This window comes from Pipistrellus hanaki, assembly GCF_964339955.1.
Source record: "Pipistrellus hanaki genome assembly, chromosome: 19".
In the NCBI taxonomy this organism is placed as follows: domain Eukaryota; kingdom Metazoa; phylum Chordata; class Mammalia; order Chiroptera; family Vespertilionidae; genus Pipistrellus; species Pipistrellus hanaki.
In genome coordinates, this window is record NC_140521.1 from 5,634,598 (window position 1) to 5,703,919 (window position 69,322).

Consider the following 69,322-nt stretch of genomic DNA (forward strand, 5'->3'; position numbering starts at 1 on the left):
TCCGGGAACCTACGTCCTACCTGAGGGAGAAAAATAAATCGTCTCTCACAAAGGAGCAGAAAAGGAAGACAAAGACAACTGTCCTTGGCAACCAGGCCAGCGAGGATGGTTGCCAGGGCAACAGCAGAGTGATGGGGGGGAGGGATGGGCACCAGACGGCAGAAATCACTGGTTAGATCGCCTATGCTGAGAATCATCGTCTACGGTGCAATGGATAAAACCGTGCCCTGTGTTTACTTATCAAAACAGAAAGATGCTCACGCTGTTTTAAGCGAATGCCGTAGGTTGGAAGACGTCGTGGATGATTTCTTAAGTTAAGACTCCTGGCAGAGTTTACTGGCTACTTTACGGGTTGGTTTGCTTTTCTGCCACTTGCCGCGGTGTTCTTGGCTGCAAGTGACAGAACCCCTTTGGCTCTCGTTGATTTGGAAAAGGGAGGATTGAATGCCGAAGGATTCTCAGAAAACCCCAGGGTGACGTGTGCCTGGATGAGGCGAACCATCTCCGAGTTCTCTCCCCGTTGGCTTCCTCCTGCTCTCTCCCTGCCGACCCCTCTCTTCATCTTCCGAGACCACAGCGCAGCGGAGTGATGCCCGTGCGGAATTCTCACCTGCTCCGTCGCAGGCGTCAGCAAGGTGGAGGCTTGCACCTCTCGGTCTGCATTCCAAATTCCCCCAGTCAAGAAGGCGCGGGCTGACTCAGTGGGGGTCAGGCGCCCATGTCTGACTTAATCAGCCACAGCCAGGACGAGGGCAGGATGCCAAGGCATGGCTGCCAGGTGCCCGCCATGGAGCACCATGCATGGGAAGATGGCCAGTTCCTAAGACGGGAACAGGGACGCTCGGCACACAGAAACAGCAATTGCCCACTGTAGCTTCCAGAAGGATCACACACACCCATTTAACAGTGTTCACTTGCATGCGGTCGGATTATCGTTTTTTCCTTCTTTGTGCTCACCTGCCTTGGCTCACTCCCTGTGTCTCATGCAAAAGGAACCCGTAAGACTCAGCTGTGCCGTTTGCCAGCTCTGAGACCTCGCCTTCCCGAACCTCCATGTCCTCGCCTCTAAAAATGGGCACCGTCCTCCCTGTTTGAGCAGGTGCAGCAGGGACCCAAGGGGCCACGTCAGGTCATCGGCTCGCCGTGCTGTAGACCGGGGGGTGTTGGTGCATTCGTGTTTGCGTGCAGGATTTCTACGCTTCTCTTTCCTCCCCCACGTGGCTGTGAGCCCCAGGCATGTCCACCTAGAGCCTACGGACGTGGCCTTAGGTGGGAATCGGGTCGTGGCAGCAGATGTGACCAAGTTGAGAGGCCATGATACTGGATTGGAGGGGGCCCCTAATCCAATGGCCCCATGTCTTTGTAAGGAGAGGGAGGAGGCAGTCTGGAGACACAGGCACATGGGACAGACGGTCCTTTGAAGACAGAGATAAGGACAAGAGGGATGCTGCCACAAAGCAAGGGACTGGGTCCTCGGAAGCCGGAAGAGAGAGGGACAAATGCTTCCTCCGAGCCTTTGGAGGCAAGAGGCAAAGCCCTGGCAATATCTTGATTTTGGACTTCCAGCCCCCAGCCTGTAGGAAAATAAACTGCTGCTGTTTTAAGCCACTTGGTTTGTAGTAGTTTGGTAGGACCGCCCTAGAATACTAAGAGGGATTAACAGGATCAATTCTCAATACTGTTTGTTGAGTGAGAGAATGAATGAATGAATGAATGAATGAATGAATGAATTGGAAACGGAATCTGCAGCCTCTTTGGCAACCATGGCTAGTACTCAATGGTCTCTCCCAATCTTTATCCATCCATCCATTCATCCATCCATCCATCCATCCATCCATTCATCCATCCATCCATCCATCCATCCATTCATCCATCCATCCATTGTCTATCACTCATATGTATTGTGTTCCTGATGAGGCCTGATATGAGGCACCAGAAAGCAATCCCATTTTAATGAGAGCAAGGATTTGGGATCTGGTCTCATCTCCAGCCCCTGCCTCCCCATGTGCCTGCGTTTTGATCGATGGCTCCCCGGAAGCCATCTAACCATGCTCACACAATAAAAGGCGAGGCGAAAATTTAATAAGATTCCAAATTGCCTTCCCCGGCATTCAAATTGCTTCATATATTATGTTCCCAATAACTACAGTATTCCTACTTTTTTTTTTTCCTCCAGCTCCCCTCCCCCCACCTTCTTTTCTCATATGAGACAAGTTCTTCTGTTAATGAATTCTAGGTTTTCATTTAATAAATGCTGTGTGGGGAGCTTCATTATTTGCAACTTCATCAATCTACAGCAGACACACGCATGCCCCCTGTCTTAGTACCTGGGATCAATAGAGCATGATTCTCACGTACCGTGGCCCCATGCACTGCCACCGAGAAGAATCCAGTAATTGAAACGACCTTATAAATCAATACAGCCAAATTGAAAACTCCGAGAGAACTCCGCATCATTCACTGAGGGGCTTGTTAAGACGACTCTTTACTTTCAGGAGTGGGGGAAGACACACACACACACACACACACACACACACACTCACACTCATACACACTCACACTCTCACACAGACACACACTCACACACACACACACTCACACACACACACACTCACACACACACTCACACACACACTCACACTCTCACACACACATACACACACACACTCACACACTCACACACTCACACACACACACTCACACACTCACACACACACACACACACACTCACACTCACACACACACACTCACACACACACACTCTCACACACACATACACACACACACACACACTCACACACACACACTCTCACACACACACACACACACACTCACACACACACACAGCACTGGGGAAAGGCTGGAGAGGGGACGAAAGAAAGACAGAGATCTCTGTCCCGTTCTAATCACTCGGCAAGAGCTGGCGGAGTGTCGACTTAGCATGTGGGTTTCATTTCGTTTTGGTGACTCGGCCCGATTATTATTTTTGGGGTCTTGGCCTCTGTTCACACATAAGGTCCCTCCATCTGGACCAGGGAGAGAGAGTTGCTGTGTCTTCCTCGGGGCAGCCTGACGGAAAGGCAGAATCCCCCCGCACACCGTGCAGCCGCCATCAGACAGGCCCTCCACAGAGCTGCACATTTCCGTCAGTTGCATTGAACCCGGGGCCTGCTGTCCTAGAGTCTTTGAGGGATGGGACCAGAGCAGGCCCCTCTCCCGCTGTTCCCCGACACCCTCTCCTTGCCTGCCGGTTCTCTCTGGGGCTGCAGAGTTGGACACAATTGGGCGTCCACAGTACAGTTGGGGTGTTTTCCTTTGCGCCCCACCCCCCACCCCAGTTGCTTCCTGATTGCAGTCGTAAAATCAGCTTTAATGGGTCATAAAGTGCTCGCCGTGCAGGGAGGGGAATAGCCTATCAGTTTACGGCAGGGCTCATGTCTGGAGGTCTCAGGGATGCCTCAAACCTGCAGAGACCTAAATGGATCATCTTCACCCCTCCCAGGCCTCCTCCTCCCTCACAGAGCTTCCCTTCCTGTCCCCACGCATCCCTTTACCCCTGGAGCTCAACAGCGCCTCTGCCTCCCTCTGCCCAAACCACAGCCAAGTCTCCCTCCTCCCTCTCCTTCCTAGCCATCTCTGGGCTCCACCAACCTCCTCCATCTCCATCCCCATCTCTACTCCATCCCCAGCCCAAGGGACCATCCTGCACCACGTAACTGATGATGGTGCATGCATATTTTAAAACCCTCCAATGGCTTCCCATCGAGTTTGAGTTACAAACTTATCCACTGAACCAAACCCATTTCCTCCGCTCCCCATCCCTTCTCCGGGGAGTGACATCTTGACAAAGCAGCAGAGCCAAGCAGGCGTCGGTGGGCAGCAGACTCTTCCCAGGCCCATCAGCTCGCTCTCCGTGGCGAGGATGAGATGCCGGGAGCCCGGGGATTGGCATCAAACGGAGGGCCGGGCAGAGAGGCGCTCTGGCGGCCACTGGAGCGGACGGGCTCTGACTCCATTACCCTCAGCGGCACTCCACCAGTGGCCTGCAGCCACCGGGAGGCTGGCAGCTGCGGGGCTGCGGATCCAGGCTTCTCCTCCGTGATGAATGGGGAGCCATCTCCGGGAGCTCCGGCCTGGAACACAGCCCTCGTTAAATTACTTTATCGCCTGGCTGAGAGGTGGCCAGCCCGGAGACAGGGACTCGGGCAGCATGCTAACTAGCGTGATGAGCATGGGCACGCGGGCCCCGTTCCTCACAATGGCAGACTCCCCCTCCTCCTTCCCCGACAAGGACAGAGCTCCAGCCGGGGACTGGCCTGCTCTCCCTGCCGCTTCCATCATCAAGAAGACGGGGCTCTGCAGCATCTGCCTCCCCCCGCCCCTCCCCCCAGGACGTGCCCGGGTCCAGCGGGGTCACTGCTGCAGGTTGTTGAGTGGCAGAGACGCGGGCACCGTGGTGGCCTTGCAGACACCCGGGCTGCTGGTGTGTGAGCTTAACAGGATGCTCTAGGGCAGCACCTAAGTGCACAGGCACCAGAGAGAGGCAGACCCGGGTTCAAATCCTACCTCCCGCAGTCATTGGTTGTCAAAGGCAATTGTGAGATCTCTTGAGACTTATTCTGAGACAAGGGTTCTAGAGCAAGTAGATGTGTGTTGTTTTCTTTATTGATTTCAGAGGGAGGGAGGGAGAGAGAGAGAGAGAGAGAGAGAGAGAGATCAATGGTGAGAGAGAATCATTGATGGGCTGCGTCCTGCAGGCCCTCCACTGGGGATCGAGCCCGCCACCCCAAGGCACGTGCCCTGACCGGGAATCAAACCGTGACCTGCTGGTTCATAGGTCGATGCTCAGATATAGAGTCACGCCGACCAGGTGCAAGTCGCTGGTTTGGAAGGGGACCTCTTGAGCCACCAGCAGGGGGCTGGGAGAAATGAGGAACCAGCGCAGGAGATGAGTCAATAAAGCTGCCATGGTGGCTGGATTCAGCTGGAGAGCCCGGGGAGCCAGTGCTGAAGCGGCTAACGGTGGGGACTCACCAAGGACACCAGCGCCTGTAAGCCATTATCCCAGCGCTTCTCCCACCGGCATTCAGTCCCTGGCGCGTCCGGCCTGCTTGGGGCAGTGGGGCAGGACGGGAGTCTTCCCTCTTCCCACCTCCGGGCTGGCTTCCCCCTCCCCACCTTCCCTCGATGGTCTAGAAAGGGGAAATGCACCTGTATGCACATTCTTTTCCTTTTTCCTAATTGGACAAAGTGCCAGTTCTTTGCCCCTGGAGTCGCTGGTTTAGGTTAGAATGCTGCCTCCAGAGATAGACGTGACCTGAGTGAGCAGCCCTTCCATTCACCTTTGGTCTCCAGCTAAGACTGGCTCTCAGGTGCACCCGTGTCAGGGAGGGAGGGGATGGGGTGGGGGCTGGCAGATTTGGAGGAGGAGGCAGAGGAGGCGGCGTGTCCGTGTTTGGGGAAGTCCTGGCGTAGGATGAGAAGCCCCAAGCCCTAAAGAGCCCGCGAGAAGACGCTGTGTGAATCTCTTCTCCACTTGAAGCCCACGTTTCCGCAGGAGTAACATCCGTAGGACGGACTGAGGGTCTCGAGCGGCTGTCAGAGCATTTAAAAGGAGGTGGGCTTGTGAGATGTTGTCCCCGCCGTGGTCATTACTCTGTTTCCCTCTCCCCATGAACGTCCTTACAAAACCACCCTCCCCCTCTGTGCCCCTACCCCATACCTTCTCCTCTTCTGAGCCCCATCCTGTGTGGCTGCATGAATGGGGGGGGGGGGGGAGGGAAACAAACAAACAAACAAAAACACTCTTCCATTGCCAGCCCTCTCCTGCACCCATTGTTTGTTTTCCGAGAGGGCGGCCCTTAATTCCTCCGCAGGTGAGAGCCTGGCTTTTATTCCCTCTCCCTGCTGTCATGGAAACCAGCTCCCTGGCAGCGAGCGTGGCGTGGGAATAAGAACGTGGTTTTCTTTTTCCGACGCCAAGCAGAGGTAAGGCTGGGACAACTTCAGAGCAGGCGGAGGAGGCCTTGAGGTGGATTCGCTCTCCCTTTGTGAAGAAGGAACAGCCGCTCAGAAGATGACAGTGCTTGGGGGCAGTGGGTGTGTGGGGCGGAGTGGGTTTCTGCAGAGCCCTGGAACTGACTTCAGCACCATGGAAAGCTCCCTGCGGCCGGAAAGGTTGCACAAGGGGACTCCTTAATCCCGACTTCCACAGAAGGCAGAGTGCTAAAGGCTAACGGCGGAGACGGTGCCAGAACCACAGGGAGAAGATGTCGAGGGTCAGGTAGTTCTCAGTTGCTAAAGTGTGTTTTGGGGCCCCTTTCCTTCCGACGTCTGAGGGGTGAAGCCCCCGTGTGCCCTGTGACACATCACCTCAAAGACTTCTGATGCACATGAAGGCCTGAGGCTGAATGATCTCCGTGTGTCACACCCACATTTTTCCCGTGGGAAAATGGGCTAGTCGAGGGGACCTATACATTGAGTGGCCAGATTATTATGATCTCTGGACGCATAATAATCTGGCCACACAGTGTATATCCTATATAATAAAAGGCTAATAGGCAAATTGTCCCCTCGACCAGGAGTTCGACCAGCAGCCAGGCTGGCCAACCACCTATGTCCCCTCTCCCTGGCTAAGCTCGCCGGACCCCACTCATGCACGAATTCATGCACCGGGCCTCTAATATATATACTGAGTGGCCAGATTATTATGTGTTCAGAGATCATCATAATCTGGCCACGTGGTGTATTTCCCAAGTCTAAACAGAAAATTGGAACCAGAATGCAACACCTCTCAACTCTAAGGTTTGTCTAAGTCACCCAGCACTACCTCCAACTCCCACCCTAAGGACGTCAGCTGGTAGCCTTGGATTGTGCGTGAGATACTCATGCCCGAGGTCGACATTCCGAGTTCTCTTCTATGAGGCAGCTTCTTCCTGGGAGAGGCAAATCGTCTGGCCACCATATGCACAGTCCTGTGTTGGCTGAAGCAACTAGCCAATCCGTGTGCCCACGAATGAGCAGCCGGCGCTGCTCAGCCGCAGAGAGCGGTGCCTCTTTGTGGAGCCCAAGCAAAAATGTGAATTTACGGAGCAAGTACCCTGTGCCCGTGGCAGGGCGAAGAAATCACCTGCAGCTCCTGAGCTCTACGCTTTTGCTCAAAGTCTTCCCTCTGACGCTGGTCCTTCGTGGTCCCGATCCCAAATTCCCAGAGAAGAATCTCTCCCTGGCCCACCTGGGGCTTAGGGTCTCCCGCTTTGGCCAATCCGCTCTGGCCAGGAAGAGAGGAACTTCACTGAACAAATATGACCCCTGAGTACACACCCCAGGAGTGGTGAGGATTGGGGGGCTGGGGGGTTCCAGAGAAAACAGTCAGTGTGAGTCGGGCAGAATCTCATAAACCTGCCACGACAATAACGTATCCTGAGCCGAAGCCAGTTTGGCTCAGTGGATAGAGCGTCGGTCTGCGGACTGAAAGGTCCCAGGTTCGATTCCGGTCAAGGGCATGTACATTGGTTGTGGGCACGTCCCCGGTAGGGGGTGTGCAAGAGGCAGCTGTTCAGTGTTTCTCTCTCATCGACGTTTCTAGCTCTCTATCTCTCTCCCTTTCTCTCTATAAAAAATCAATAAAAATATATTTTAAAAAAGACAACGACGTATCCTGGGCCCTAGAAATGGGAAAAAGCGTAAACCCAGAGCACGGAACATTCGGTCGGGGAAGAACCCAAGGTCCCGACCTGCATGGAAGCCCGCAGACAGAGGTGAGAGAATTAAGCCAAAGGCATCCACGCTGTGACGCACCCGGCTCCCCTCGGCAGTCCCTGGCATGGCCTCCGCCGAGCTGCGAGGCAAAATTATAGATCATCACTTTAATTGAGTGAAATTGTCTATACATTAATATTCATGATTATTAGAGCAGCTAATTTCCCTCTTTATAGAAAGGGAGCGGGGGGATCATCTCAGCTGCTCCGTGTTCTCCCTCCCGTAGATGTGTGAGGGGGCAGGCGGGTGAGAAGGAAGGCCCGGCGCTCAGAATCAGCCATCCGCGGCTGGACACTGGGTACTAATTAAGGATTTTTAATTGCTTTGACCTCTTCAAGAGGGGGGCTGAAGAGAAGCATCGTATGAATATAAAAACACGCCCGGGAGCCTCCAGGATGGGCCCCTTTGGCTAGATACAAGCAGGTTCTCCTCTAAGTTAGAGAAGCACCCACTGCCTTGCCCCACTCACCTGCCGAGGTGATAATAATAACAGCAGTAACAGCAATCATTGCCATCTGAGTCCACCAGGATGAGGGCAGTATGGCCCACAGAAGGGGGCTGCCGCGGTGGGGTAAGAGTGTAGGCAGGATGACAGGGGCGTCCATGCAAGATAGAAATGACATGCTGAAACCGGTTTGGCTCAGTGGATAGAGCATCGGCCTGCAGACTGAAGGGTCCCGGGTTCGATTCCGGTCAGGGGCATGTGCCTTGGTTGCAGGCAGATCCCCAGTAGGGGCTGTGCAAGAGGCAGTTGATGGATGATTCTCTCTCATGGATGTTTTTAACTCTCTATCCATTTCTGTAAAAAAAATCAATTAATATATATATATATATATATATATATATATATATATATATATATATATATTTAAAAAGATAGAAATGACAGCAGTAACAGGAGGATGGCTTCACGGATCAAAAACTAAATACACTGGAATAAGGGCAGCCAGGTTTCTCACCCTCGGAGAAGGGAGTTTCAAACCCGAGAAGAACGAAAAGCAGAATGAACTCTGTGGTGGTGGGTTAGAATCAGGGGTATCATGATTTTCAATAGATAAGGGAGGGAAAAATCTAGAAATACATGTAGGTATGAACATGCCTTCCCAGGATTCTCTGCAGGGTTCCTCTCGCCGTGCCCCATTGAGACCGTGCTGCTCCTTTACAAAGGTGCACGCTAATTTTATTTTACTTAAAAAAAAAAGTTTTTATTGTATTTTAAATATGTTTTTATTTCAGAGAGGGGAAGGAGAGGAAGAGAGAAATAGAGAGGAGCACAAAGCCAGAGGGGGGATTTGGGTCCATTTTCTCACCTCTTTGGGGACAGCCTGGTCCTATAATCAAGCCAAAGCCAGTTTCCCTGCGGCCCGCTGCGAGGCCAGCTGGCCAGCACCTGTCATGTTCGTTGGAGTTCACAATCCTGCCAGCAGAGGGCGCGCCTTGGCCGCGGTGGAAGCCGGCCTAGGCCCCTGGCTTCTCTGCAGGGAATGAACGCTCCTTGCACTCACAACCCCCACACTGTTAATAATGGTTTCACTTGCAGGGTACCATTCCTGGGTGCCATACCTTTATTTATATACATATATATTATATTTTTTAATTGATTTTTTTTTTTTACAGAGATAGAGAGTTAGAAACATTGATGAGAGAGAAACATTGACCAGCTGCCTCTTGCACACTGCCTCTTGCCCGCAACCAAGGCACACACCCTTGACCAGAATCGAACCTGGGACCCTTCAGTCGGCAGACCGACGCTCTATCCACTGAGCCAAACCGGTTTTGGCAAGAGAGAGCGCTTTTAAGAGCCTCTTAGGCCCTGCCACTGCCCCCTGCTTGGAACACCAGAAATTCACTCTCTTTCTGTCCCGGAATGCAGGTGTCCATGGGGCCCTGGTTCCTCCGGACAGTCCAGGAAATCCTCCCTCGGTGCCTCCTCTGGCCTCTGGCTGCTCCAAGCCCTGTGTTTGCTGGACCAAGGACACCAGCTGGAAGCCAGCAGCCAGGCCAGCCTGCCCCGTTCTGCTCCACACTTTACAGCCCATAAATCCCGGGGCTGGCGGCCGTGTGATTGGGGCTGAGTCACAAGGCAAGGAATTTAATTTCCCAGCGCTCCGCCCGTGGGGCCTTGTAAACTCACCCCCTAAACCAACAGCCATAAACATTTGATAAAACACCGCAGGGCTTCCCAGAAATGGTTCCTGGGCCCCCTGATTAAAAGCTGTGTCCGGCGCCCCCTAGAGGCGACTGGAGCGATGTAGTTCATGTTCCTCAGCTCCTCCTCATGGCCTGGGCTCCTGGTGGCCCCTGCGCCCAGCCAGTCTCACTGCTGAGCCCAGTGCAGAGAGGACAGGAGAGAGGAGGATCGCAGAGCGCTCTCACACACTCTGCGGGGGGAAGGAGTGGGGCCCTGAGCTGTATGTTGCTTCAGCCTTGCCACCCACATCCATGTCCTGGACTCACTTAACCTTGGCCTTGGGTCTAGGTAGGAGAAGAACAAAGCAAGGAATGCTCACTGCGTTGTTTGTTTGTTTCTTAATAATCCTCATCCAAGGATATATTTTTATTGATTTTAGAGAGAGAAGAAGAGGGAGAGAGAGATTGATATAAGAGATTGTGCGTGACTGAAACCGGTTTGGCTCAGTGGATAGAGCGTCGGCCTGCGGACTGAAAGGTCCCAGGTTTGATTCCGGTCAAGGGCATGTACCTTGGTTGCGGGCACATCCCCGGTAGGGGGTGTGCAAGAGGCAGCCGATCGATGTTTCTCTCTCATCGACGTTTCTAACTCTCTACCCCTCTCTCTTCCTCTCTGTAAAAAATCAATAAAATATATATTTTTTTAAAAAGAGATTGTGCGACATCCATCAGTTGCATCCTGATTGAGCCCCGACCGGGGATTGAACCCCCAACCTCCATGTTGCTGTCATGGGCAGCCAAAGCCGAAACCCACTGAACTAACCAAAGCGAGGTGATCAGGGAGCTCCCTGTGCCCCAGAATGACCACCAGACAACCCCCACCCCGAGTCAGGTGCCCTCCAAGCACTGGCCTCAATGAGCACAAACCTATGATGGTTTTAATGATTTGATGGGATTATCTAACTTGATGGGATTATCTAACTTTATGGGATTATCAAAGTTGATGGTATTTTCTAAATTTGATGGGATTATCTAAAATTGATAGGTTTATCTAAATTTAGCATTAGCTTCAGTGTTAGGGTTAGGATTAGGGATTTGGGATTTTTTAGGGTTAGGATTAGGGATTTGGGATTAGTTATTAAGGATTAGGGGCTTGGGCTAGGAGAGAGAAAACCCGCTGAGGTCTGGCGTGCAAACTCGGAATGGCTCTCGGGCCAGGCCAGTGTCCACCTTCCGAGGGCCACATCCCGCAGCGGCCGGCTTTTGTCAATGCATTTCCCCTGGAATGCGGCTTTTATCATTCTCCCTCCTCCTCCCCAATTAGGGGTATGGAAGCCTGGGAATGGGGAAGCACCAGCTTCAACTGGATGCACAAGCCTCCCACTTAGCATCTTACAGGTGGAAACACACACACACACAAAAACACAGATTTAGGTTCCAGTCTCCTCACTCACATGAAAGGACCAAGCTGTGACCCTGCCCATGTGGCTCAGCTTCCTGCAGGCTCACCCTGTGCACCAAGAAGGCCGCAGGTTCGGTTCCTGGTCAGGGCACCTGCCTAGGTTTGGGGTTTGATCCCCAGGTGGGACATATACTGGGAGCAACCAGTGGATGTCTCTCTCCTACATCTGTGTTTCTCTCTTTCTCTTCTCTCTCTCTCTCATTCCAAAATCCATAAAAACATGTCCTTGGGTGAGGATTTATTTTTTTTAATATATTTTATTGATTTTTCACAGAGAGAAAGAGAGAGAAGAGGGATAGAGTTAGAAACATCGATGAGAGAGAGACATTGATCAGCTGCCTCTTGCACACCCCCTACTGGGGATGTGCCTGCAACCAAGGTACATGCCCCTGACCGGAATTGAACCTGTGACCTTTCAGTCCTCAGGCCGACGCTCTATCCACTGAGCCAAACCGGTTTCGGCTTTGGGTGAGGATTTAAATGAAAAAAAAAAAAAAAGAAAAAGAAAAAACAAAGGCCAAGCTAAGGCATACAACCCTGCCACTTGGGGATCTTTATAAACTAGGACTCCCCTTTTTGTACAGCCAGAGTCTCCCTGAACGTTACTGGTCTGGGGTGGATATTGTCCCTCGTCCTCCAGGTCGCTGTCATGGGCAGCCAAGGCTGAAAGCCACTGAACTAACCAAAGAGAGATGATCAGGAGCTTTCCCAGCCCTGGAACGGTGAGGAGACACCCCCGAGCCTGGTACTCTCCAAGCCTGGCCTCACGGGAGCACAAACCGATGATGGGTTTCAGGATTTCATGAGATTAACAATTTGATGGGTTTATCTAAATTGATGGGATTAAGAAGTTGCTGGGTACTGACCCCTCGGTCCTGCTCACGCCCTCTCCCAGCCTGGAACACCCTCCCCCAGAGCCCAGCGTGCTGGCTGCGGCTCAGGCCTCTCTCCTCGCTGGGGAGCACCTCCTCGGAGAGGCTGTGTCAGCCCCGGACCCTCCGCCCAGCAGCGCTCCCGGCTCCATGAATATTCATCTGCTTCCATAAACATGCATCTATTCATTAAGCAAAGCTCCCTGAGGACCAGGGCCGCACCAGGCGCTGAGCTGAGCCCCGAGAAGCAGACATAAATAATCTATCAACGCTGAGCCCAGCCTTGGAGCGAGCCAGTCTGCAGACACGGAGACACAAGCCACGCCAGGGATGGACGGATGAACCGCGGAGAAGGGGAAGCGCTAGGTGTGGTGACTGGGAGCCCTGGGTTCGAGTCCTGCAGGGGCTGCATTTTAGTCCACTCCAGCTGCTCAAATAGCCTGTCTGTGCAGCGCCCCACCCCCCTACCCCCCCCACTCCCACCCCCTCACCCCCACCCATCCCGGCACCACCACCACCACCACCACCACATACACACACCCGGCTGATGGACCTGCAGGAGGAGCTGACGGACCTGCGGGCGGGCCGCCTGCAGCCCTGGAGCAGGGGAGTCTGAGAACGTGGGGGAAGGAGGGTGCAGACAGGGCTCCTCGGGGGACTGTGCTCCATGCAGCCAAGTGGCCACCCGGGGCCCCCATCCAGGTAAGCAGGCTCAGGGGCTGGCTTCCCGCCCATCACTTCCATGTTCGGCTGCATGGGGAGCACCTGAGCCCCATCTCCATGTCCCCAGGACCATGGGTTTTGGCAGAAGGCAGTGTCTCCGGCCAGTGACGGCGACAGGGCCTGAAAGCTTTCATTCAACAGCCGGGGGGGGGGGGGCGGGGGAGGAAGGTGGTCAGCCATGGGCGCCCACTGTCCTCACAGGCACTCCTCCACCCTGCCTGCGTCCTAGGGAAGGGCCAAACGCCGACACCCGTCAGTCGGTAAATGGGGAACAGGTTCTAAACGGAGTGCTGCCCAGCAGTGCGAAACCAGTGAGCCAGCGCTACGTATGTTACAGTGGATATCAATCTCTAAACCGTAATGCTGCCCTCACACACACACACACCAAAAACCGGTGTGCATATAACATGCGAAAACATGCAGAACATTGCAATGCCTTCTGTGGGACTATACACAGATGGGGTGAAAGCAAGAGGCCATTCCTGGATAGAATAAGCATCAACTTCAAGGTGGTGGTTACCTCTGGGAGGGAGGGATGGGAATGTCACAGGGCCGTGGTCGGCGAACTGCGGCTCGCGAGCCACATGTGGTGGCTCTTTGGCCCCGTGAGGGTGGCTCTTCCACAAAATACCACGGCCTGGGCGAGTCTGTTTGGGAGAACTGGCGTTAGAAGAAGTTGACGTTTAAAAAATGTGGCTCTCCAAAGAAATGTCAGTCATTGTGCTGTTGATATTTGGCTCTGTGGACTGATGAGTTTGCCGACCACTGTCATAGGAGAAGGGGTGGCATTGGTAAGACCCTATGGTGTTTGCTTTTTTTAACTGGGGGGGCAGGCACACAGGTACCCATTGTATTAGCTGTGCTTTCTGTGTGTGTGTCTGAAATATTTCGTAATTCCATAGAAAAATATCCAGTACAGTCGTGCATGGGTGTTTTTCTTGTTATTTGTGTCTTCTGGTAAATCTGTAATGATCCGTCCTGCTTTTAAGGGATAGAGTAGTGGGGTGGTTATTTAGCAAGAAAAAAACCCAGCAGTTATGTTTGACTCTTTTGAAAGTAACGATTTGCTCTGAAAACACCACTTAGGTGCATGCCTGAGATCTTAATGGATTAGGGCCTTAACGGAACTAAAATCAGTCTGATATGTGCAGCATCCCGAGTCAGAGCAGGAGCCATCAGCCCAGGGGCACCCACACAGGGTCCCCAAAAGTCTGTCTCTTGGAGGTGCCTCAAAACGCTGGGCCTGACCTCACTGGGTATCCCTAAGGAGGAGGGTGAGCAGTCATGGAGGAGGGAGCTAGAGTCGCTTCTTCTGCAGTATCCTTAGGTTGGGGTGTGTGGGGGTTGGGGGGTGGAGGTGAGGGAATCAGAGCAGGCTGGGATACAGAGGAGCCTGGGGGTGAAGGGAGTGAGAACCAGGGTGGTGTGTTTCCTTTAAATGAAGTCTTGTCGTTCCGCAGCTGTTCCAGTGCAGTCCAGCCTCAAGTCGGGGGGGAGTTTTGTGTTTTCTGAGCTCCTGGATCTGCCTCTGCCTCTGCCAGCAAGAAGTGCTTGAGAGCTGTGTCTTAAGGACGCCGAGGGGCTGTTTTGGTTTTGTCTGGTTTTTGCACAATGGACAAGTTTCCCGCCCAGCCACTTTCCAGGTTCCCTGTCAAGTGTCAAGGTAAGCTTTTAAATATATATATATATATATATATATATATATATATATATATATATATATATATATATATATATATATATTTTTATTGATTTTACACAGAGAGGAATTGAGAGGGATAGAGAGTTAGAAACGTCGATGAGAGAGAAACATCGACCAGGTGCCTCTTGCCCACCCCCGACTGGGAATGTGCCCGCAACCAAGGTACATGCCCTTGACCGGAATCAAACCTGGGACCTTTCAGTTCACAGGCCGACGGTCTACCACTGAGCCAAACCGGTTTCGGGAGGGAAGCTTTTGGAAACCTCCTCGGTGGGCCGCGGGGAGGCAATTTCCACCCGACACAGAGTGCTCCAGACGGGGAAAAGCAGCGTTTCGATATCGCTTCGGGGACCATATTTTGTGCATTTAACACAACTGAATGCAGACAGAAGTCCAGAAAGAAAATTGAAGCCTGTGCTCTCCAGACAATGGGGATTGAACCAGGGAAGGGATGCCCGGTGAACGACTGCCCCCTGGTGTCCAAAGGCGGTGGTGCAGACATTTGCAGAGCCATTGGTGGCGTTGCTTCTTGTGCTGGCTGCCATCATTTCCCGCCCCTCCTTTTTTTTTTTTCCCTTACAGTTATTTTCTGGGACCTTAATGGCTTCAATGTCTTTACGGCTCATAACATGGCTTTTCTATTGCCAGCTTTCTCTAAGTTCCTACAGAAACACATTCGGGTAAGCAGACTCCCGGGCTGGCTTCCCGCCCACTTTAAAAGCCTTTAAGCAGGGATCTGGCAGCTCTCTGTAGCCGGCAAGTAAACATGCCAACTGTTTTAAAAATCTGGAGATTTTATTGAAAAATCTAGGCCTGACACATCTTTTGGAAAGAAATGGGAAAATCTGCCCATTTCTGGACTGCACCCTAATAAGGTGACCAGGCGTTCAGCTTTTGGCGGGGCAGTCCCGATTTTTAACAATTTGTCCCGCATCCTGCGGCGTTTAAAAAAAAAAAAAAAAAAAAAAAAAGTCCAAAAGATTTAAAAGAATCTTTCCAAAAATCAGAACTTTTTTAAAACACCGCGGGACGCGGGACAAATGGTTAAAAATCGGGACTGTCCCGCCAAAAGCGGGACTCCTGGTCACCTTACCCTCGCATAACACACGTAGGCCAGCGCTGCGACGCTGCTGCCCATTTTGAACAACAGAGGTGCTTTCTCATCCCCCACACTCCCCACCTTCCCCTGTTGGCTCACTCACGGCTCTGACATAGCCTCTGGATTTGTTACCACGGCCTACACCTGTCCACATGCGGTTCGTTGGCCCTTTGAGGGTGGCTCTTCTGCAAAATACCACGGCCTGGGCAAGTCTGTTTTGAAGAAGTGGCGTTAGGAGAAGTTTTAAAAAATTGGCTCTCCAAAGAAATGTCAATCGTTGTGCTGTTGATATTTGGCTCTGTGGACAAACGAGTTTGCCGACCCCTGGCCTAAACTCATTAAAGTGTTTGCACTGGCATCCCAAGAAGGGGTGAAGGAAGGATGGCACCTCTAAAAGTAGATGATTGCCCCCCCCCCCCCCCCGCCCAGCCGGTTTGGCTCAGTGGATAGAGCGTCAGCCTGAGGACTGAAGGTCCTGGGTTCATTTCCAGTTAGGGGCACATGCAAGGTGTGGGGGTGTTCAGGAGGCAGCTGATCAGTGACTCTCTCTCATCATTGATGTTTCTATCTCTCTCCCTCTCCTTTCCTCTCTGAAATCAATAAAAAAATATTTTAATAATTATTATTATTATTTTAATAATAAAAGTCGATGATTCTATCACCTTATGCCTAGAGGACATAGGTCCACAAGCCCCATACGACCCAGTGTAGTGAGGATTAGTGACCTGGTCAAGGCCACACAGACAGTGAGTCCTGGGCCCTGCATGTGAACACACATCAGTCTGGCCCCACAGCCTCACTGCTTTCCACTCCTCCACCAACCACTTCCGGTCCTTTAGCTGCTTACCCAGCAGGCCCCCCTCTGGGAAACCATTGCGATAGCAGACACTTGTCACTTCGTCCTCACACGAGACCCCAGGGGCTGTACGGTACGCACATTGTCCCAATCTTGCAAAAAGCAAACGGGGATCTGGGAGGTCAAATCGCTGAATATGCTCAGTTTGCAAGTGGTAAACATGGGGTTCGAACTGGGGGCTGTGTGATTCCAAAGGCAACACCCACAGCCCCTCACTCCCTCGGCGTGGCTCCCGGAAGGGAATGTGTGTGGTGGAGGAGGTCAGATCCTGACAGCCAGAGCTGAGCTGTGGCACCAAAGCTAGCTCACCAGAGAGGAGTGCTGTCACAGGGGGCTGCGATGCCAAAAACTGGGGCCGCCTCTCCTAGGCCACCTCACGGCCTGCTGTCCACAGCTGTGCTGTTTCACCCCGGGCTGTTCTCACTGCAGAGTCTCTCCCTTCTCCGCGGCCCAAACAGGAGACTCCTGTCAGCGTTGAAATCACACCAATGACCATTGGTTGACGTAACATCTTTTTAAAAAATATATATATTATTTATTGATTTCAGAGAGGAAGGGAGAGGAAGAAAGAAACATCGATGATGAGAGAGAATCATTGATCGGCTGCCTCCTGCACGCCCCTTACTGGGGACCCAGCCAGTAACCCACGCGTGTGCCCTGACCCGGAATTGAACCGTGATCTTCTGGTTCTTGAATTGAACCGTGATCTCCTAGTTCGTGGGCCGGCTCTGGACCACTGAGCCACACCAGCCGTGTTGACATAACATCTTCTTGCTTAAAATTACTGGGCAGGTCCTGAATGTTTCAGTATTTGTGAGTTACGATGGAGGTTTCAGCTTCTGCGTGAAGGGGGGGAAATCCTCTCTCTCTCTAAGGAAGCAAAGCAAGCAGCCAGGCCCTTCTCTGGAGGATCCAAATTTAAAAGTCAGGGAGGAAAGGGGAGATGGTGAAAAAAAGGGGAAAAGGTGATCCTGGTAGCACAAGGTGGAGAGGAAGAACTGGGCTGTGGAGTCAGGTTAGCAGGGTGGAGAGGTGCAAGTCATCCGCATCCTCCTATTACACCTGGGGAAACTGAGGCCAGGGGAGGTGCGGGCGGGATTGCGAGTTTCCGTGCCTGCACCGAACCTGCCCTCGTCCGCACCTGCACAGCCTTCTCTGCACCGGCCACTCGCGCCCTCTCCCAGGTCCCGCCTCTCCCGTTGCCTATTGGCTGCGGCGGGCCCGAGAGCGACGCAGAAGCCAGCCAATGAGAGTAGCCCACGGCGAGTCTTTCCCGGGAAGCTGACGTAGACGCGAGAACCCGGAAGTGCGAGGGGCGGAGCAGTGAGGGGAGCCAACCCGCGGCGAGGATGGTGACAAACCGACCAATGGCGAGTCGGGGAGGGCGGGGTCAGGAGGCCGGCGGCGGCGGAGGGAGCCTGAGAACGCCGGGAAGGAGGCGGCGGCGGTGCCTGGCGGGCGGAGGTGCGCGGTGAGCAGGGGGCGAGCCCGAGGGCCGGGAAGGGGGCGGCAGGGCCGACGGCCCGGAGGGTGGCGGTTCGGAAAGGGGCGGCTCCCCGGGATGACCTTAGCCCAGTCCACGTCCCTCCCGGGGCCTCGGTGTCTCCCTTCCCGGCGGCGTAGTCGGGGGCGAGGAATCCGCGCCTCCAGGGGCGCCCCGCTCCCTCCTGGCGCGAACCCGGGTCCCCGGAGAACTCCAGCCCCGCCGAGCAGGGAGGCACCTGGGCTGCGCCGGGTGCGGGCGCAGACCACCCGGACGAAGCAGAGACCCACACCGTCTCCATTAGACAGTGTAAGGAGCCAGGTTCCTCCGTTAGACTCACAGCCCGAAGCAATCAAAAGCCTGTTGAGCCCCTTCAGGTGCATGGAGGCCTCGCCCCAGGAGCAGGTGTACAGGCCCTGGTGGTGGATGGGCGGAGAGGGAGGGGGAGAGACTTGGGCACCTGCGCCGGGAGGCACCTGGGCTTCGTTCCTGGTGCCTCGATTTACTCCCCGGGGGCCTCCGAGGGGTTGGCCTGCCCTGCCTCTGTGTCGTTTCCTCCTCCTGCAAAATGGAACTGGCTAGCTCTCCTCCTCCAGGTACCGAGGGTTGTGGCAATAATGCATGGCTAGCACACAGCTCAGTGCTCAGCACCCCATAGTTGCCCAATAAATGGTTATTGTTAGCATAATGCTGCTTGCATCCCTGCCCCACCCCCACCCCCCTACACACACTCCCACCGCCAGCCCCAACCACAGGCCGCCCCTGGCACAGAGGACGAGGGGTCACCCGCTCTGGCCCTCACCCTGAGTAAGAGTGAGTTCTTTTTGAGATGCTTGGCTGCCCACACTCTAGGCAGGGACCCCACCGTCTCTGGGGGAGGAGCCAGGAAAGGGAGGAAGGCCAGAGAGAGGGATTGGCTTCGTGGCTAATGCCAGAGAAAGGGCGGGAAGAGGGGGCCCCGCCACTGGGCAATAAATCAGAGCACCAGACAGTCGTGCTTATCAAAAAAGATGGGCCTCCGAACTGTCTTACCCATTTGGGTGTGTGTGTGTGTGTGTGTTCGTGTTCTAGACGCTCAGCACAAAGGAATTTAAAAAAATATATTTTTATTGACTTTATTTTATTGATTTTTTACAGAGAGAAAGAGAGAGGGATAGAGAGTTAGAAACATCGATGAGAGAGAAGCATCGACCAGCTGCCTCTTGCACACCCCCCACTGGGGATGTGCCCGCAACCAATGTACATGCCCTTGACCGGAATCGAACCCGGGACCTTTCAGTCTGCAGACCGACGCTCTATCCACTGAGCCACACCGGCTTCGGCAATAAAATATATTTAAAAAAAAATAAAAATAAATGCTGGGCAACTGCAGCACTGCTTCTCAGGCTGGCCCCGCCCCCATGTATACCCACTCCTTGCTTGCCCCCACCCCCTGGTCATGCGAGTCAGGAGGAGGGGGGTCTCCACGGCCCAGCGGAGACAGGAACGTGTCCTACCCATAGCGGTTCCCCGGCTCATCCCCCACACCTCTCGGTTCCTTTCAGGTCCTGCGCTCACTCTCGGAGGACCCCGGGCATGTGCGAGGGGCGCCCCCCCGAGCCCAGATGACACTCGCTCCGATGGCGTCCGTGATGGCCGTGGCCGAACCCAAGTGGGTCCCCGTCTGGGGCCGCCTCCTGTGGGTGACGCTGCTGAGCATGGCGCTGGGGTCGCTGCTGGCCCTGCTGCTGCCGCTGGGGGCCGTGGAGGAGCAGCGTCTGGCCCTGCTCAGGGGCTTCTCCCTGCTCCGGAGCAGCTGGGACCGGGCCCAGCAGGCCGCCGGCAGGTGCACCAGCCCCTGCACGGAGCTCAGCGTCACCGCCAGGGACGCGGGCCTGCTGGCGGTCAAGGCCCCGGCCTCCCCAGGTAAGACAGCGGCGGTCTCCCCTCGGCTCTGGGGGTTTTGTTTTTTTTTGGATTGTGGCACATTTTATTTATCTGTTACCGTTTATGTCGTTTGCACTTTTTAAGTTATATTTACCGGGGAAACATTGGTTAATAACATAAACCAGGGGTCTTCAAACTACGGCCCGCGGGCCACATGCGGCCCGCAGAGGAGTCTGACCCGGCCCGCCAGGTTTTTTGGGCAGTGAGCGCAGCCGAGGTGTTACAGTAGGAATTAGTAGTTCATATAGTCCGGCCCTCCAGCTCTCTGAGGGACCGTGATCTGGCCCCCACTTTAAAAAGTTTGAGGACCCCTGACATAAACCTTAGGTGTCCGGCTTTATAATGGGACATCTGTATATTCTGTTGTGAGCTCCTCACCCGAAGTCTAGTCTTTCTCTGTCACCACGTACCCTCTTCGTCCTCCCACAACCCCCTTCCCCTTCGGAAACCACCTTTCTGTTGTCCACCATTTTGTTTTAGTATTTGTTGCTTTTTGCTTTATATCCCACATATGAGTGAATTTATACAGTTCTTGTTCTATTCCGTCTGACATGTCCCTGAGCGTGATACTCTCAAGATCCATCTTTTCATGCTGCCGAAACCGGTTTGGCTCAGTGGATAGAGCGTCGGCCTGCAGACTGAGGGGTCCCGGATTCGATTCTGGTCAAGGGCATGTACCTTGGTTGCGGGCACATCCCTAGAAGTGGGTGTGCAGGAGGCAGCTGATTGATGTTTCTCTCTCATCGATGTTTCTAACTCTCTCTCTTCCTCTCTGTAAAATATCAAAAAAAAAAAAAAGATCCATTCATGCTGTGGCAAATGGCAATATTTCATCTTTTTTATGGTTAAGTAGTATATATAGTCCATTATATGTGTGTACCATATCTTTATCCATTTTATCCGTCAAAGGACACTTGGGTTATTTCCATGTCTTGGCTATTGTGAATAGTGCTGCAGTGAACATAGGGCTACGGATGTCTTTATGAATAAGTTGTTTTCGCATTGTGGGGGTGGATACCCAGAAGAGGGGTGTCTGTGTCATATGGTGGCCATTGTAACAGGTATGAGATGATGTCTTGTAGTTTTGATTTGCGTTTCCCTTGTCACTAGTGATGGTGAGCATCTTTTCAGATGCCTGTTGGCTGTGTCTTCCTTGGAAAATGTCTAGTCGGGTCCCCCGCCCATTTTTTAACCGTGTCTTTTGTTGCTGAATTGTATGAGTTCTTTATGTAGTTTGTATGTTAGCCCCTTATTGGAGGTGTGATTTGTAAATATCGTCTCCCGTTCGGTTGGCTGCCTTTTTGTTTTTACGGTTTCTTTTGCCATGCAGCTTTTTGGTTTTGATGTAGTGCCATTCATTTGATTTTACTTCCCTTACCATTGGGGTCAAGTTCACAAAAATCCCTAAGACCAAGCAAGGTCTGTACGTTTAATGCCTATATATATATATATATATATATATATTTTTTTTTTTTTTTTTTTTTATACAATGGGACCCCCATTCTCAAATTCAATTAGTTCCAGAAGGCTGCTTGAGAAGCGAGTTGTTCGAAAACAGAATCATCTTTCCCATTAGAAATAATGTAAATTGAATTACTCTGTTCCAGATCCCCAAATGATTTCGTTTTAACTTTTCTTAAATTTATTATCTCACCCCCTACTAGCCTTAAACTAGACTAGTGGTCAGCAAACTGCGGCTTGCGAGCCAGTTTGCCACTCTGTTGACTAATGAGTTTGCCAACAACCACTGACCTAGACGCCTCTCGATTCCAATAATCCCAGGCTGTTGTTCCTTGTGATTAAGCCCCTATCCCAGTGGTGGGCAAACTCATTAGTCAACAAACCTTGGCTCGTGAGCCGCAGTTTGCCGACCACTGAACTATACCACTGCCTCCAAAATGCCATCACCAGCTGCTTCTCATGTACCCAATTCCCAAGTTTCTCTACCTGTTCCAATCGCCTGACTTGTCTTGTGAGCACTTTCACCCATTGGCGCTCTTGATGGCCTCTTCTGTTTTGGAATTGTGCTGACTGTCCATTTCACCAGCAGCAAACGCATCCTCTCCTGTGTTTGTTGCCTAAGAGAAGCCTTTTGTCCTGCTGAGGTGTCAGCACGAAAGGGTTGTCAGGTAGAAAACTGAAGTTTTGGTCGACAACCAAGACTTCCTGTGAACAACCTGATTGGAAAGCGAATTGTTTGAGGTGAGAGACATTCGAGAACCGAGGGTTGGCTGTGTTTAGTTGTTTCAGGTCTTCACGTCTTGAACCCACTTTAGCTTTACTTTCTGAGTTTGGTCTGCTGGCACTTGTTCTATTCTTTTGCGTGTGGCTTTTTCCTCTTCCTGGGGTCACTCACGGAAGAGACGTGCCTTTTCTCCAGTGTGTGTTTTGGCTCCTTTTACGGAAATCAGTTGCCCATATATTTAGGGTGTCTTTGAATAACTATAAAGGTGGAGTCTATTAAAATACGTTTCATTTGCAAAATGTAATAGGATCACAAACGTTGTGTGCTGTGCGTGTGTATTTGGGGATGCCCTGTATCTGTGGGCGTGTTTCTGGACTCAGTCGGGTCCACTGGCCACGCGGTAGATGCCGCCGCTCTGCACCTTTGCTGCCCCCCCAGATTGTTGGCATCCTGGACACTCATTTCCCAGCTTCCCTGCCCGGGTTCTGCCGGGGTGTCTGGGCAGGGGAGACAAGCTGGCGGCCTCACAGCTCGGTGCCCCGCCAGCGGCAGAGGCTGAGGGCACCGGTCAGGCTCCCCAGCTGCCTCTCCCTGGCTCAGCCTCGATGGGGAGCCGGAGGGAGGTGTCCTTTCCTGGCGGGAACCTGCCCGGCCCCACACACTGCAGGCTGCACACAGTTCTCCATCTCCCTCTCCCACACTCTGTCCCCGTCCTTCCTGTCCCACCTCCCCGCTCCCCACCCTCGGGCGCTCCTGCGCGGGGATCCTTTCGGTGCATTGGGGTGTTGAGGTGATCCTTCGTTGAGTCCGCGGTCTTTGTGTGCATTCTAAGGGAGAAACAATGGAGCCGGCTCACTCCCCCGTGGCCCGGACATCGCTCTCTTCAGCACTTCTCAGATGTCCGGGGTCCTCTGTGTCCTGGGGGCGGGGCACGGGTGTACAGTGAAGAAGTCAGCCCTGACCCCCCAGCCTGTACAGGCAGACAGGTGACCGGTACAGCGTCACCAGTGTGGTGATGGGGGAGCAAAGGGGGTCACAGGAGCACACCAGGAAGGCTCCCCGGAGGAGGGGGCGCCTAAGCTGAGACCGAGTGTAAGCAGGAGTGACCCGGTGGAACGTTGTGAGGGGAGAGTGCTCCAGCAGAGACCAGAGGGTAGGAGAGCCCGGCCCGGAGCACTTCAGGAACTAAAGCAGCCCAGTGTGTGTGGCTGATTCTGGCTGGGGGGGAATGGGGGCCCTCGGGGAGAGACTTGGGGAAGGAAACTAGATGTCAAGCAGGTGCTGCTGAAGATGAAGGGAATTGAGGCTAAGGGCCAGGGATGGGGAGGCCTAGGGAGCCAGCACCAGCGGGAGCTGTTCCCAGCCCGGCCTAGAGGCAGGGGAGGCACCGCCAGGTGATCACCAGCACAGCCAGGAGCTGGAGAAGGCGCAGGCAGGGCTCACAGCCCCCCGATATGGCAAATGGAAGGCAGGGGGCCAGGCTATACCTCCTGGAGTACAGAGCATGGCTCTGGGGACACATGGAAAACCACCACGTGCATACATGCAGGTCCATCACATGCAGCGGCACCGGGAGAACAGCCTGCCCAGAACAAACCCCAAGGCCATGTCCTCCCCGGGGGCCCAGCAGAGGTCACAGGTCACCTGAGGGCCCGTGGCCACGCCCTCCCTCCCCGCTAACGCCTCTTTGGCTCTTTCCCAGCCGCCAGGTTGGAAGCCAGAGCGGCCCTGCACCAGGCCCTGGAGATGAAGCACCAGGGCAAGCGCAAGAAGGCCCACAAGCTCTTCCTGCACGCCCTGAGCATGGACCCCGACTCGGTGGACGCGCTCACCGAGTTTGGCATCTTCTCCGAGGAGGAGAAGGACATCGTCCAGGCGGACTTCCTGTACACCCGGGCGCTGACCATCTCGCCCTCCCACGAGAAGGCGCTGGTCCACCGGGACCGCACGCTGCCGCTGGTGGAGGAGATCGACCAGCGCTACTTCAGCATCATCGACGACAAGGTGAGGAAGGTCATGTCCATCCCCAAGGGCAGCTCGGCGCTGCAGAGGGTCATGGAGGAAACCTACTACCACCACATCTACCACACGGTGGCCATCGAGGGCAACACCCTCAGCCTCTCGGAGATCCGGCACATCCTGGAGACCCGCTACGCGGTGCCGGGGAAGAGCCTGGAGGAGCAGAACGAGGTCATCGGCATGCACGCGGCCATGAAGTACGTCAACACCACGCTGGTGTCCCGCATGGGGTCCGTCGCCATCGGCGACATCCTGGAGATCCACAGGCGGGTGCTGGGCTACGTGGACCCCGTGGAAGCCGGCAGGTTCCGGACAACGCAGGTCCTGGTGGGACACCACATCCCCCCGCACCCCCAGGATGTGGAGAAGCAGATGCAGGAGTTCGTCCAGTGGCTCAACTCCGAGGACGCCATGAACCTGCACCCGGTGGAGTTTGCGGCCTTGGCCCACTACAAGCTCGTTTACATCCACCCTTTCATCGACGGCAACGGGCGGACCTCGCGCCTGCTCATGAACCTCATCCTGATGCAGGCGGGCTACCCGCCCATCACCATCCGCAAGGAGCAGCGGTCCGAGTACTACCACGTGCTGGAGGTCGCCAACGAAGGCGACGTGAGGCCGTTCATCCGCTTCATTGCCAAGTGCACGGAGACCACCCTGGACACCCTGCTCTTCGCCACGACAGAGTACCCAGTGGCGCTGCCGGAGGCCAAACCCAACCACTCCGGGTTCAAGGACACGCTGCCTGTGAAACCTTAACCCTCCACACTCCCCTTGGCGACAGGTTTCCAGGGGGAGGGGGAAAAAAAAAAATCAATACTGAGCATTTCTAGAAACCTTGTCTCCAAAGCAGAAGGAAACAGATAAGGAACGTCAACGTTCTTTACCTCCAAATGTGTTTCTTTTTAAAAAAGAAAATAACTAAGTTATTAAGCCTTGTCTCTAAGATAACTTATAATTCAGCCAAGTTATTTATTTTTCTTCTTTTGAGCCAGTAAATGTGTCTGCCATCTGTGCTGGTGGCCCATCCTGTGGTGGTCCCAGCAGGCATTGGGGGCACCAGTGCTCCTTGCATGACCAGACCAGTTCTGGAGCAGAATTTGCACTAAGGTAAGGAGAGGCCAACACGGGGGAGAGGTCCAGAGACAGGACGAACCCGCCAGGTCTTCCTCTGAGGCCGGCTGGAAGGCTCTGTGACTGCCTGGAGGTCAGCCCTCCCGGGAAAACCTGATCCCAATTTCGAGAAATGATTGAATGCTTGCTTTCGTAGAGGTGTTAGTCGTCGTGTGTCTAATTCTGTCAGGGCAAACTTCCGAGATCCAAAATGAAAGAAATGAGTGTTGCCATTTCCAGTTTTACCTTGCTTACTTCAGGGAAGAGCCATAGTTTGCAGACTCGAGTGTCAGAGGCTATTTTTCTAATTAACAAGGGAACGGCCACCCTGGTTTGTCTGTTGATGTTTTTCTCCATTTGCAGCAACTCAGACCAGCTGTGTTAGTCTGACAGCTCCCTGGGCTTTCACCAAACAGCTCATCCTGCTGCCAGCCAGGGATCGTGCAGTCGGGCGAGTCTGCCCTCACCCCCCACTCCGAGTTCAGCATCTCCTATTGGTAGATGTTAAATCAGATGCCGTGTCAGCATCTCAATGAGCTCATTAGAGCACCAGTTTGTGCTAAACCACAAAAACCCTCTGACCACAGCACCTGCTCACCTGTCCCCCCTTCCCACAGCCCCTGTATGTCCAGCCTCCCCCTGGGGGAGGCAGAATAGATCGTCTTGGAGTGGCCTTACTTTCCTAACTTATAAAATGTTTTATGTCACATGGGCAAGCTGTCCTTCTATGACGTAGAATCTCCTCTCTCAATCACATACGGCTCAGGTGCCATTACAGCTGCTGCTGCCGAGTGAGAATGGGCAGAGCCGTGATGCCTCACCCTGCGCTGCACTTTGAATGTCGGTGAAAAGATAATGTTGTCTCTGATTGAGAATTCAGATCCTGATAGTAATGAGGTCACTGCTCTTATGTAGCAAGTGTTTAGATTATAGTTAATTGTTGAACAAGCACATTCAGAATGGTTTTCTGGAAAATAAGTATAAAGATGTATGAAATGGCCCCAAGTGATTATTACTCAGACCTTTATAAAAGTATTTTCATACTTGTGTGCTGCCATGCAGTATTTAACCTTAAATCTGTCATCTTGATTTTATAAAGCTCACCAAGGAAGCCTGATGGAAGTGCTTGCTTTTACTATGGAAATTGGCACTTTAGCTATATGTGAAGGACATTATTTTAAATAACTGACTCTAATAAAGTATTTTTATTATATTAAATAAATGCCTGAGACTGCTATGTTGTCTTTTTCAAGAGGTGGTCCCACTATCAGGAGGATGCAGGAGGGGTTGTGTCAGGACTTCAGCCCTCTTCTTTATGAAGGTTAAAGCTGAAGACAACACCACAGCTGAAAAGACTTGTAAGTCAAACCCCGGTCACTTTGACTTAAAAGTTCTACTTACACATCCGTCAGGTAAAAGCAAGGTACACGAATTTCAAAACACACCCAAATTGGAATGCACAGCGGAGCACCATTCTGCAAGAGGTTCTTAAGAGAACTTCGGTTTAATAAACAAAGCTACATGAGGAAAGCTGAAGTTTGCACTGACATGGCATTTAAACAAAACCTAAGGGCTGAAACTCAATATTTAGACAAAGAACAACACAGCCCACTATTCAGAGGCAAAGAAAATGGTCCACGGCAGGTGGCACACAGAATTCCTGTACAAAACAAATGTCACATATTTTGCTTTGAGGAAACAGTGAATTGACGTGTCACAAATACATAATATAAAAACGCACAGCCCCTAAAACAAAAATCCACCAAGTGTTTTTCAGGTGACTTGCCCACCCCTTTACTAAAATAGGCCATTCTGGTGAATTGCTAGCTTTTGCCGTTTTGTCCTTTATAAAAGAGTGACAGGCATACGGACTGTGCAGAGTGTAAGAGAAATGTCTTACAAGAAGGGGCCTGAGTTGGTGAAACATTTGGACAGATGTGTCTCAAAGGGTGTGTCCAAGTTTCACTCCCGTTTCTCTTAAAGACAAAAAATATCTTAGAAACGATCCCTGGTGCCCAGGCCGTGGAGTGACTTTCCCTGTCACCCTCAATGTGAGGGAACACTGACAGCCTCTGCCCGGCACCCGTCCCCGTCTGTCCAGGCCAGGGACACCGCGCTGCCGCGGGCCCTCCCGTGCCCGGTGCAGCTGGGTGGTGGGCCTCCCGGCAGGCATCTCCCTTCTCCGAGTCCGTTCACTTTCTCAGCAGCAGCTTGGCAAAGTCGGCGTTGGACATCTTGGGAGCCGCGGTGGCCTCGGAGGCGGTGGCCGCGGGCTTGGAGGCGGGGCCGTTCTCGGCCTGGGCTGCGGCGGCGCTCGGGCGGTGCAGGGCGCGGGGCAGCATGGAAAGCTGGGTCCTTCCCTTCCCGCGCCTGGAAGAGCAGACACCGAATGTACCCTTTCCCGTAACCATCGTGACCCCTGGTTCGTTTGGAGACGGCCCTGGCCAGCACCTGGCTGTCGGGCTTTGTTTAAACACATGAATCCAACTGGCAAAGAGGACTTTAAAATACTGAGAAGACGTGACCTTAAAGAAGCCACAGGGTGACTGGCAAACACCGGGAAGGGCTGCGCTGCAGGGGACTGGCTGGCTGCCCTAACGTGCTGTGCTGAGGAGACCAAGCCCCCGTAGTATGACGGGACCAAGTCTGCATGGCTAGCATGCACATACTTACGCTCCATATGTCTGCCGGGGCACAGTGGGGCCCCCTGGTCCTTTCCTTGCCTCTGGCTTCTCTGGAACTTTCCTCTGAGGGGGGTTGCTGATGGCCACTTTGATGACATTCTCTTTGATAGTCATGCCGTCCATCTTCATGACCGCCTGTGACGCCTGGGACTCGTTTTCGTACTCCACGTAGGCCAGGCCCTGAAAGGGGCCAGAGGCAGGTCAGTGCTGGGGAGCCTGGTCGGGACAGGTACCCCATCGACAGGTGACCTCCCACCACTGCCACCTTTGTCTACAGGTTCGCTCCCTGCCCTGCGCTTCCTCTTCACGTCTGTGACGGACTGGAACTTCAGTGACCTCTGTGAGGTCAGTACCTCCTGTGGTTGCTCCAGCCAAAGAAAGAAAAGGACCGACGGACCAGTGTAGATCCAGCTCTCCTTTCGGCTGAGGTGCCTGGACAAGGGGAGCAGCCACGTGTGCCCTGATGTCTGTGCCTTTGTGCCCCCTTGTTTCATACTAACTCTTAATTAACCTGGACGAGGGGAGGGGGCAGAGAAGGAAGGCAGTACAAACCCAGGTTAAACAACATGGGTCCATTTCTCAGAATGGGGTGCAAAGAGGGTTTAAAGAGAGACTAGACGGGGTGGAGGGAGCTGAGGGAATGGCTGGAGTCGGGCAGGAAGGAGACTGCCGAGGGCAGCCCCTCACCCGTAGGCCTCTCGGTCTAATTCCGCACCGTGCTCCCCTGTGAGTTCATGCTGGATTTTTTAAAATTATCTTTAGTTAATCTGACTCCAATGCAGGCAGAGCCTAATGTGTCATTATTTCTCAGCAGATAAACCAGGAGCCCACCCTGGACCCCAGTGATCTGCACAGACGCAGAGCTGGCTTCCCCCGAGCCTGGACGTCCACTCGGACACTGACCTTCGGCTTGCCAGCCCGGTTGGTAACCAGCCTGATGTCCTTCACGGTGCCATGAGCCTGGCAGATCTCTTCGAGCTCCTCTTTAGTGCAGGAGAAGGGCAGGCCCGAGATGAACAGCTTGTGTTTCTCCAGGGCAGTGCTGTACCGGAACACCTAGGAAGGAAGGAGGGGAACCAACAGTCAGAGGCCCAGCAGCACACTGGCCACGCCCCGGCAGGCCGGCCGGGCAGGCCAGAGCTGACCTGGTGCTAGGAATTGGTAACTGGGCATGTCACCACTTCCCTCCTCTACAGAATGGCTACAATGGAAGGAGCTATTCTCAGTGTGGAGATCCCCTAAGGCAGTGGTCGGCAAACTCAGTCAACAGAGCCAAATACCAACAGTACAATGATTGAAATTTCTTTTGAGAGCCGAAAACAGACTTCTGCGCATGGGCCACAAAGTTTCAATCACAGTGTCGTGTGAGCCCACACATGCTATTTTATGGAAGAGCCACACTCAAGAGGCCAAAGAGCCACATGTGGCTCTCGAGCCGCAATTTGCCAACCACTGCCCTAAGGTGATACATAAAACATTTAGCACAGTCACTCCTATGCTCTCAATGGACCATCGCCATTATTCCGATTCCTCATCTTATGATCAGGTATCAGCTAATGTGAGCTCCAAGTGACTGAGCCATGAATCGGACCTTAATTTAATTAACCAGCTCAGAACATAGCTATTCCATGTATGTGTGCAATCTTAGCTGCTGCACCAAAACAATGTTCAGTCCGTCTGTAGCAGCCCTGCAGGAAAGCCATTCTTTCCCCACACACGTACCTTAAAGTCGGGGTTCTTGCTCTTGTCCACGCAGGGGGAAACGAACATTGGCCTCCCACCTACGTCCTTCCGGTCCAACCCCAGCGCCTGCAGGGCCGCCTGCTCCTCCTTGAACTCCACGTAGCAGTAGCCCCGGAAGTCGCCCCGGTTGCTGAAGATGGGGCGGACCTCGGCCACCTCGCCGCAGGCCTCGAAGAGCGGCCGCAGCTTCGCGTCGGGCTCGGCCATGCTGTAGGGCAGGTTGCTGACGAAGACGGTGACGCTGTCCTTGCTGCTGTCGTGGGGCACCTTGGGCACGTCCTTCTTCGGGGCGGCGGCCCTGTCCTTCTGCCTCGAGGCGGGGGCGTCGTCTGCAGAGGCGCTTTTCCCGAAGAGACCCGTTTCCGCTGCCAGGTCCGGGGCCTCCGCGGCTGCGGGAACGCTGTTCTCCAGCTTCCTGCGCTTGGAAGGCCGCTCTGCGGGTCGTCGGAGAGAGAGAAGCAGCAACAATTACCTTCCCTCCCTCACTGGTCGCTGAGCCGGTCCACGCACGGCTCCTCCCACCGCGCACGGCCGGCTGCAGCAGCGGCCCGGGCCCGGCACCCACTCCTCCCGCTGGCCGGCGAGCACCACGCCTGCCGTCTTTCCTGGCCCGCGGGCTGGTCCACCCCTTTCTGGACTCGGATGGCATTCGGACGAGGGGCTGACTCAGGTAGAAACAGTGAGTCCTCTGTCCACTTAGTTCTGTGAAAGTCACGGGGTCTGAAAAGTACAGCTGGCCAGTCCACGGCCCCGCTCCCACAAGGCTCAGGTCAGCAGGGACAAGGCTTGGGCACCTGCGTCTAAACAAGCGTCTGGGTGACTCTGAAGTGTGTGCTTCACGTGACCACACTTTGAAAAGCTCTGCAAAGGGCTTATAGTTCCTAACTACGTCCACTATTGTCTCGTGTCCTTCAAGAGAGATTAACATCCTGCTCCAGCCCACCTCCCCGCTTTCTCCAGAGGCACACCACTGAAACCCATTGGGTGCTGGACCCCCACTTCCAGACCCTTCCACCAAGTTCCCACTGCTTCCTGAAGTCTCACCCTGCACACTGTATTCAAGAGCACCCCTGAGTGGGCCCAGCCAGCTGGCCCGCTGCTGCAGCCTCAGCACCCATGCACCTGGCCCCCAGCATGCACCGGGGCACACACCCAGTCATTTGCTGCTCAGAGAGAATGCCAGGCTGTTTTGTGCTTCGTGCCGACACCAGCTCTGGCTTCCCTTCTTTTCCTCTCAACAGTCACTCACTCCTCCCCGATGCCAAGGTCACACATCACTCTCATGAACTCTTTCTTGCAAGAGCTGATCCACTCAGGCCTTGACTTCCACCATAATCCACCTCTCACCTGCCACAGATTACACACCATCACAGTCACAAGGCGCGTTTGCCTTACCCTGCTAGCCCAGGAGCTCTGAGGGGTAAAGAGCTGCCGAGGTCATTTCTGAAGGCCCCAAAAAGGCATGCAAGAAAGGTCACCTGAATGATGGCTCCATTCCCATTTCCCTCTGGCTGACAACTTTGCACCAGGAAAATGCACAGAGTTCCTTCAAGTCTAGAGACAATTCTTTACCTTGACTGACTGCAGAAATAAATCTGACCCATACCTACCCATTTCTGAAGTTGCATGGCTGACAGAAACACTGGGTGAAAACTCTGACTCAAAACCATAGGTGGGGGCAAGAAGGCAGGTGTCTATAGGTGGGGCCAGGCCAGTGGTCGGTAAACTGCGGCTCAAGAGCCACATGTGGCTCTTTGGCCCCTTGAGTTTTTAGCAAAGGCCAGCTTAGGAGTACCCTAATTAATAACAATGTACCTACCTATATAGTTTAAGTTTAAAAAATGTGGCTCTCAAAAGACATTTCAATCGTTGTACTGTTGATGTTTGGCTCTGTGGACTTATGAGTTTGCCGACCACTGGGCTAGGCAATGGTAAGGGACGCTGCACCCTGGGCAGGAAGAAGGGAATAACATGGGACAGGAACAGCTTGGGGTACGGGAGGCCGAGTGGTGGGGACGGCACCACAGAGGAGGCTGGAGGCAGCAGCACAGAGAAGGGAGCGGAGCGCAGGCCCCTGCAGGGCAGGACCTGGCACAGAGGCAGGCAGAGACAGGAAGGGTGGTGGGGTGTCTTGCCAGCACCTGCTCTCAATGGTTCAAGAAAAAAAGTCCTTTGTACTGTTTTTTTGCAACTTCTCTGGGAGGCTGAGATGTTCCAAACTGTGTTTGTGAAAAGCTTTACCTTCGTCGTCGCCGCCCCACTCGTTCTCATCGTCCTCATCTGCTCTGCGCTTGTCTGCGCCTCTGGTCTTCTTCTTTTTCTGCGCCTTCTTCTCAGCCCGGGCCTTCTTCCGGAGCTCAGCCTTCTCCTCCTCTTGCTGGGCGAGGGTGGCTTCCTTCTCCGCAGCCTGGGAGACGGGGCACATGGTGCATCACCGGACGCAGCAATGACACTACCGCCCGGTGTGAGAGTGGACGGAGGGGCCAGGGAGTGGGAGCTCGTTACCCCGGTGACAGGACGCGATCATGGAAGATGGGCTCACACCGTCCCTGCCAGGCTCTCCCGGCCTCTCGGGAGCCCTCTCCAACCCACAGTGTGTCTCACAACAGCCCAGGAATTGCCACAAGAAAGAAAAGAATCTGAGAAACGGGGGCCCTGATGAATTTGGGGTGTTCATATTCCAATCACTAGAGAGGCTCTTAATTATTTTTTCTTTTATTCTAATAAATTTTAGGACCAAAATTCCCCTATTACATAAAATAGTATCTATTGCTCGGGCTAAAGTTTAAAGCTATTCTAAAAATGTTAAAGACTGATTTAAATAGATTCAAATATGTCAGAACAAATACTTTCTAAGCAAAAGACACGTTTTAGAAAGACCTCAAAGGTTTTGACAAAAAATATTCATCGTAAACACGGTCAAAACAGCCATCAGAGGGTCCCAAGGCTTTCTATAAACAGCATCATTAGCTGAGACTGGTTTGGCTCAGTGGATAGAGCATCGGCCTGCGGACTGAAAGGTCCCGGGTTCGATTCTGGGCAAGGGCATGTACCTTGGTTGCGGGCACATCCCCAGTAGGGGGTGTGCAAGAGGCAGCTGATTGATGATTCTCTCACATCGATGTTTCTAACTCTCTATCCCTCTCTCTTCCTCTCTGTGAAAAATCAATAAAATATATTAAAAAACAAACAAACAGACAAAAAAAACAGCATCATTACCTTAATCCTCTGCTCATTCACTCGGGCTAAGCGAGTTTCGGTTTTCTGAACAGCTATATCCCAGTCTTCCAAAGTACCTTGATGGAAAAAGAAGCAAACTTTTAGTTTTGGGGTTTGGGAAGCTTTTCTTAATTTCCCCACCCTCAGGAGAGCTCTTCCCTTCGAGAGTCAGCTCCCTATTTTAAGGTGATTTCACTGAAAGGTTTAGAATTCCAAGTCCTTCCAAGGTGTGATGAAAACGTCCCTTCTCTTTCAGAAGAGACTTGAAAACCAGAATATGACGTATTACGGGTGCTCCCTGGCAAAGATGATGAAAACATTCCAACACAAAAGGTGTAAGACATATTAAGGCAGCTGAGCATCTCAAATGATAAATGCTGTTTGGATGTTCCATTTCAAGTTCTGAGGGATTCCCGCCCAAAATCCAGACCACTGCCAGGGGTAAATTCTCTATTTTCCTACTGGAAACTTAACATTGAGGCTCTAAACTTCGCAGGTGAGGCACACATTACTCCTTTGCACCTGTGCTCCTCTGGCATGCATGACCTGCTGGAGCAGAGGGTCTCAACTGGAGTGATCCTGACCCCAGGGGTCATCTGGAGTCATGACTAGGGGCAGGGAGATGTGCTACTGGCACCTAGTGGGCAGAGAGGCCAGTGCTAAAGACACTACGGTGCACAGGATGGGCCTCTACAAAGAATTCTGAAAACCCATGCTAGAACTAGACGGCGCAGGGTCCTCTTGGATCTGGAGATCGCAGAGGATTGGATCTCATGGGGACCACTCAAGGGTAGCCGTACAGTCTGTCCTTACAGACTCCAAGCAGAAGCAGAGCCGAGGGTCCCACCTTCTGTCCTCTCCATGGTGAGCAGCACCTCACAGACGTGCTCTGGGTAGTCGCTGGTGCACTGGACGGCGCGGTGCAGGGCCTTCCTGCAGTGCTGGGTGTCGCCGTGCGCCCTAGGCAGAAAGCGAACAGGCTGCCACCGGGCCAGGAGCAGAAGGCACACGGGGGAGGGCAGCTTCTCACAGGCAGAGCCCCAGGACCAGCAGCTCTGGCTCCAGCGTAGCAAAGAAAACACTGCTGGTGTCCGGGGTGCAGTCTAATCCAGCTTTTTCATGGAACACCATTTTTACTTCCTAACATGTAAATGTTAGAGTCCTAGATAACTCACACAAACAAAAGCTTGGGGGAGGGAGGCTCCTCAAATGTTAAGAGTCCCAACGGGTTCCGAAACCAGTTTGAGAACCTCTGACCTGGAGGGAAATTCAACAAGCTTTACTAGTGTCCTCTCTGGGGGTGGGATTATAGGAAACTTTCACTTCTATGTTCAAGATCTACTGAAGAACAAACTGGTCATATTCTTTATGTCTTCCCCATGTTATCAATATTACTGGGCATACCTTATTTATGTAAAGTCATTTTAGAGCTTTGTAACAGGTGCATTACAATTGCATTTTCCTTTTTTAAACAGAAAAGTCTCGAAGAATATACCCAAACAATTAACTAATGGGCCCATAATTGTAATAGTTTGGGGTTTTTTTCTTCTGTGCTTTTTAGTATTTTACACCTTTTATACAAAGCAAATATAATAAGAATAAATAGCTCCCCAAAAAGTCAAAATATGTCCAAAAATCAAACCAAACCCCCCCGCCAAAAAAAAAAAAAAATTTAAAAGAAACACCTAGCTGTAATAGCACAGACACAAAATACTATGCTAGTTCTCTAGCCCGGCCCTCTAGAGAGAGGTGAAAGTAGGTGGTGGCCACTGCAAAGAGCAAGCCCAAGCCGGCCGGTGCCAGCCGGTGTCGGCCAAGACTGAATACAAGTTACCCCTGACAGCGCACCGCCACCCCGCCCCGTTGTTACCTTTCCAGGCTGTAATACTCAAGCCACATGTTGGCAAACTTGGCGTTTCCTTTGGTCATGATGCTGTCCCAGAGCTCCCGAGCCTTCTGCATGTTATTACACAGCCGAGCCTAAGAGGCATGACAAGGCCGTTAGGAAAGCACCTGACCCGCATGACACCAACACCCCTTCCAAAAGACTTCAGACGGATCTGCCTGAAAAGCCGTCCCCTATCACTGACGTAAGTCCCTGGCATTCCCTCGGCCGCCCTCCATGGTCACAGGCCAGGCCAACCACGTCAGCCTTTCTGCAGTGACAGCCTCAGTGTCTGCCTAGGCCTCAGAGTGGGAGCCCGTGGGCACTACAGCAGTACCGACTAGTCGCTTGTTTGTTTGTTTTTTATCAAACATAACTATCAGGGTTAATCGGAGAGGCCGTGTAGAGAAAGTCTGATCTGGAAGCAAATGCCACTCCCCCATTTACTAAGTGACTTGAGCAAGTTGCTTAATCTCTCTGAACCTCAGGTGCCTCAGCTTGAAAATGACAACACAAACACCCATCCAGAAACCACCCCAGTGTTTCTCTGGCCTAACTCCCTCAGAGAATAAAACACTGGAATTTTACAATTCTATGATGATGATCAAGGGCAGGTTCCGTGTCCTACTCCACTTGGGGTCCGTGATCCAATAACTCAACCTTGCTATCCTGTGATTATCTGTCACATCGCCTGTCTCCCACACTAGATAAAATCTTACCAGCGCAGGGAACCATGTCTACCCCATTTCCCCAGCACCCAGTCGAGTGCCTGGGCAAACAGCACCCACCTGAAACTCTCATGAATGGACACTGGGCAAGGGAGAGAAGTGCATGAGTGAACGCCTGGCGTTCAGACCTTGCTGCACACCTTCTTCTTGGGAGCTAATATTTGCACTAAGATATAAACCAATGTGCACAAAGCTAGGTAAACAGCACACGTCCCTACAGAGCCTAGACCATCAGCTGGGATTCTGACTCAGCTTCAGCCACACTAGCAGACCAAGGCCCTTCAAAGGCGGATGGAAGCGATGGATTTGTCAAGAAACATTTACCTCGATCCTGGCCCAGTTCTGCATGATCATGCAGCTTGGATCCCCACTCTCATTGAAACCTTTAAAAACAGAATTGATCAAAATGAGAAAGTAGCTTAGAAACCAAGAGCCTTTGCCTGAAAAGGCACCTCAACCCGGAGCAAGAAATACAACTGGACAAAGGAGGGGGCGGGGCCACACTCACGTTCTTCCACCTCCTGTTGCAGATACTCCAAAGCACGGGTGAAGGCGGACCGCAACTCCTCCAGCTCTTTACTGGAGTCTGGAAGCAAAAGAGGTCTGTCTTTTTATCGCACACTGAAACTCCCGGGGGCCTGTTTATGCACCTGGCATCGCGCTGTGGACATAGAGTGAAATTGCCAGCCCCCGCCCTCATCACACAGAGGGCAAGAGATACTGGAGCAGAGCACAGCACGGGCAGTAGAGTGACGACAGTGAGCACTGGTACAGGGTGCCACGTGGGGTCTCCCCAGCCAGCAGAACGGCTCAAGGTCACGTGCAAGAACAAGTTAGATGGGAGTTCTGGCTGCTATTCTTTCTGAGGGGAAAGAAGAAAAGGGAGTCCTGCAGAGGTTTAAAGATTTAATAGAAACACAGCAGTCTTACTTAGAGAACTATTTCGGACATATAGAAGGGAGAGAAGAGGAAAATAAAAATGAGACAGAAGAAGCTAGCAGGAGCCAGCATCAAACAAGGACCATTTCTCCCTTCCTTTACAATCCACAGCAGACTTGTTAAAGACTTAAGCCACTAAAACTTTGGGCGTGGGGGTTTACCAATGGCTGGCCTGTAACATTTGCCCAATCACAATGTATTGGGCCAACTAGAACATCTCACCAAAAGATATATTAAGAAAAAACAGTTCTGATATAAAGCACATGAACATAAATACCTTGTTTGAAATCAACCCTTCTCCTCAGGTAGTCAAGGTATGCTTGCCAGATCTCCACATAGTCGGTGGCCTGAATGAAGCCAGCACTCAAAGCTTTCTCGAAGGTCACTGCAGATGAAGAAAAAGAGAGGGTTTGTGGCCAATTAAACAAGAAACCAATATATAGTTATCAAAATTATTATAAAAACCTTTACTGACTATAAAGTACTAAATAATTCAACATCATAATAAGATGCAATGCGCTAGAAAGAAATGTCCCAAAGGAGAGCGATGCAGCAAGGCACAGCTGTGTTCTAGAAAAAAGCAATGAGTTCCAGGTCAAGTCCGTTTGGAGAAAAGACCCAGGAAGATCACAAACACTTGCATGTTAAAAAGCTCTAAGACGTCAAAAAACAACCAGTTCACCTCCCACCTAAGAGCGCTTTTGTCACTACTCCCCTCTCCCCCAAAGGAACAGGCTGGGGAAGGCTAACTCACTGACTTCCTCAGAACTCTAGCTCCGGACTTGGGACAAGAAGCTTTGAAGGTTTTCAATAGAAACATTCGCACCAGAGATCACTTGATGGTCAACTCCATGTCGTTCCAGGGCCAAGAGGTACCGACTCCACAGGGCCACCGTCCAGGGGCAGTTCCTGACAGCACGACTGTGTACGGATAAAACCAAGTCCTTGACTTTCAGCTGCCGGTCCTGTGACAAAGAAGTCCAGGGTTAGGAGAGAAAAATTTACCGTTAAAAGTTCACCATCCATGAGACCTTTCCAGAGCCACCAAATGACAGAGAAATTTCCTTAGAAATGTCTCTTTCCAAAGAAATCGCAAAGGGAGTGAAAGAGAAGAGAGGTGGAGAGGGCAACCTGCAGATTAAATGTCCAACCATAATGTATGGATCTTGTTTGGATCCTGATTCAAATCTGTTATTCATATATACTGAAATATTTGCCAAGGAAACGTGATTTCTGGATTTAATATAAAATAATTTGGAATGGGAAAAGTAGATAAGGATACAGATGAAACTACATTAATGCCATTAGGTCATTGTTGAAGCTGGTGATGGGTACGTACATAAGGTTGCAGTTTACTAATCTGTCTATATTTATGTGATTGCATTTTTCCATAATAAAAGGTTAAATTTTTTAAAAATTTAATCTGCGATAAAGTCTTCAATAGCGAGACTATGTAATCCTAAAACACTAGGAGAACTTCCTAAGTGAGCTGACAAAGAAGGGAGGATGAAGGAAAAATGAGGTCCAGCAGAGATGAGCGGCATACAACTCCGAGCGCTCTACTGGTTTTCTTTAGATAGATTCCAAATTGGTACAAGCAAAATGAAATCGGAATAGGTATCTTACTAGGTACTGACTGTAACGGATCCACAAGTCTGGAACCAGGCAGTTCTCAACCAGGGCACGCTCAAAGATCAACTGAATGCGAGCAGGATCGCCGATTTTCATCTCAAAATCGATGTATGCTTGATATTCGGCCAGCCGGGGAGCCTCTGCCTCCAGCTGGACAAAGGAGAATGGCAAAGGAGATGAAATGAGCTGCTTGACGCTGTCAGGAAGCACAACACATCTTCACATTCATCTCTGGTGAGACTGGCTACCCCAAGAACCACCAATCCCCTCGCAGAACCTCTACTAAAGCGCCCCGTCACCGCATTAGCTACAAAAGCTCCTCAAACCCTTTTCTAGATCCATCCCTGGACTACAGGGCATTTAAATCGGGAATGGGATGAAAGAGAAACACCCTTGCCAATGACCAATACAAGTCATCCTTCCAAAACAGTAGTTATAGTCATGGCCTGCTGAGTGGAGGGCAGAAAGCAACCACACTGGGGTAATCCGGTGCCCTGTGCTAGTTCAGGTTTCTCATTCCAAATATCAGCTCCTGCCAAGCGCAGGTGCATGCAGAAGATGGAAGAGGCTACGCTGAATGTCTACTGACCCGATCAAAAATCTTTTTGAATAAACCCCCTTACTTGACTTGTTTTCTTTTCAGCCACACTCTGCTGATAGTGAAAACAAAACTGAACTGGCTGAGGCTGTCATTGATGAAGTTTTGTGAAATAAATTACATACAAATCATTTACATGTAAAAAAGAGGAAGCACATACAGACCAGCGAGAGAGCACACATGTTCTAAACATAGAAAGAAGCCGTCTTAGAGCTGCAGTGCCTAGTAATAATGACATACTAGCGACCCAGACACTGTGCCATTGAAAACTACTAAAACTGCTGGACTAAATATAAAAAAACATCCTGAAAATCATCAACAAACAGGTTAAAAAAAATACTAAGGACAAGATCTAAGTGAAGGTGGTTAAGTGAAGGTTAACTTTTGCAGGCCTAAGAAAAATTTTTGATCTTCACAACAATCCTATGAGGCAGGTATCACTACTCTCCCCGTATTATTCAAGGCAAATGAAACACAAGGAGGCTAAGTACAAGCCCCAAATCAGAGCTGCTAAATGGCAGAGCTAAAATTCAAACTGGAGGCAGCCTGGCTCTCAGTATCTGTATTCTTTAGGCCATGAGAGAGACCAAAATCAAAGCTAAGAAGCCCAACAAACCGCAAGCAGGATAAATACAAAGATATTCACGCCTGGACCTACGATAATGAAATTGCAGGACATCACACAAACCAGTGATATTAAAACCAACCAGAGAAAAAAAACAAGGGTTACCTTCAAAGAAGCAAGAGTTAGACAGACAGCTGACTTCAAAACAACAGAAGTCAAAAGACAGAAAGACATATTTAACTGCTGAGAGAACACAACTGTCAGTCTAGAATTCTATATCCTGAGAAATGAACTTTCAAGGAGAGCAACAAACTTTTCCGAACAAACAAAAACCAAGAAAACCTGTTATAAGCAAATGTCCAGTGTGCGAGAGTCTAAAGGATAGACTTCAGGTAACAGAAAAGTGATTCCAGATGAAAAAACTAGGACGCAGGAAGGAATGTAGTAAATATAAACAAACTAGACTGCGATGCGAAATTAATGATGCTTATAGATCAAACAAAAAGACAAGAAATACAAGATCACAAGAGACTAAGTTTGAAGAAAGGCAAATGAAGTTAAAAGTATTCTAAGACCACGATAGAGAAAAAAATGCCACTTACAAATAATATTGTATAAGAAAACACAACTATTGTCAACACAGAAAATCCAAAAGAATCCATCAATTATTTTTAATTTTACTTATTAATTTTTAGAGAGCGAGGGAGGGAAACATGGATTTGTTGTTCCACTTACTTATGCTTCGCTGGTTGATTCTTGTATGTGCCCTGACCAGGGGACTGAACCCACAAGCTTGGTATATCAGGATGATGCCCTAACTAACTGAGCTACCCACCAGGGCATAAATTATTAATATTAGATTAAAAAAAAATTAGTATAAAAACAAATTACATTTTATATACCAGGAGCAACTAGAAAAACTAGAAAATAAAATCTTTTAAAAGATATAATGTAAACAGTGGGATGGCAGAGAGAGGCCAGAAATAGACCCCCACCTACATGAACAGCTAATCTATGGGCCAGGGGTCTTCAAACTACGGCCCGCGGGCCACATGCGGCCCACAGAGGAGTCTGATCCGGCCCGCCAGGTTTTTTGGGCAGTGAGCGCAGCCGAGGTATTACAGTAGGAATTAGTAGTTCATATAGTCTGGCCCTCCAGCTCTCTGAGGGACCGTGATCTGGCCCCCACTTTAAAAAGTTTGAGGGCCCTTGCTATGGGCGATGCATGAGGGGAGAGAGAGAGAATTAACAGAATGAGTTCGGAAACAACTGGTTGTCCATATGGAAAATGAAATTGGACCCTGTTTCATACCATACACAAAAGTCAACTCAACTCCAAATGGAGACCTAAACATAAAACACTAAATTATCAACTTCCAGGAAAAAATAATAGAGCTAAGTATAGTAATGATTTCGGAGTATAGAGAGATTTCTTGAGCATAACAAAAGCATAAACAAAAGGAAGAGAATGATAAATCCATGTACATGAAGACTGGTCATGAAAAGATGCCATTTTTTAAAGTAAGAAGTGGGGGAAGGGAGCGTGGATTCTGCAATACCTATAATCGAAAGGAAGATTTAAGTTCCAGGACCCCACAAATCAATTAGAAAAAAAGGAAAAAGGATAAACCAAAAGGAAAATGTGTCCAAGACACTTTTCACCCTAGAAGCACTTCACCAAAAAAGAAAATCTGAATGGCCCACAGATGTGAAAAGATGCTCAACCCCATTAGCAATCAGGGAAATGCAAATTAGAATACCAGTTTCAGACTCAACGGATTGGCTACATTTAAATATGGCAATATTCAAGGTAACAAAAGCAAGGAGCCATCTCAGGTCCTGCTGGGGGAGTGCAGACTGGTAACCTGGCCAACAGTCCCATTCCCAGGTGCACACTTAGAGAAACCCTCTTCCGTGTCCAAGAGACACGTGCAATGTCAGAGCAACGCCGTGGCTCCCAGCAGACACTGGAAATAGCCCAACTAAGAACACGGATAGATTTTAACACACAGACAACTTTATAGCCAAACAAATGGGCTGTCACTATACGTATCATTGTGTAAAACCCCAAATCAGGTTGAATAAAAAAGTATACAGCATGACTCCACTATATACAAGAAACAAACTTGAAGCAATATATTAATTAAGGATACGTTCACAGGTTGTAAAACTATAAAGAAAAGCAAGGGAATGAGAATCACAAAAGTCAGGAGAGTGATTACCTCGGGAGAGGGAAGAGGAGGCAATCGGAGAGGGGCACATAGGAGACTTCTAAGGAACTGGCAATGTTCTATTTCTTAACCTGGGTGGTAGGTACATGGATGTTCACTTTATTATTAGTATGTAAACTGCAATATACATTTATACACTCTATATATTTCACAATAAAACAAGTTTAAAAGAAACTGTTTTACTTGCAACTACCGATCAGGGAAAAGCTTACAGAGACGTTTACTGAAAAGCAGCCCACACTTACCAGTGCTTCCTCATAAGGTTTGTATTTCTCCAGCTGCTGCAGTGCTTTGTGGTAGCTCTGAATTACCGACTCTGGTACTGGGTCATCCGACCACTCTTCATACTCTGCAAACGTTGCCTCCATATCTATTGAAAAATGGATTCAGCACCTTGGGTCTTGTAATTGGATCTTAAGAATCCAAACATAGATTAAACCATGAGAGTCAAATGCCACTAACTCCTCCTACATCTGTGGCCATAGCAGCTCTTACTGACCAAATCCTGAGCTCTTCTGCTGAGCTCACGTTTGGCCTTAGACTCTGTCTCAAAATACTAGCCCAGGCAGTCCAGTCCCTACCAATTAATCAATCAGAATCAATGAAACTAATAGCAAAGCTTTAACAACACTTACCTGGCACTTCCTAGGTTCTAAGTCATCGTAGCCATTAACTCATCTGATCCTCACAGTCTATGAGGTGGGTTCTACTGTGTTGCCCATTTTGCACTGTCCACAGGAAATGGCAGAGCAAGGGTTTGAACCCAGGCAGTCTGCTTCAAGTTCACGCAGTCTGCTTCATAGCTACTCACTATGCTATGCTGCCTCACACTGGGATGAGATGAACTCTACAAGCCAGTCCCATTCTAGCCTTTTCTGCATGACACCCAAAGATTCAACTGGAGAGACACTTCATAATTTGTTAAGTGAAATCCAAACAAGCTGTGAAGTAAAAGGAGAAGTAACTCGGGGGCTCAGTGAAGTTACCCAGAGGTTCGGAGGGTGCACAGTACCCCAGGTCTAGGCAGCACACAAGCCGGCAGCGCCAAACTCTTCCCGTGCTCGGAAAAACCCTCCAGTGCTGCTCATGCTCCAGCTCCAGCGCCTCAAAGGCTTGGCTTGCCAAAATATATTCCTCAAAAAAGGAGAATCCTTACCAAACCCCAGGGAATTCAGGGATGAATATTGTGATCCCGAACCAGATCACCCCACCGAGGAATGGTCCAGGGCCACGTAAACTCCCACGTGGCATATATTGTTTATTCAGCAACAGTTTATGCCACGTAAGTACCCTCGTGGAAGGGGGTGCTCCTCAAGAGCAAATGCTCCAAATGGAACTCTGCTCAATCCAGCTTCCCCATAGACACAGGGAGTCAGTTTCCCTATTCCTCTCTGCCTCTCCAACAATGTCCGAACGACTGGGACTTCCTGCCTCTGACCCTCATAACTAACTTGAGCATTAATAACTCAAGGTATATTTTACCTAGGGACTCGTCCATCGTGACACTGTCCAGTGAGAATAAGGAAATAAGCCACATTTGCCTCCTGGGATGCTGGGAAAGGCCTAATCACATGACATACCCCAAGCACTTTAAAAACCACGAAGGGCCGGCTCTGTCTTACCGTAGAGTGGGATTGCCAGCTGTCGCCGGAAGAGACTGTGCACCTTCTCCAGCTGTGAATCAAAGGTTTGTTCCCGGTCAAAGGGGGAAAGGAAGCCAGCCATGGGCTAAAGAAGTAAATTTGTAGTAAATGACACACTTTGGTCCTTTCTACCTCAAAATTATTTCATTAAAATTTTTTTCCAACACATTTTTAGTTCAAACTAAAAAATAAAAAAAAAAATCATGACCTCTTTCACATGAGGTAATATCTTGGTAAAGATGAAGGCAGCACTGCCAATTTTTCAAGAATGTACTGGGCTACTTTTAACAATAACGACCTATTAGAGGGCTTCACTACGTATCAGTAACTGTGTGCCCACACACACACAGTGGAGAGGGACGGTAAAATTCTGCAAGTTACAGTCTAAAAACTGCATTTCTGATGGGGTCAAATCTCTCACAGTAACTGCTGGACATTTTTGGGGGGAGGGGAGGTGGAAGGGGTAGTGACATAGTTATTTTATTCTGAAGTCAGTAACTAAAACGGGAATATTTTTAAGTATCGAGAACATATTGTAGAGTCATGTGCTTTACAGTAAAGAATTCTTGCTAGTCTAAAAACTATTTATTTCATGTATTACCTGCCCGCACACCAAGGAATTGGCCAAGTCCATTTTATGAACTATGTCCCTCCAAGAGCACTTCAGAGACAGCCCGACCGTTCAAAGGCAGGCCCAGTCCCGGGGACGGGGAACTCACCCGGGCAGCCTCCACGATCGCGTTTTCGAACTCCCGGTACGCCTCCCAGAGGGCCAGGCCTTTGGTCATGTGCAAACCCACAGACGAGAGCGCCCTTTCAAACACAGAGCGGACTTTCTCAAGGCCGCCTTTCTGACCGATCCCACCGACTGAGTACTGGCCATACTCGAGCCAAATGTTTGGACCTAAAAACGAGAAGAGTCCTATTAGTTCACAACATGAAATACCCAAATAGCAAAATTGAGGCATAACAAAAGAAACGTGCCCACCAAAATAGTCCTCATTCGTGCAAAAAGGTAACAGCATCATCAACAAGCATCCCAATCCACCTATCCTAATGCTGCAGGCTAAAAAGAAAGCATACCCTAACCATGTTCCTAGCAGGTATATTCGCTGAGATGCTGCTGAATAAACAGTATATGCCACGTGGTAATATGTACAAAGACCATGATCACAAAGCTTATTTATTAGAACTGAAGGAACTCAGTGATAGATTTCAATGAAAATAGTTAAGAATCTGAGTCAATCTTCAGAAAGATTTGAAAACCTAAAATGTTTCAAAGTGAAAGAAAAATATTAAAAGCAGCAATACTGTTAATAGAAATCTATTTTAAAAAATCTATTTTTAATAATTTTTAAACAATGACGACAAAAAAAAATAAAAAAAATAAAAATAAATAAATAAATAAAAAATAAAAAATAAAAAAAGGTTGCTTGGTTGCTTTGTTCCTTTCGCTCTTTTTAAATGTCTATATACTCACTACCACAACTTTAAGACCAGACCAATGAGTAAAAAGATCTTTATGAATGCATCAATTCTTATTACACATGGTTTGCCTGTACTTTTCAAAGACTTGAAAATACTTTCAGAAGCCTATGCACTAACTTTGTGAAATAAAAATACAAGATACAGAAGCCAATTTGAGGATGACTGTTTTCCTGAGCCTTGCTTTTGCATGAAGTCGGTTTATTTCAAGAACTTAGCCAAAGCTTTAGCCACTCTGTTTCATGCACCAACAAAGAGCTGCCAGATGGACTGCAAAATAAAAATGGAAATGAGCTAGCTCTTTGGAGGTGAGGGCCTGAGTGAGGGGAGGTCAAGTTTCCAGATGGTCCGTGAAACGGTTCCTCCTGTCAGAGAAGGTGATTTTCAACAGATTACAAAATGGCCCCTCTCAACAAATAATCTAGACAGGGACCAATATTATAAACAGCATTTTAACTCAGAAAACCCAGGTGTCACTGGATCCCAAGTTCCCAAACAGGCATGACGCCTCCGCACCAGGCTACTCCAAGAGCCAGGAATCTGGTTTCCAAAACCTCTGAGGAGCCACAGGGCCGAGCCATCTCCGACTACAGGAGCATCCGCCACCCCAGCAATCACTACTGAGTACATGCTGAGAATACAGGAAGGCCTTCCAGGCATCTTCAAACATGAAAAACATAGTTAAAAACTAAAATGCAAAGAATAGAAAAAATAAATAGAAAGACAACAAAATAAAAAGCAGGCCAAATGGCTTCTGAACATACGAAACCAGTGACAATCTGCACACACTGAAGCTCTCAGAAATAACACAAGGACCCCTGGGGTCCCATCCAAAGCTGCTTAGGAGCCATCCTCTGAGGAGGGGGTTAGCCAGCCCCTGGCCCACAGCAGCCCTGGAGCAGCTGGTGGGAGGGCAGGCACGCTGTCATCAGCACTAAGTGACAGCGGAGGCCTGACCGCAGGGAGGAGCGCAAACCCTGAGACCGAAAACCATCGCGGGCGGTCTGGGAAGGACAAAGGATCCTTGTAGAGAGAGCCCGTGCTGTTAATGACCCTGAGACGTTAAGAAAGGGGTAACAGGACCAGCAGAAAACAAGGGAACATCGTGTATCGGGAACACAGAGATTCTAAGAGGCCACAGGCCGGCACATTCTGAGCAAAGACACAGGATACCTTTTAAAGGCACATTCAGTATAATGTCATATTCACCAAACACCTAGGATTTTCATTATGTGAATTATGAAAAGTTAAGTTTATATTCTTCTTGGCTTGTAAAGGTATACAAAAAATCCTCTCCCTCTGGGCAGTTTACCTGCTAAGTGCTGACACTGCTCTCAAGGGAAAGGCCCAGAGTGGAGACAGGAAAATGAGATGGGGAAGAAGGGCTTAATTAGAGGGGCGGGGGGAGGGGGAGAATGGTTAATGCTTTTTAAAGCATTTTGTCTACAGCACTAATGTGCTCCCCAATGTATGTAGAGACAATATTTAGAGAATTAACCATCAACAGGGAGGGTAAAGGGACTTAAGAGGAAGTCAGGCACCCACATTCCGTTGCACTGAACGGTCAGCACCAGACCAGGAGCTCTGTGGTGGGGGAGGGTCGGTACCTCGGACGCAGTGGTGGTACCGGAAGCTACACGGATAAGATCCACAGAACCACACACACATTGCACCAAGGTCAACTTCCTGGTTTTGATTTTGTGCTACTGTTATAAGAAACTGGGGGAAACTGGACGAAATAAGTACATAGGACTTCTCTGCGCTACTTTTGCAATTTCCTATAAATACAGAATTTTTCAAAACACAAAATTTCAAGGCTTTTAATATGAAAAATAAAAATTCTGTCCAAAACTTCTAAAAACCTAGTCAATATGTAAAAGGTGACCTTTAGCCATCTGGAACTAGTACCATGTAAATTCTTCCTGCCAGATAAATGCTGGGTGTGAGTATATCCATCCACTTACTTAAATATTTCTTCTACTTGTACAGGCAGACCTCAAATTTGCAGGTTCGATTCCAGACCCCCCACAACGAAGCAAATATCAAAACAAAGCCAGTGACACACATTTTTTGGTTTCCCAATGCATGCAAAAGTTATTTTTACACTATACTGTAGTCTATTAAGTGTGCAATAGCAGTATGTCTTAAAAAATGTACATACCTTAATTTTTTAAAACTTTATTGCTAACGCTCGCCAAAACCGGTTTGGCTCAGTGATAGAGCATCGGTCTGCGGACTGAAAGGTCCCAGGTTCAATTCCAGTCAAGGACATGTACATTGGTTGCGGGCACATCCCCGGTAGGGGGTGTGCAAGAGGCAGCTGGTCGATGTTTCTCTCTCAGCGATGTTTCTAGCTCTCTATCCCTCTCTCCTCCTCTCTGTAAAAAAATCAATAAAATATTTTTTAAAAATGCTAACGCTCATCTGAGACTGTTGGTAAAAATGGTGCTGATACACTTGTTCAACATAGGGTTGCCACAACCTTTCAATTTGTAACAAACAAACAAAAAAATAGCATCTGTGAGATGCAATAAAGCTAAGTGCAATACAGTGAGGTATGCCTACCTATGTCTTAAAACCAAGTGTCTCCAACTGAAAAGCATAGACAACAACAGTATCAGCTGAACTCAATCTTCCTAATTGCTAGACGCATGCTGTCTGCTGGGCACAGCATCCCACAACACGACCCAGCGGCAGAGGCTGCTGCAGGTGGCACAGGGGCGCCCTGGGAAACGCCCGGGGACTTACATATGTAATCCTTCACGGCTCTCTCAAACAGGTCGTACACGTGCTCCCGGTCTCGGCTGTCCCCGGCCATGCTGATCTCGTCGTGCAGCCACTCCAGCCAGAGCTCTGTAAGACAACACCTCCTGCGTTACCCCCCCTTCCCCCCCCGGAGGGCGGTCTGACAGCAGCCATGTACTGAGAGTCACCAGCAGGCGAGCGTTCCATCATCTCACACAACCCGGCCAGGTCACAAAACTCAATCCGTAAAGCCTGCACCAAGCACAGAAGTTGATGGGCCCAGGTAAGATCAAACCACTAAAATGGTAATGTTCTACAGCTGCCGGGCACTCTGTGGTTGGCCAATTCGGTGTCTACAGAGGCAGCCTGGCTGGGGAGGTTACCTTCTGTCAGAGGGAAGATCTCGCTCATCTTCTGGCGGGCCCCCCTCAGTTTGGTGAGCTCCCCTTCCAGCCGCAGCAGCCGGATCAGGTCCAAGTGGCAGTTGTAGTCATAGACGTTGACAGAGAGCTGAAAGGGAAAGAAACCGCAGGTGGAATTTAAAATGCCGTCACCAAAATAGCTTAGCTTTTTTACCATTGGTGACGATGCACACATAGGTCACAGACAAAATACATGCGCTATCAGGGAGGGCCTCTGACACAAATGAAACCTTTATCCTACGTGAAAGGAAGGAAAAGAGCAATACAAGAGGCTTTTTATAACAACCAGAAAGTTCCCTCAAGCCCGTCGCAATTCCCGCCAGCACATTTGTTTTCTCTGAAACATAGGAAACATTCCAATGAAACAAATTACAGTGTGGCCTCAGATATGTTATTAACTTTCCTAAGCCTCCGTTTCCTTACCTTTAGGTGGGAAATCACTGTTTTCTGACCCATAGGTTGTGAAGATTTTAAACACAATTTAGTAATGTGCTTTAGCATATGCCAGGTACCAGCTCTTTTCTACTACTAAATAAAAAATAAAAGACCCCTATTGGAAGAAATAAGAATGACAACAGATTGATATCTGTGGAAGCTGAGTAATAAGCACATAAAGATCTATTTCTATACCTGAAACTTTTCAAACTAAAAATTAAAACAATAAATTAAAATAAGTGCTTAAAAAGCTATCATACATTTGAGACAAAAGGAAACTATAAGAATGTGTTACTATCTGACTTAAAGAATAGCTAAAGGAAGTTCTTCAAACAGGAAGGGAATGATTAAAGAAATCTTGGCATCAAGGAGAAAGAACAACAAGAAAGAGCAGAAAAGTGGGTAAGTGTAAGTTATCCTTCTCCTTATGTGTTTTCTAAATTGTATGTAATAGCAAACGTTTTAGGATTATCCGAAACCCGAAACAATGATATTTAAAAAGCAGGGATGGCAAAAGAGCATAAACGGAAGGCAAACTTCCACACTCACTCAGTGGTAAAACATAAATACCAGGAAAGTCAAACTGAATTCATGACCCATGGCCACGAGCCCAGTTTGAAAAACACCGGTAAAAAAATAAATGCAAATAAATTGAAAAACACCAATGCAGAGAAACTCTAATACATATTCAACAGGAGCACAGATCAATAGAAACAATGCTTTGCTGTAGCCTGTTTGTAATGGAGGGGCTAAAGGGAGGGACTACTACAGCAATCCAAATGCTAGAACTGATCTAACGGTTGTCAAAATGAGTAAACGGCAATGACAAGTAACGCGGACGAACCTTAGAAACCCACTGTGGGTGGAAAGCAGTCCCAGGAGATTATAACACGACGTACTTTTTTAAAAGCTCAGGAACAAACAAAAGCGGACAACACATTGCTTAAGGATGCATACCTGAGTGATGAAACTGTTTGTTTTCCAAGAGAAGGAAACGCCCAAGATTCAAGAAGGTAGTCACCTGGGTTTTAGGAGGGGGGAAGGGAGAAGGGGCGGGCAGGACTGGGAGGGGGAGGCGCCCACAGACCCACGCAGCAGTGTCCACGCAGCTCTGACCCGCAGATGAGCGCGGGGGAGGTGGTGCTCATTCGATTACCATACGGTACCGTTTACAGATGTGAACTGTGCTTATATGTATCAATTCACATCAAAGATAAAGAAGAATCAACAACAGATAAGAATTCTTTCAAAAACCTTAAAAGACTAGTAGCAAGGTTCTCTTACACGTGATTATAAAGCTGGACACGTCCCATGACTTGTGATGGCTGGAAAGGGGTGGACTAGGCCAGGACACGACACTGACGGGTCAAAGCTGACTGTCAAGTGTGCACACAAGTAACAAGAGTTTAAAAAGTGATGTTTGTGAAAGATGTGCTTTCCTCACTAACGAACACCCTAGGCTCTCCCGGTCCCCCCCAACTCACAGTTACCTGGGTCTGCATGTGTTTTCTGAGCATGGAGAGGTGGGAGCGTGCTTACCGGCTAGTGTGAGGAATGAATGAATGCCTGTGAGGAATGAATGAATGCCTGTGCAAATGTCCCTCACGGGAGCGCAATTCAGAAAAAAAGGTATGAAAGACACGAAGTAGAGGAACTGCCTCTAAGGTGGCTTTTGGTCTAAATGTCTGATTTCTAGGCCCAAACAATGACGACAGCATACATAGGAAGCGCTCTGAAGGTCTGTGCGTGAACTGCATCTATAAAAGACATTTTCTCAGAGCTCACTGAGTACACACTCTGGTCTCTTCCGGTCTCAGACCTTCATTAACAACAAATGATGCTCTGAGCAGGGAGGCGGCTTAGCCTGCGCAGTGATCTAATTCCTAACTCCCTAAGGGCACACACGGGCCCCGGAGAGGGGTGCAGCAGTAACGGGCCTGTGAACGGACACGTGCTGCCCACGGGAAAGGCAGGGACAGGAGAAAGGAGCAGGCCTGGGACAGCACCTACTATGTGTCAAACCCCATCAGCAGTTTTACACACACTGAGTCACTTAAGGTCCACAATAGTCCTGCGTGTGGGGAGGTGGGGCCACTACAACAACCCTCCTTTGACCAACTGGGAGGCCAGAGGCTCTGAGACTGAAATAGCTTGCACGTGAGAAAGAATGTGCTCAAATTCACAGCATCACCCCCGACTAGCTCCGCATAGACCGCACAGATGGGTCTCTGGTTCTCTCTTCCAGCAGGGTGTGCCCAGCAGCAGGCGCCAACAGATGCGAGGCGGAGAGCTGGGCCAGGGTATTCCTGATTGGAAACCAGGGCTGCACCCCTCGATCAAAGGCCCTCGGCTCCCCTCGGGCGCCCGATCCACACCACCTTTCAAAATACGGTGTCCCGCCCCCTCCCCTCTTCAGGCCTTAGGACAGACACAGGTCCTGCTGTGACAAGCCCTGGGATTCTAACCTTCCCTCCCCGTTTCCCTGCCCGCCCTTTACCAACACGGCAGTCCCTTTATTAACCTTCCCCCAAACTATCCTCATTTAAACCTCCTGCTCGATCACACCGGAGTTAACAGATTCTATAGAGATCACGTTACTAGGAGGTGCCGGACAGCTGACTGTCATTGCTGCTCTGGCAATTACACGACACGGAAGTGCTGCGCCCAATTTACAGACGAAGAAGCTGAGGCTCAAAGACAGCAGAAACCCGGCCAAGCACACACAGCTGGGGACCTCCTACAGCTGGGCCTTTGCCTCCAGACGCTGAAATCCCTACCTTTCCACGTCTATGATCGTCCTCAAGGTCAATATCGCCGTTCCTATTTCCCTAAATAGCTCCCTGGCGAAGAGAACTGTATTTCGGCTGCTGGGCATAGCTTCCCGGCGTGGTTAGGAGTGGGAGGTGTGGAGTCGGTTGCAAGTGCAAGACCTGACTCCCCACCTGCAGGAAGTGTAACCTTGAGCCAAAGGATTCCCTCCACCAAGAGCCTCCGTTTCCTCGGTAAAACCGGGGACACACTACCGCTTCCCTGGGTAGTGGTGAGGACGCAATGGGGTAACGCCTGCACAGCCTCAGGCTGAATAGCGGGTTTAATGACCCGGCGGGTTCACTGCCGCTCCGGGCCCGGGAGGAGGGGCAGGCCTGGGAACCTGGGGGAGACGGGGACCCCGCTGCCCGACCCCGAGCGCACCTGCTCCTCCAGCCGCTCAATCTCCAGCTGGGTCTTCTCCTCCTCTTCGTCGTACTCCCACTCGTCGTCGCCCGGGGAGCTCTCCGCCGAGGAGGCCATGGCGAACTCCTCATCCCCATCGCTCTCGCTCACGCCTTCCTCCCGCTGCTGGTGCTGGTCCCACGCCGGCCCCATGGACTTGTAGGTCGCAGTGGCAACGGCGCGCGTGAACACCTTCCTCCTGGTCCCGTCCGCCTTCGCCTCGTCCTCCTCGCCCTCAGCCTCGGGCCCCGCCTTGGGATCAGCCTCCAGTTCAGCAGCCGATGCCGCGGCCGCTGTCGCCATCTTGGGCTTCCAGCGACTCCCGGGTTTTCCCGGGGCCGCCGAGGACCCCCCTGAGGCAGGGGCTGTCCGCGGCGCGCGCCTGACCAGAAACCTCGCTGTCTTGCCGCCTGAAAAGAAAATGTGAGCTTCAGGTGACGGGAAAATCTCTAAATACACCAAATTATATTACTTTAATACACTTGTGAAAGTTCTCTTGAGAGAAAAACAACCCCCCCCAACACAGCATGTGTTCCGTCTCAACTCCGGACAGACTGGGATCCTTGGACAGGAAGTAGAGCCATTAGAGGAAGTCCGGGAGCGAGCGTGATGACTGTAGTTAATGCTTTGGCGCCATCTTGAGAAGGTCAAAGTGATCTGGGAATAAATACCTTACTGACTAGTGTGACCTGGCGCGTGGTTCAAGTGTCCCCACCAGCTGAGCGACCCTCAAACGCAGAGAAAACCCCAAGTCCTCGGGGATCGAATGCACCATTCATGAGAAAACCACATTTCCCAAAAAGATTCTTCCCCCTTTATGTCGGCATTAAAGACACACGTGAGTTTTCTCGTTTTATAAGATCTTTTTCTGCACACCAACATTAATAAATTACATCACTAGGCATTTAATTAGAAACTCTCAATTGCCAGATATTGTCATATGAGTTTACTGTTGTTTATACAGAAATAGATCACATAGACATATACAATTTAAAAAAAAAAATCAGGATAGGGTGTTCGTTTCCTTCTTCATTAAGTTCCCATTTTGAGGTAGGGGAGTATTTGGTGTGTTTACTTATTGCCTTTTTCCTTCACCAGTAAGTTTAATGAGGCAGGTCTGGTTTCCTTTCCGTTAGATTCTCAAAGCCTCGAATAGCGCCTTGACTCATAGGAGGTGTTTGCCTATGAATGAAGAAATTGTCCTTGAATTACATGTTACAAAAGATCGAGGCGTAGAGAGCTGATATCATTTGCCGCCCCCTAAGGTCACACAACCAGGGAGGAGCAAAGCCTGGGTTCTAACTCAGTTTGTCTGAATCTGAATCCCAAGTGCACTTAACTCTCTGAGCAACCCTGGATACGTTACTAAACGGCTCGGAACCGAAAAGCCCTCAGCTACACATGAGGGTTAAAATATATGGGCTGGGTGGCCCTCTGCGCCGCATTCGGGCGGTGGTCTCGGTGGACGTCCACGCGAGTCCCACACTCCACCCCGAGACCCTCGTACACCCCGAACCAGCACCAAGGACAAGCCCTCCCGCCCGTCAGACCTCCCGCTCCGCCCCGCGCCCCGCCTCCCGAGGGGCGTGGCCCACGTGCGGGACACGTGCCCGGCGCGTGACGGCTCGGGCGCGCAATCGCGGTGACGTCACACGGGCTCGCCCCGCCCCTCGGCCTCGCGCTCGGACTACGCAGGTGCAAGCCGGCAAGATGGCGGCGACTGGAGCGGGTCGCCTGAGACGCGCTGCGTCAGTCCTGCTGCTCCAGACCCCGCGCCTGCCGGCCCGGGAGCTGTCAGCTCCCGCCCGGCTCTATCACAAGAAGGTAGGGGGTGCGCGGGGTCCGCAGCGATCAGGGCGGGGGGACGGGGACGGCCGAGGGGACCGGCGGGTGCAGGTGCCGGACAGAAGCCCAGGTTGGGGAGGAGTGGCCGCGGGACTCTGCGGCGCTGGGGGAGCCCCCGCTGTGGCCCGGGGTGGGGATGGCGCCCGGCCCTGGATGGAGGGATCGCCCCCCTCGCGTGACACCGCCTCCGCCTGCCTTGCGCAGTGACTGCGCGTGAAATAAAAAGAACCGTCCGCGGGCCCTGCCGCTGGCCGCGACGTCATGCAGCCCAGCCCTTGGACATCCTGAGAGCCCAGGGAGGAGGGTCCCGTTAGGACCGGACTCCTGGAGCTCTGCCCCGGCCAGGTGACCTTGGGAAAGTCGCTGTCCTTCCCCGAGCCTGCCGCCCCGTTTGTAGAGTGGGTAACTGGGCAGCCCGCCACGCACGGTGATGCTCGCGGGGGCCTCGGCAGGGTGCCCGGCACAGAGAGACCTTTTAGGTGCCGCTGTGGCGGTTCTTGTAGGAGCTCAGAGCCTCCGGGTGGAGCCCATGCACCGTCATGTGTTTGTTTTCATGTTTTGTTTGGGGCGGGGCATAGGGATGGGTGTGTAATTTGCAGCCCTTGCCTTGGTAGGAGGGGGAGGGGGAGAGGGGGAGAGAAGAGACGTGTAAAGTCCCTTGGACAGGAGACTGAGTGGCACAGCTAACTAAAGGATGTGGTAATTCAACTTGGGCACAAACGGTTCAGATTGGATATTACCTTGTAGGTCCTTGGGCTTGGAGTCGACATCCTAGTCAGAACGGTGGGGGGAGGGGAACTGGTAAAAAATAATAATAATAATAATAAATCTCAATGTTACTAGAACCTTCCGTATGCCAGTCTGAATAAACATTTATTCTGGCTTCCTAGTCGCCCAGGACTTGGCTCCTCCCCCACCCAGGGGTGTGTCTTGTTGACAGTGCCCGCTGGAGGGATTGGGGCTGGCAGCCTCCTGGCCACCGGGGTGCGCTGCTGCCCAGGGGAGGTTTCAGGGCCCGGAACTAGTGATTTTTATAATCGTGCCCACTCGGACACGTTTCACAGCATGGTTTCCCTGTAGCAGTCTCCTCGAGGCTTCTGGGAAAGCCTTCAATTTATGGCTCATAGTTACTTTTAGAACTTTTGAATAATCATTATCCTTCAAGAAGAAACTGTATTTGGAAGTAACAAAAATGCCATTGGAGCTCAAGCTGGCCCTTTAGGTGGTTAAAGGTCCAATAGTTCAGGTGGTTAAAAGCCTGTGGAAGGAAAACATGGTTTTCCTCCAGCATCACAAACCTCTTCAGGTCATTGGAAAGGAGATGCAAAAAGACTTTGGGTCACAAATGGTTCTCATTTGGCATTTAGTGGTTGCCTGCCAAGTTCAGGTGGCTGACTTGGTGCTTGCCATTAAGACCAAAAAAGAGTGATGGTGATTTCTCTTAACTCTCATTTCAGGTTGTCGATCATTATGAAAATCCCAGGAACGTGGGGTCTCTTGACAAGACATCTAAGAATGTTGGGACTGGATTGGTGGGGGCTCCAGCATGCGGCGATGTGATGAAATTGCAGGTACCGCCGGTTTCATCGGGAATGGGAATGGGAATCTGCCGGCTTCAGAGTTCACACAGCACTTGCATACATCTCCTTTGGTCTCCAATTGGATGATGGGGTTGCAGGTGATCAGAGCAGAGCCTGTCCTGGCGCTCCTGCTGGTTCACTGTGCTGACCCTTTCCGATACAATCAACTGATCACCCTGAGCTGCTCACTGAATCAGCTTCAATTCCAGCGTCAGTTAAGTAAACGGTTCTGTGAGTTTTACCAAAGGAAAACCACAGCCGTTGAGCTTAGCCATCCCCTGTGAGATAAGAAATCCAGTCAATCAGACCTCCTCCAAATTGCAGGCCACAGGAAGGCTGGGTAAACCGTAGCTTCATTCACAATCTGCTTCATCACGGAGGGAGGGCAGCGTGCCAGTCTCAGGAAACAGCAATGGGGCAGGGCGGGACCACTAGACGCAGTGTGGTGTCCAAGAACAAAGCATTAGCTAGAGACCGTGAGCGTAGGCTGCCCCGGCGTTTCCAGGGCAGACAGACACAGCAGCCGCGAGCAGAACCGCACAGCCAACAAGCAGGCGAGGGTTAAAAACAACAAACCAGAACTTCAGAGGGGCGTATTATTTAGCTAATCAGGCCTATACGATTGTCTGTGTTTAACTCTTCATCCCTGAGCTCTTCAAGACAAAGCAAACTCAGAAAATACCATCATTAGTGCCAGAACGTCTAGTGAAAACAAGGCCAAGGTCTCGGGAAGAGCTCGGGAAGCCCTGTGAGTGGCGCTCCTACAGACAGCCCCCCCTGTCTCTTCCAGATCCAGGTGGATGACCAGGGGAAGATCGTGGACGCCAGGTTCAAAACCTTTGGCTGTGGCTCCGCCATCGCCTCCAGCTCGCTGGCCACCGAATGGGTGAAAGGAAAGACGGTAAGGTCACTCGCAAGCCTGACAGAATCAAGTCACGTTTTCCACAAACTTGGCTCTCGCTTAAGGGAAGGGTCTAGTGGGGCAGAGAAATAACTGGCTTTAAAAAAAATACATTCTGATAATTTTTTTAAATTTCTTTTTAATTTGTCCTACCCAGATTTTTATTAAATTCTCCACATTGAGAACAGTGGCTTGTTTTGTTAAGTGTTTTTTAGTTTGGGTTTTTTGTTGTTGTTGTTGATTATTTTCATTTGGGATTTTCTGTGATGTTTTCTTTCTAATTAAATAGAAAAAAGATCCTCACCTCTCCATCTAACAAGGTGGAGCTTAAGAGAAACCTTAGCTTTCTCCAGGGCTGCTGGCGGTGTAAGTTCTTAGGACTGTCGGTCAGGTCAGGGAGTGTTGTGTAGTGGTTTGTTTTCGTGTTTATGTCCTCCCATCCTGTTGCGGGAAGGACTGCAGGTGGCTTTTAAGGATTCGTGGAATAACAAACCGAGGGATTGTTATGAATACTAACTGAGGGATTGAAGAACCACACACACATCGAGGGGAGGGGCAGGGTGAGCAAGCTAATCAAAACAGTGACCCAGGTGGCTGGTCGCAGGCCCTCCGAGTGGAGAAAGGCAGGAAGATCTTTTCCATCCTTTTCTCTGCCAGCGCCTCTCTCCCCAGCAGCTGCAGAAGTAGAAGGTCCCAGTCCCAGTAAAGAACTGGACTTTGTAAAGTCTAGTCATTCAACCCTCTCAGAAAAGCTAACCCGCAGGCTGCTCATCCTTATAGCCCTGAGGGACCAAGTTCAGGGTTAAAGAGAAGTGCAAAGCATATGCCACACCACACACCACCTGCTTTCCGTGGCTTGGGGCCCTCTGGCTGGCGAGCTCCTTTGGGCCAAGGAGGCCCAGGCCTGGCCTGACTGGCAGGAGGCGGCTCTGCGGTGATTTGTCACCAGTTGTCTGCAGGGAAAGGGGGGAAGAGGAGACAGGCACCTGTGCTCCCAGGACCTCTGAGTTGTGCTCAGAAAATGGGGGGAGGACCTTTCTTTGACCTTGACACCCTCCCATCTGAGTTCCCAGGAACAGAACTTAAGTCATAATTGAGTAGAGTGAGTGGCATTGGGAAGTGAGGGGACGGGTGGGGCAAGCTGGCTTTCCTTAAGCTGCTGGGGCTGTTCCAGGTGTGCAGGGAGCCGCCTGCCTCTTGTTCTGCCCTCGGACTCTGCTCCGAGCCCCAGGCAGGCGGGGCTGATCTCCTTTCAGCAGAGGATGAGCCTAAAGGGAGCTCCCAGCCCAGGACCCACCTGTGCCGCTGCCTGTCCGCCCCTCCGGCCACCCAGTGCCATCAGCACTGTCAGGTGAAGGGACTTACTCTAAACATTTGGTACAAGGATATCGGAGAAGCTGATATTCACAAAACCAGCATAGGAAGTCACTGCCTTTTAAAGAAAAAGACTCGTGTTTCTGGCCTCCAGCAAGACTGATTCCTAGGAGACTTCTCGCAGGTTCTCTTCAGCTCCTGGAGTGTCTGTGTTGGCCCTGCTCACCCCAGCCCCCCGCTGTGCTCACTTCCTGCCCCAGAATCCCACCTGCAGCCTTGACACCCAGGTGGGGTCCTGAGAAGGTCATTAACAGCAACCTCCCCATTCACCCTGTCCTGAGGGCCTCTGGGGCCTCCCCGGGTATTGTCTGTCCCTCTAGACAGCATCGCTGACACCGCCGCGTGTCTTTCCCATGTGCCTCAGGTGGAGGAAGCCTTGACCATCAAGAACACAGACATCGCCAAGGAGCTGTGCCTGCCCCCGGTGAAGCTGCACTGCTCCAGTAAGTCTCTGCCCCTGAAGGCCAGCGGCCGGACACTGGGGAGGAATTTGGTAATGGAGTCAACTTGCATTTGTGACAGAGTAATGAGGGGTCCTTTGTGGTCATGGAGTCCGTCTGTAACCTCTCGAGGGCTCAAGCCCGGCCTCAGCCATCACAGGACAGCCCCTGGGAGGTGGTGTGAGCCAGGCCTCCTGCTGAGCACTCCATAGCGTCCTTTGTAAACCTCAGCGATGTCCTCCGGGCCACAGAAGGTCCATTTCCGCTCCACTTACAATGAGGGAACGGGTTCAGGTGAAAGTACCAGTCACAGGGCTCTTAAGTGAGAAAGCCAGAATCTACACCCCGGTCTCTGATTCCAGAATCTGTGCTGTTCCCCCCTCCCCCCCTTGCAGGAAAGTGAGGGCCACAGGAGAAAATTCAGCTTCCACAAAACCCTCTCGTGTGTATTTCCTCACTCCCTGTGCACATTCGTTGCTCTGTATCTGCGTCTATGGGGTGACTAAGCCCAGATGCCTTAAGACTGAGGCTTGGCTTTCCAGCTCAGTCTCTGACTTAAATTGAAAGCTATTTCCCTCTTCTCTCAACCTTGTTGGGAAAGGAGGGAATGAGAAACCGCATTCCTAACAGATTGATGGGGTTTGCTGACCAAATTAGTCAAACACCAGCAGGGAGTTGGACCTTTGCCAGGAGAGCCGAGGACTGGGACAGGGACACGCAGATGCGGTCTTCGGGAAGTCTGCTGAGACCCAAGTTCTTTCCACTTGAGTTGGAATTTCAAGTAGCCGTGAATGAAGGGCATAGCTTGTAAACATTTCCACCCCCTTCAGAAGAACCCCAGCCTTTTCTTCCTGCTTCTCGGGTCCTGAGACCTGAGCTGAGGCTCTCATTCCAGCCCTCTCGATTTTTCTTCTCCTCCACAGCCTCACTCCTAAGTAAGAGTTCAAGTTTAAGATCACTAGAGAGTAATGTGGCCGACACCATCCTATCCACAAATGACATGACCTAAGTTATGCCAGCTAGCTTAACCAGCACCCACTACATTCACTTCAGTCTCTCCTGGGAGCAGATGAGAACGAGTATTTGTTGTGTCCCTACTGTGTGCCAGCCACACAGTAAGTCCTCATACATCCCAGCAAGAAAAGCAGGATTGCCCCGTTTTACAGAAAAGAAAGTCGATCCACAGTCTCAGAAACTAACCTGGGTAACCATGAAGCCCTCCCCAACAACCACTGCCCTCGCCTCTTAGAAATTCCCTCCTGAGACTGTTTCTGTCTAGAAACTCAGGCTCTCTCCTTCCTGTCCTTCCAGTGCTGGCTGAAGACGCCATCAAGGCCGCCCTGGCTGATTACAAACTGAAGCAAGAGCCCAAGAAAGGAGAGGCGGAGAAGGAATGAGCCGTGGCGATGCCCCAGCAGGGCCTTCAGCTGCCTGCCCGCCCCGCGCTGTCCCCTTAGATTTCAGAAGCCCTCGCACTGCACTGGAAGGCCATATGCATGGCACTTGCTGTTCACACCGCGGCTCTGATGCCAGCAGAATACAGTTCACTCGTTCCGAATCCTGTGGTTTCTTTCAGCCCACGTGCACCGCCTTAATCCTAATTCTGTATATTTTGAATGGAGTGTACAGCCTCAAAAGTGCAATCAGTAAGTCTTGAGTTTTGCTAGTCCACAAAGTGCACAAAGATCTATTTTATCTGAATCTGTTTTGGGGTGGATTACCAATAGAATGCCTTGTATGATTGTTTGATAGAACCAAGTATTGTACATAAGACAGATCTGCATATATATATATAATAAATTAAAGAATGTGAGACAACGGTTTTCTCCCCTAAGCCTTATCTCTTGGGAACTTCACTCACCCCAGAGTGCTGCCCAGAGCCCCTTGGGGTCCCAAGTGCTGGGCCATGGCGACAGGGCTCCCTCCGAGCACAGCGGGCGGGAGGGGGGCACAGAGACTGCCATGCTTAGGAGACGGGGAGGGCGGAAGGAGGGGACCGGCCCTTTGGGGGGTTCTCTGCAGAGTAACAACAGATGGACAACTCGAAATGAGAACCGGAGATTCTTTTTGTAATTTCACTCATTTATGAGATCTGAAATCTACCAAGGCTGGCTCACACAATACCCTGAAGGTGTGGGCCAGATGCAGGGACAGAGCCCCCGGGGACTGGGTTTAAAATACAGGGTGCAGCCCAGGGCTCTGGGTCAGGTCTGGGCAGGTGGACACTAATGTGGACGGCGGCAGACGAGCCATGCCACGGGGGAGAAGCTGCTTTCGTCCGGGGCCCTGCCCTGCACTGGTGATACCACCTGGATCATTCCGAACTGTCTGCACACGGGCTGTGCGCTCAGGGCAGGGGTGGCCTCCTGAGGCACCCACAGCCGAGCGCCAGCTAAAAGCCCTGGTTTCCTAGGGAAACGTGACTCTGGAACTCCAGCTCACAGCCTCAGACCGCCCTCCCCTCCAAAGGAAGCCGTGTTTGTCTTTCCTGGTCGAGGTTTTGGTTCGGGCAGAAGCTAGCTGCCTCTTCTCTTAACTAGACCTCTCTTTAAAGCATGCGAAGATATTTTGAGACCCCGTGGCTTCTGGAGAAGGCCCAGAACTTCAAAGGCCTTTCCCTCCGCGCGCAGCCCGGGAGACCACAGGGCTGGATCTCAAATTAGAGCCGCCGGTGGGGCCGGGTCAGGTTGGCCGGGTGGCGTGTTCTAATTCACAGCCCTCCCAGCTGCGCGGTCTCTCCTTTATTACATGGGACAGCACTGCAGTTCCCTACCACACGTCTGCGACTCTCTAAATGAGACGTTGTTGTCCCTGTTAACATCCCCTGGGAACTGAAGCTGAGTCCTACGCATCAGAAGCTGCTTGTGAACAGCCAAACCGATGTTACCAGAATAGCCCCGACCTCAAGTATGAGGTGGTGCCGCTAAAAGCAATGCGTGTTGTTTTAAATTTACATCCAAGACGCTCCTGTTCCCAGGCAAACTTAGTTGTGGCCACACGGGGGCATCGTGCACCCTCTGATGAGCTCAGGTCTCAGGTTTCTGGGTCTCCAAACGGGTCTCGGCCTCTCCACATGGACTCACCCACGGAGGGCGTGACCTGTGAGTGACACCTGTCCATCCGGCACCGTGCTCTGTGCCAGGCCCTGGCGTCTGTGATCCTGCTCATTCCCATGACCACCCACTGAGCTTTGTTTCAAACGAGGAAACTGACTCAACAGGTCAACGGACTCAAGCCGGCTCCCCTGGGCTGGGTGACCCCAAAGCCCACGCTTCTCCCGCCTCGTTTCCTTCTGGGGGAACATGCTGGGGATTCTACCGCACAGCAGGGGCTCACTGCGCCCTGAGCCAACAGGATGAGCCCGATTCATTCATTTGGCCAACTCACCACACACACCCGGCCCTCACCCTGGCGTGGGGCCTGGGCACTGTGTTTTTTTAAAAGCTCCCAGCAGTCTCCACCATGAACCACCAGGGAGCGCTGTGCACGTTACAAAGCAGTTTGCTCACACTGTTCTGATGGATGCTCAGTTTTGTGAGGAGATGTCGGCCACTTCCCATCACCAGAGAGCTCTTGAGTCCCCACCCCTCCCACCGCTTCCCCACATCAGCCTTAGCGCTGGAGTCAGACAGGGTGAGTTCAAATGGTGGCTACCAATGTGTGTGACCTTGAACAAGAGCCTTCAGCCGCCCAAGCCTCAGTTTATTCATCTGTCAGCTGGGAGTGATAATAGTGCCTACCCGATCAGGGTGACCTGAGGATTAAATGAGATCGTACACATAAAGCACGTGACACATAATAAAGAGTGCATCGTTGTTTCCGTCGTTGTCATGATTATGATTAACTTGGTCCCTGACTCTACCAGGCACAGTTGCTGGGACCTCATGTACTCCTCACAGAAGTCCTAAACACCATGATTATCTCATTTTACACATGAAGACACAAAAAGGTTAAGTGGTGTGTCCAAGATCACACAGCGGAGAAGTGGTGGGGGAGGATTCTAGGCCTGTATTCTCTACTGCTATTATCATTATTACTAGAGGCCCAGTGCATGAAATTCGTGCACGGGTATGGTCCCTAGGCCTGGCCAGTGATCAAGGCCAGCCAGGGCCTTCCTTAGTTCCACACCACTCCCTGGTGGTCGGCACACGTCATAGCAAGCGATCTAACTCAGTCTCCCAGTGGAACTCCCCAGGGGACACTTTGCATATTAGCCTTTTATACATATAGATATTAGCATTGGCATAATTACCATTACTAATACCCTGTTTCCCCGAAAATAAGACAGTGTCTTATGTTAATTTTTGCTCCCAAAGATGCGCTAGGTCTTATTTTCAGAGGATGTCTAATTTTTCCATGAAGAAGAATATGGTACACATTTATTGTTAAATGAAAATAAAGGAAATTTATTACCTGTATACGGTATGGTAGTACAGTAATTGTCAACACAAACCAGACAAACTGTGAATCCTACAGTATCAAGAACTTACTCATTTATTCAATGACAATCATGTCACCATCTTCTGGAACATCATCATAACAATCCAATTCCTGAATTTCCGGGTGAATTTCTTGTGACTCCATTTCTTTCAGAATTAGTGGACCAAATCTCTCATGTTTAGCCTAGGGGGGGCGCCCTTATTTTTGGGGGGATGCCTTATATTTCACTCAGAAGGAAACCTGTAAGTAGGTCTTATTTTCGGAGGATGTCTTATTTTCGGGGAAACACGATAGTAGCTATGTTACCATCCCTACCATTGTTACTAGGAGTGTCATTGCTATTTTTTAAATACTGTAGCTTCTGGACTAACAACCTATCTTGTTGTTAGTGTGTGCCATGGGAGCAGCCACACAGCAAGGCCTCTGAAAGTAAGCAGAGCGGGTCTCGCTGCACCCAGGAGACACGCCCATGTGACTTCTGTCACATACCACTTGACAGGCCAGCTCCCTCCACAGCGCTTGGCCAACCACCCGGCACAGCTATTCTCCAAGGCCCGGCCTCAAAAGCCACGGCACCAGCCCCGCCCGGCTATCTTTGGAAATGTCATGTTAGACGCTCCCACCGCTGGCTTCACTTCAGAGGAGCCCAGCTCTCAGAATAACCCAAAGCCCTCCGCCCCCGGTGAGGACAGCTCGCACTGCCTGGAGCTATGGTGCAAAGAGCTCCCAGGGGCCTCCCTTCCTGGCCCTGGGCCTCAGGCCATGGGTCAGAGCCCTGGGCTGGACTCCCTCTGCCCGGACACTACGTGCCACCCTGTGTCACTGGCCCCTTGGAGCAGCACCTCGGGGAATTAAAAACAACCTTGGATGGGGACGTGGGGGCCTTGGGTTCTGGTCCTGGCTCCGCCATGATCTCTGCATGTGACCTTAACTTCTTGGAGCCTCCGTTTCTGTTTCTGAAAAATTGGCAGAAAACTAGCTCCTAAGACATAGAACTGTTGTAAGGATTAAATTATGAAAAGTCTAGCAAAACAAGACAAAACAAAACAAAACAAAAAAAATCGGGCCAGGCATGTGGTAAGTGCATGCTAACATTTAGCTTTCATCACCATCATTATAATGCCATTGTCATAATCAACATCACCACTATCCCCATTATTACCACCATCATCATCACTATCATCACCACCATCATTATCACCACTACCATCACCACCATCACCACCACCATCATCATCAGTATCATCACCATCGTTATAACTTCATCATGGTCATTGTCATCAACATTACCACCATCCCCATCATCACCAACATCACCACTATCATCATCTCTATCATCACCACCATCATCACCATCACCATAACCCTCCTCAATACGGTCATGGTTGTCATTGTCATCATCACCACCACCCTCATCATCACCACCACTATCACTACTATCATCATCACTATCATCACCACCATCATTGTCACCATCATCATCAGCAATATCAGCAGCAGCAGCAACACTGTCCCCATCACTGCCATCACCATCATCATCATCACCATCATTGTCATCATCACCATCATTGTTACAGGTCAGATGCCTCAGGAAGCCAACCCTGAGATGGAGATCAGCCCAGAGGGTGTTTATCAGGGAGTGTCCCGGGAGTCAAAGCCTGTGGGAAGGGCAGTTAAGAACACAGAATCGGGCAAAGGAAGGCATGGGCAGCAGTGTAGCCCCAGCAAGTCTCCGTTGACCCCCAGGGGAGCTCCAAATCTGATGGTTCCTACGAGTTATCCAGGGTCAAAGCCCCTATCACTTACAATCTCTAAAACGTGTCGCGCTGTTGGATTTGAGACTTCCTCTCCCCCTTTTCCAAAGGAGATCTGCACTTTACAAGTGAAGGAACCAAGAGCAATGCTTCCCACCAAAGAATAAGTGGTTAATGCTGGAATTCCAGGCATCTTCTGGGCTTAATATCTGGGGGCAAAGGAGCTTTGTGGGAGCCTCTCACACTGTTCCATTTGCCCGTCAGCCCCAGAAGCTTGCTCCTTTCCCACAGCAGCCGGGCCCCCGAGGACCATCTCCCTCCGAGTGGGTGCTCACCCATACTAACCCCAAAGGCGTGGACAGCACGGCCCTGCCTCCCGGCCAGCATTCCTGCTCCGCTGCCTGATCGGTGGCTCCTCCTGGCCTTCCCCGCTCTTTTTTGAGGTTGCTGAACCAGAGGACAATCAGCTCGTGCGGGCGCGTCGTTTTCTGGCTGAGCTCGCAGAGCAGAGGGCCTCCAGGGCGAGAGCCTGGGTCAGGATGGCCCCGGGGCCCGGGGAGGCCTCTCTTACGGGTCCTCCTCACCTGGACAACCCGAGAGGATGCACTCAGGTGGCACAGACAACGTGCCCAGGACAGCCTGGCACACCACACGTGCTTACTAAGAGCTCATTCATCCGAAGGACGAGGCAGGAGAAGGAGTCAGAGGGAGACCGGGCCTCTACTCTCTGCAGAACAAGAGCTCTCCTTTGGCCTCCAGAGTCCCGCCTGACCCCGGCTCTGCCCTCCCTGCCCCTCGCTCAGCCCACTCCAGGGGCTCTGGCTGCCCTGCGGTCCCTCAGGCTCACCATGCTCCTTCCTACCTCAAGGCCTTTGCACCTTCTGGCCCCTCTGCCCAGGGCCCTCTTCCCCAGAGCTTCACAAAGCTGCTCCTCCATTCAGGTTTCTCCCCTCAAGTGGCACCTCCCCAGACAGGCCACCCCCTCAAGCCAGGTTTGAGCAGAAACCGGTGCTAGTGGCTCAGCCATCATGCTGTTCGTTCCCTTCGAAGCACACACCACTCCGGATTTGCATTGCTCGGGGAGAGTGTGTCTGGGGTCGCCACCTAATCTCCGATGCCTGGAACATGACTACATACATATGGGAGCGGCTCCCAGCGGCTTGTTCTGGCCACAGGCCTGCACCGCAGGGAGGGCCCCTGGAAAGCTAGGAGGCGAGAGATCCGTCCCTCCTCCCTGAGCAAACCTCTGTCCCTCCCTGTATTTGTAGTTTATCTACAAAATGAGGGACTGGACCCAATACATCCCCATTCCTTTCCAGCTCAAACAAAAAGATTCCACAAACTTCGCGTCTTTTTGCCAATACCCCACTCACGCCAGAACATGATTCATCTCTGCCGACTTTGCCTAGCAACCAGCCCTTCTCCCCACACCCCAAAGCAGCTCCCCCTCCCCCAAGAAAAATTCCTCCCCCACCCCACACCCTCTCCACAGCCTCACCCCCACCCTCCCTCGCCCTCTCTAGGATCCTGCAGAGGAATGCAAAGCTTCAAGATCCCTCGTCTGTCTGCCCCCGGCATTTCGGCATTTCGAGGTAACCTCAGAACGTCTCGGGCTATGTCTGGAACAAGTGAGGGGAGCAGCTCCCCCGGGGATTAGCACAGGAAGCGGCAGCAGAAGGCGAGCTGGCGGAAAGCGCTGACCCAGCGCGAGGAGATCATTTCTATTCTGATGCCTCGCCCTCCTCTGGTGCCCTGCTCCCCAGGCCGAGCAAAGCGTGTCTGCCTTGTGGGGAGAAAGGAGAGGCAGGGGAAGTGAACGCGAGGGAGGGACGCTCCCTGGGCACAAAAGCAGCTCCTTCAGATTCCCTAGGGATGGCCTCCCCTCGTTCCTCACAGAGAAGAGAGGCCTGTCTCATCGCGGTAGATGCTGGCGTGCATATGTGGGATGTCCTTGGACATGTGTGATGTCACAAAGGCCCCCAGCTCTGCCATCCATGACCTCCATCCGCCCAGCGCCTGCCCCGGCCCCCACCCAGACCCAGACCCAGACCCAGAGGAACCCGGGACCGGTTTCACTCCAAAGACACCCGAAGCCCAGGTGAGCGGAAGGCTGGGCTCGTACCTCTAACAGGTGACTTTCATGAGTGAGTCCATTCCATCGGGGCTGTCCCCTCCAGCGCAAAGCTCCCCCCCACCCCTCTCCCACAAGGTTGACCCCAACACCTCCAACAGCACCGTGAGCTGCCAGGGGCAACCCAGCACCCGACACCTCTCCCCCACTCACCGGCTGTGTTACCTCGAACAAGCCACTGAGCAGAGATGGCTGTCTCGTTGGCTAAAGGACGCTGATCAAACCGACTTCGTAGCGATTTTTCACACCAAGTCTTTTATGTGAGGAGCAAGTTGGAAAATATTGACTATATTTCTGTCCCAGACCCTGGTCCCAAAGCCAGGCCCCGGTCTCTTAAACCACCCCATGCGGGTGGGCACGTGGGTGGTTTCCTTTGGCTCGCTCATTCTAGACTCAGTGGCACAAACATCCTCGTACTGTCCATCTCAGGGTCTGTAGGAAGGTTCCAGAAAAGAATGTCTGGGGCAAAGGGCAAGGAGATTTACCACGTTGGTAGATGCTGCCCCAGGGGATCCTCCAGAACGGGCTGTTTCTCTCTTGCTCCAAACCAGACAGTGCGAAGATCAGATCTGGGCAGAGACGAGAGGTTCTTATCTCAGGAGAGGTCATGGGAAAAATTCAAGTGTTTCTAAGTGACCGTCCAGTGGCTGGCCCGGCCCGCCGGCCAGAGCCTTGCTGCAGGCCGGCCGGGAGGCAGGGAAATCGGTCTTAGGGCCCTATTTCTGGGATTATCTGGAAGAAGGCACGTCCTGCGGTGTGGGGTTGCTGAGATCCTGCGAGGAGGCGACCAGGGAATCTGGGAGATCTCTTCCAGGGGTCTCTTAAAAAGGGGGAGGTGGGGCGTTGGTCTCTCTGGGATGAATGAAAGGGGGAGAAAGAACCAGGTTCTCCCAGGATCTTCTGGCCCGAGATTCCTTTGGTTTAGGCGCAGGGGTCGGCAAACTCATTCGTCCACCGAGCCCAATATCAACAGTACAACGATCGACATTTCTTTGGAGAGCCACATTTTTTAAACGTAAACTTCTCCTAAGGCCACTTCTTCAACATAGACTCGCCGGGGCCGTGGAAGAGCCGCACTCGAGGGGCCGAAGAGCCGCAGTTTGCCGACCCCTGGTTTAGGGACAGGGCATCCCGCGGTTCTGTCCCCAGGGGCCCACACCTCACACAGACACACAGTCTGAGGCCCACCCGCTGCCATCCAGAGCAAAGCCTCCGACTTCCCTTTGCCGGTGGCTGACCGGCCAGGCAGCCGGGCCAGGGAGGAGGCTGAGCGGGTCTCCAGCGCAGGCTCCAGGCGCAAGGCCAGGGTCTCCCCGGCCCCATCTCCACCTTCCCGCCACCAGAGAGCCCAGGGCCGTAGCCTGGCGTCTTTCCTACAGGCGGCACCTGAGGCAGGGCCACCGGCGCTGGGGCCCCCGCACACTGGCTGGGTCATTCGCCGGCCACGTGGCCTGTCGGGTGGGTCGGTGGGTCGGTGGGTCGCGGTGCCCAGGACAGGCATTCAATGCGGGGTGAGCAGCCGAGATGCCGCGCATGCGCTGTTTGTCAACCGGAAGAGCCTTAGCCGCACACGGAGATGCTGCGCATGCGCTGTTTGTCAACCGGAAGAGCCTTAGCCGCGCGGAAGCTTATGGTACAAGCCCTCTTGGCAGCACTTCCGGCCGCCGTGCAGACCACGCGAGGCACAAGGCGTGCAGCACCCGGCAGCAGTGAAGACACCTGAGCCCGCTGAGCTGTGAGGCCACGTGGAAGTTGGAACACAATGACCTTGTGCCCCTTCTTCAACACCTTATCCTGCATTCATGCACTCATTCATTCGTGTATTCATGAAGTCATTCATTCACTCATTCATGAATAGGACTGCAGGCAGCGTGGAGCAGTCCTGTTGGCCATGGGGAATCCATAGCCCCAGGGGGCTCAAAGCCCAGCTCAGATACTTTCTGGCTGTGTGACCTTGGGTGAGTCACTTCACCTCTCTGAGCTTGTGTGTGTTGCTCTGTAGCAGGTGGATAATATCCATGCCTGAACCCCTAACCACCATGCTACACTGCCCTGCACACTATAAATAAAGTACATTTGCATCTAGTAACCCCTCAGCATCCTGGGGGGTTCCGGGGACGAGGCAAGGGCTGTGGCCCCAGCTTTACAAGGGAGGAACCCATAGCTCAGAGAGGTAAGCTGACTTGCCCCAAGCCACACAGCTAGGAAGGGCCTTCTTGGGTCTCCTGGTTCCTTATCCCTCCTCCTCCGCTACTGTGACCGGTCATTGACCCCTTTCCAATCCTATTGCTCCTTTTTCCTCTCCAGACCCTCCAGCTGAGTCTGGCTCTCCAAACCCCAAGGGAGATGCCCCCAGGGGGCCCCTCCTAGACCTGGACCCTCCAGCCTTGCAGGGCACCCCCCAAGCGTCCTGCAGGGCCCCCGTGGGTGGTGGGGTCTGTGCCGGGCAGCACATTGGCCTCAGGCATCAGGGCCCCTGGCAGGGGCAGATTTATGAGCGGGGCTATTTTATCCGTTGCAGCTGCTTCCATAAACCCTGGGCCGGCCCAGGGAGAGGGGCGCAGCTGTGGGGAAACCTCCCGGCCCCGGAGCCAGTGCCAAATCCTTCCTGCTATTTATTTCTGAGCAGCCGGAGGGATCCTGAAATGAAACTTCCTGGAAAAAAAATAAAATGAAAAAGGGCAAATCCCTGTCCCACCCCAGACAGGCCCGATCCTTCCCCCACTCCCAGGGAAGAGCCAGGATGAGGCAGAGCACGCTGCCCACCAGAGACCCCGATTCGCGCCAGCTCTGAACCCTGACTCTCCCAGCTCCTATCTGGTCTTGATATGCCCTCTTATAGATTGAGGGGCTGGTCTCGATTAGGGGTTCTGAGACCCCCTGAACTGTAGAGGTTCCCCTAAGTCACTTAGCTCAGGCATTACCACTGTTTAAGGTCCTATGCTCCAACTACTGCTGTGTGTCCTTGGGCAAGGTACTTGACCTCTCTGGTTCTCTGTTTTTCTCACCTGTAAAATGGGGAGAAATAATGACCATCTCCTGAACAAGGTCGTGAGGGAGAAGCAACCTAACATTCGTAATTCATAGCAGTTTTTTTGTAGTAACCCCAAGCTGGACACCACCAAATGTCCATCAGCAGGTGAACCGACAAGTTGTCATACGTCCATACAAGGGGATATTACTCAGCAGTATAAAGGAGTGAAATATTGATACATACCTGACGCCCAGCCAGCGAATGCCCAGCCCCCAAGACTGACTGATCGGAGCGGGGCAGGGTGCAGGGAAGGGGGCTGGCTCTTCAGGACCCCCACCCCCATCCACTACCCAGAAGCCCCCATTCCCACACTGAGCTGGGGCCC

General features: G+C 51.4%; 3 protein-coding genes and 1 long non-coding RNA gene across 10 annotated transcripts; 3 read left to right on the plus strand and 1 right to left on the minus strand.

The window, feature by feature from the left end:
• The first annotated feature begins 17,991 nt into the window (after positions 1-17,991).
• On the plus strand, positions 17,992-26,564 carry FICD (FIC domain protein adenylyltransferase). Of its 2 annotated transcripts, none has more exons than XM_084868185.1 (3): positions 17,992-18,069; positions 19,633-19,993; positions 23,902-26,564. In XM_084868185.1, the coding sequence occupies exons 2-3, from the start codon at positions 19,693-19,695 to the stop codon at positions 24,975-24,977; spliced, it is 1,377 nt and encodes a 458-aa protein (XP_084724311.1). In that variant the 5' UTR covers positions 17,992-18,069; positions 19,633-19,692; the 3' UTR covers positions 24,978-26,564. The 2 variants fall into 2 exon arrangements, with proteins under 2 accessions (XP_084724311.1, XP_084724310.1); XM_084868184.1 differs by having other exon boundaries at positions 17,998-18,076.
• A 236-nt stretch (positions 26,565-26,800) lies between these two features.
• Positions 26,801-51,881, minus strand: SART3 (spliceosome associated factor 3, U4/U6 recycling protein). Of its 2 annotated transcripts, none has more exons than XM_084868141.1 (19): positions 51,478-51,881; positions 47,812-47,938; positions 47,432-47,536; positions 43,918-44,102; positions 43,178-43,283; positions 41,801-41,925; positions 38,156-38,311; positions 37,356-37,494; positions 36,807-36,914; positions 36,099-36,176; positions 35,915-35,973; positions 34,848-34,957; positions 33,825-33,937; positions 32,978-33,054; positions 32,000-32,165; positions 29,738-30,192; positions 28,919-29,071; positions 28,005-28,195; positions 26,801-27,701 (listed from the first exon to the last, which is right to left on the minus strand). In XM_084868141.1, the coding sequence occupies exons 1-19, from the start codon at positions 51,799-51,801 to the stop codon at positions 27,524-27,526; spliced, it is 2,955 nt and encodes a 984-aa protein (XP_084724267.1). In that variant the 5' UTR covers positions 51,802-51,881; the 3' UTR covers positions 26,801-27,523. The 2 variants fall into 2 exon arrangements, with proteins under 2 accessions (XP_084724267.1, XP_084724268.1); XM_084868142.1 differs by having other exon boundaries at positions 43,178-43,229; positions 51,478-51,880.
• Positions 28,083-29,911, plus strand: LOC311613832. 5 transcript variants are annotated; one of them, XR_014793538.1, is made up of 4 exons: positions 28,083-28,215; positions 28,293-28,443; positions 28,827-28,936; positions 29,772-29,911. It is a non-coding gene; the product is annotated as an uncharacterized lncRNA (long non-coding RNA). The 5 variants fall into 5 exon arrangements; XR_014793539.1 differs by having other exon boundaries at positions 28,293-28,360; positions 28,830-28,936; XR_014793540.1 differs by having other exon boundaries at positions 28,207-28,443.
• Positions 51,882-53,104: 1,223 nt separating the features above from the next.
• Positions 53,105-59,456, plus strand: ISCU (iron-sulfur cluster assembly enzyme). Its single transcript, XM_084868219.1, has 5 exons — positions 53,105-53,322; positions 54,801-54,914; positions 55,714-55,824; positions 57,563-57,641; positions 58,950-59,456. The coding sequence occupies exons 1-5, from the start codon at positions 53,209-53,211 to the stop codon at positions 59,033-59,035; spliced, it is 504 nt and encodes a 167-aa protein (XP_084724345.1). The 5' UTR covers positions 53,105-53,208; the 3' UTR covers positions 59,036-59,456.
• Positions 59,457-69,322: the final 9,866 nt, after the last annotated feature.

What these genes read in the sequence shown, in the direction of transcription:
- FICD (XM_084868185.1), top strand. Translation starts at nt 19,693, where the DNA reads ATGACACTCGCTCCGATGGCGTCCGTGATGGCCGTGGCCGAACCCAAG. An exon ending in CAAGGCCCCGGCCTCCCCAG is followed by an intron (nt 19,994 to 23,901) that starts GTAAGACAGCGG and finishes GCTCTTTCCCAG; the next exon opens with CCGCCAGGTTGGAAGCCAGA.
- SART3 (XM_084868141.1), bottom strand. Translation starts at nt 51,801, where the DNA reads ATGGCGACAGCGGCCGCGGCATCGGCTGCTGAACTGGAGGCTGATCCC. An exon ending in TTGAGCGGCTGGAGGAGCAG is followed by an intron (nt 47,939 to 51,477) that starts GTGCGCTCGGGG and finishes TTTCCCTTTCAG; the next exon opens with CTCTCTGTCAACGTCTATGA. An exon ending in TCCGTTACAGTCAGTACCTA is followed by an intron (nt 37,495 to 38,155) that starts GTAAGATACCTA and finishes TCTTTGTCACAG; the next exon opens with GACCGGCAGCTGAAAGTCAA.
- ISCU (XM_084868219.1), top strand. Translation starts at nt 53,209, where the DNA reads ATGGCGGCGACTGGAGCGGGTCGCCTGAGACGCGCTGCGTCAGTCCTG. An exon ending in CCCGGCTCTATCACAAGAAG is followed by an intron (nt 53,323 to 54,800) that starts GTAGGGGGTGCG and finishes CTCTCATTTCAG; the next exon opens with GTTGTCGATCATTATGAAAA. An exon ending in AATGGGTGAAAGGAAAGACG is followed by an intron (nt 55,825 to 57,562) that starts GTAAGGTCACTC and finishes CATGTGCCTCAG; the next exon opens with GTGGAGGAAGCCTTGACCAT.